This window comes from Carassius carassius, chromosome 25 (genome assembly GCF_963082965.1).
Source record: "Carassius carassius chromosome 25, fCarCar2.1, whole genome shotgun sequence".
Lineage (NCBI taxonomy): Eukaryota > Metazoa > Chordata > Actinopteri > Cypriniformes > Cyprinidae > Carassius > Carassius carassius.
Window position 1 is genome coordinate 21483713 of NC_081779.1, and position 72089 is coordinate 21555801.

Below are 72089 nucleotides of genomic sequence, written 5' to 3' on the forward strand. Positions count from 1 at the left end.
AGACCTGATACAGTGCAGACTGTACAGAGCATCCGGGCCACTGATCGCAGCGACAACAGACACGTTGATCACTTGATAAAAATAATAAAAAATAAAACATTTCAACTCTAGATCGCCTCTTATTAAATTAAACTTATTGTACTAACGTACAATTGATGCTCAGCTAAATAATTGGAGATGTTATATTTATTTGTATTGGTACATTCGTGCCGCAACATGTTTCTATTATGAAGTACCGGTATGTGGGCTATGCCAAAAATAAATTTCAGTGACTGCAGCACTGCGTCGGTTACTACACTAACCATCAAGTAAAAAATCAGCCTAGTATTTGATTTGGTACAATTTATTAATATTGAACATAAAGCAAGCTTACCTGTACGCTTGTGCCAAGGGTCCAGAAATGAGCTGTGTCCGGTGCAGTACGTTGGGTATACTACCCGTTGATCTCCCGGTCAACCAAAAATCGATGGATTTTCAATCATATTTCCCGGTCAACTATATTTCGATGCATTTTCAATCATATTTCCCGGTCAACTATATTTCGATACATTTTCAATCATATTTCCAAGTCAACTATATTTCGATGACTTTTCAACAACCGCGTCGTTTCTCTGTCCACTATAAATCAATGACTTTTCAAAACATTCAGGGATCACCCGGAAACCAAATATCAATGCTTAATCAATCATAAAGATAACTATAGATCAATGTTGTTCCAATATTGTTGCCATCAACATTAATAACATCAGGTTTTCATCAATATTGTAATGGTGATTCAACATTTATTTTGCATTGAAATTTCAATATCAACCATAATGATGATTCAGATGGAAAAACAATGTTTATTCAATGTTGGCTTGCTGTCTGGGAACGACTCTGATTTTCGTGTTTATTTTGTGTAGGTAAGTGTAAACGTTGACATAAACTGTGGATTTGATGGTTTCCGTAGTAATACTCAAGTAAAACTGGTGGCATGTTGTGTAAACGGGGTGTCTTTAAATAGAGCACTTTGGATCAGGCCAACACATGCCTTCAGCCATGCTCGAGCTGGACGAGAAGAAAACACAACTTGTTAGACATGTCGCGAGAATGAATGACTATTTTGATAAAATTTTTGCAAGTATAAGTTGAGGGGAAGTTATGACTAGGTTTATTAAGACTGCTTGCTTGTGTTATTTGTAAGTCGCTCACATATTAGTGTTGGTTAGCCTACACAAAATTGGCCATGTGATTGTGTTATTGTTATATTTTATCGATCTAACTGTGTGTGTGTGTGTGTGTGTGTGTGTCAACATTCCTTTCTTTAAAGTTACAATAAGTGTTTTGAACTCTTAAAGATTGTTTAAGATGATGTAAACAAACATCACTGCAATTATGATGCATTATGATCGCTGTGCATTGTATGTAATATGCACATTCAGTTCATTTATTTAATTACATTTCTTACATACTGTCACAATTTGCACATATGTATTCAAGATCTATAAATATATTATAATATAATGCAAATATATTTCATTCTCACAACAAATGTGGCCAAAAGTCAGAAAGAAATTATTGAAAGAAAAAATTGAAATTGATTTCAGATTTTTTATTTAAATTTATAATAATAAATAATCCCAGAAGGTGCTCTTTGGTTGGGTTCAAAACTTGAATCCAAGGGACCTTTTTCTGATTCCAATATATTGAAGAACCTTCAATAAAATAATAAAACTAAACATTTTCTTACTAATTAATTTGGCCAATTTTTTATGTTCATGTTCCCACAATAAAATAACGCTAAAGTCCAAAAATAACCAGACAGTTTAAAATTGTAAACCTTAAAATCTATTTTTGATTACATGTAATAAAACCTTGGAAACCTTGAAACCTTGGATTTGATGCTGAAAACAAGATTTAAACTTTTTTTCTTAAACATAATAATAATAATAAAAAAAAAGTTTAAAACACAAAATTCCTTTCTTCACATTCACTTTTTCTAGTTAAGTATAGATTTATTCACACAAGCGTTCAATATTTTTTTAATTATTATTATTATTATTATTAGTTAAAATATTTTTTTACAGGAAGGAACCATAAAATTTATCAAATGTGACTAAAGACATTTGTTACAAAAAAAAAATGTTTTGGACTTTCTATTATCAAAGAATGCTGCAAAAAATACATCATGGTTTTCCCGAAAATATTAAGCAGCACTACTGTTTTCGAAGTTGATGATAATAAAAAAATGTCTTCTGAGCAGCAAGTCAGCATATTAGAATGCTCAATCATGCGACACTGATCACACATTATGCTGTAAATTCAGCTTTGACATCACAGGAATAAATTATGACAACACTTTAGTTTAGAGACCAATTCTCACTTTTAAAGGGATAGTTCACCCCAAAATAAAAATTATGTCATTAATAACTCACCCTCATGTCGTTCCAAACCCGTGAGACCTCCGTTTATCTTCGGAACACAGTTTAAGATATTTTAGATTTAGTCCGAGAGCTCTCAGTCCCTCCATTGAAGCTGTGTGTACGGTATACTGTCCATGTTCAGAAAGGTAAGAAAAACATCATCAAAGTAGTCCATGTGACATCAGAGGGTCAGTTAGAATATTTTGAAGCATTGAAAATACATTTTGGTCCAAAAATAGCAAAAACTACGACTTTATTCAGCATTACCTTCTCTTCCGTTTCTGTTGTGAGAGAGCGTTCAAAACAAAGCAGTTTGTGATATCCGGTTCGCGAACAAATCATTCGATGTAACCGGATCTTTTTGAACCAGTTCACCAAATCTAACTGAATCGTTTTAAATGGTTCCAATACTCATTAATCCACAAATGACTTAAGCTGTTAACTTTTTTAACTGGAGAGGAACACCGAACCAGATAACGAACAAAAGATTGACTCGTTCTCGAGTCAAGAACCGTTTCTGTCAGGCGCCGTCCGATTCGAGAACCGAGGAGCTGATGATACTGCGCATGTGTGATTCAGCGTGAAGCAGACTGACACACAGAGCTTTGTTTTGAACTCTCTCTCACAACAGACACGGAAGAGAAGACAATGCTGAATAAAGTCGTAGTTTCTGCTATTTTTTGACCAAAATGTATTTTCGATGCTTCAAAAAATTCTAACTGACCCTCTGATGTCACATGGACTACTTTGATGATGTTTTTCTTACCTTTCTGGACATGGACAGTATGGACAGTGTGTTCCAAAGATAAACTGAGGTCTTAACGGGTTTGGAACAACATGAGGGTAAGTCATTAATGACATAATTTTAATATCTGGCTGAACTAACCCTTTAACTAGCTGCTTATTAGTAACATTGCTAGCATATTGTCTATTTTTTTTTGCATTTACAAAGCACACATTAATGCCTTATTCAGCATGGCCATATTTTAGAACCCTAAATCCTGACCCATACCGAAACTTAACAACTACCTGACTAACTATTTATAACCAGCATATATGAGGCAAAAGACTAAGTTAAAAGGATAGTTCACCAAAAATGTTTAATTCTGTCATTAATTACTCACCCTCACATTGTTCTAAACCCTAAGACCTTCGTTCATCTTCAGAACACAAATTAAGATATTTTTTATGAAATCCAAGAGATTTCTGACCCTGCATAGACAGCAAAGGAACTACCACATTCTTAAGGAAGACATCAATAAAAAAACAGTCAATGTGACATCAGTGGTTCAACCTTAATTTTATGAATCTACAAGAAAATGTTCTGTGCATAAAGAAAACAAAACATCACATTGACTGACACAGAAGAGAATAAATTGTTGAATAAAGTTATTTTTGTTTTCTTTGTGCACAAAATTTTGTATTAAATATTTTGAGACCATTTTAAAGAACTGTATTACACTAAAGTCCTCTTTGCAAGAAGGTTATTCTGAAATAAATGCCTCTTACAGGAATCATCTGAAGCAGTGGCCATCCCAGAGGAGGTGATCAGGATGAGGAAGGAAGTAAAGAGGACAAGGGTGCTGATCATCAGTAAAATGGCTGCTCTGAAGAAGAAGAAAGGTCAGGAATCTGAGGTGAAGGAAAGCCAAGAAAGAGCAATCGAAATCATGAAAGAAATCAAGGCTTTAAGGAGCCTTAAACTAGATCAGGTGATCATGACTGCACTTCAGGAGAATGTTGTTCTTGAGAAGGTTTTGCAGGACCCTCAGGCAAGCCCAGTGGACAGAGCCATTGCACATATCTCCACACATCCCCAGTTCATCACCAAGCTCCAGAAGGTTAAAGAAGCCATCAAAGAAGAAAAGGCAAAGGCTGCTGAAGCTGAGCAGAAAAAGACTGACAGACTGAGTATGGTGCAGTCCAAGAATGAAGACGAGGAACCAGAGGATGACCCCAACAGTGATGACAGTGAGGAGAATGGTGATGTGGCAGAGGAAAAATGTAACAGTCCTACCACTGAGATCCATAAGTCTAGTGTTGCAGAGCTCACAGAAAGTACAGACTCTGATCTTGTAAAGGTGCCACCATCCAAGATCAGCACAACATCTTCAGAAAAATCCAAAACGGTTGAAATTAAATCACAGAAAGCAGAGGCCACGGCTCTAAACCTCCAAAGTTCTTCTCAAAAGTCTTCAACCGTAAGCAAGAAGAATGCTGGTAAAGCAAACAAAGAAACTTAGACCACCTTAAAGCCACAAAAGAAAAAAGACCTACCTGAGACCAAGAGGGCTGAGGAAGAAAAGGTCGATGAAGAGAGTGATTTATCAGATGAGGAGGAAGAGAAGGAATATTTCGACGACAGCACAGAGGAACGTTTCCATAAGCCGTCGTCTCAGTCTGAAGAGAGTGATGACGATTACTTCTTCCTGGGTAAAGTTAGCAAATTCAAGAAACGGAGAAGCAACCAAGGTAAAGTCGAGGAGAAAAAGAGTGAGCTTCAAACAACTGACAAGGAGGCCACCAGCAAACCTCATGAGACAAACCTTGGCAAATTACAGTCTGTGTTTTGCTCAGCATTGTCCAAATCTAGTGTGTCCTCTCAGAAATCTAAGTTTGGCTCCCGCAATGATAGCCTAAGACCTCCTCGATTCCAGAACCAGAGGAAAGGCCCTGAGGGTAGGATGAAAGCAGCTCAGTATAAAAGCCGAGACCTTGGTGCAGACAGGAGGACGGGTCCATTCAGTCCCAACAGACAGACTTTTAAAGTTGCTGGACAAGGGCAGGAGGGACCTTTGGGGGCAAGGAGGGGAAGGCCACAGTTTGAGCAGAACCTGAATCCTCGAGGTCCACCTGGCAGGATGTCAGAACCACCCCAGCAGTCCCTTCATCCCTCATGGGAGGCTAGCAGAAAGAGAAAAGAACAGCAGGCACAAATCACAGTCTTCCAAGGGAAAAAGATTAGATTTGATGAGGAGATTTGACACATATACATATATATACAGTCGTGGCCAAAAGTTTTGAGAATTACATAAATATTGGAAATTGGATGAGTTGCTGCTTAAGTATTTATAATAGCAATTTGCATATACTCCAGAATGTTATGAAGAGTGATCAGATGAATTGCATAGTCCTTCTTTGCCATGAAAATTAACTTAATCCCAAAAAAACCTTTCCACTGCATTTCATTGCTGTCATTAAAGGACCTGCTGAGATCATTTCAGTAATCGTCTTGTTAACTCAGGTGAGAATGTTGACGAGCACAAGGCTGGAGATCATTATGTCAGGCTGATTGGGTTAGAATGGCAGACTTGACATGTTAAAAGGAGGGTGATGCTTGAAATCATTGTTCTTCCATTGTTAACCATGGTGACCTGCAAAGAAACGCGCGCAGCCATCATTGCATTGCATAAAAATGGCTTCCCAGGCAAGGATATTGTGGCTACTAAGATTGCACCTAAATCAACAATTTATAGGATCATCAAGAACTTCAAGGAAAGAGGTTCAATTTTTGTAAAGAAGGCTTCAGGGCGTCCAAGAAAGTCCAGCAAGCGCCAGGATCGTCTCCTAAAGAGGATTCAGCTGCGGGATCGGAGTGCCACCAGTGCAGAGCTTGCTCAGGAATGGCAGCAGGCAGGTGTGAGCGCATCTGCCCGCACAGTGAGGCGAAGACTTTTGGAAGATGGCCTGGTGTCAAGAAGGGCAGCAAAGAAGCCACTTCTCTCCAAAAAAAACATCAGGGACGGATTGATCTTCTGCAGAAAGTAAAGTGAATGGGCTGCTGAGGACTGGGGCAAAGTCATATTCTCCGATGAAGCCCCTTTCCGATTGTTTGGGACATCTGGAAAAAGGATTGTCCGGAGAAGAAAAGGTGAGCGCTACCATCAGTCCTGTGTCATGCCAACAGTAAAGCATCCTGACACCATTCATGTGTGGGGTTGCTTCTCATCCAAGGGAGTGGGCTCACTCACAATTCTGCCCAAAAACGCAGCCATGAATAAAGAATGGTACCAAAACACCCTCCAACAGCAACTTCTTCCAACAATCCAACAACAGTTTGGTGAAGAACAATGCATTTTCCAGCACGATGGAGCACCGTGCCATAAGGAAAAAGTGATAACTAAGTGGCTCCGGGACCAGAATGTTGAAATTTTGGGTCCATGGCCTGGAAACTCCCCAGATCTTAATCCCATTGAGAACTTGTGGTCAATCCTCAAGAGGCGGGTGGACAAACAAAACCCACTAATTCTGACAAACTCCAAGAACTGATTATGAAAGAATGGGTTGCTATCAGTCAGGATTTGGCCCAGAAGTTGATTGAGACCATGCCCAGTCGAATTGCAGAGGTCCTGAAAAAGAAGGGCCAACACTGCAAATACTGACTCTTTGCATAAATGTCATGTAATTGTCGATAAAAGCTTTTGAAACGTTGCTTGTAGTGCTTGTGCTTGTAATTATATTTCAGTACATCACAGAAACAACTGAAACAAAGATCTAAAAGCAGTTTAGCAGCAAACTTTTTGAAAACTAATATTTATGTAATTCTCAAAACTTTTGGCCACGGCTGTACATACATATATATATATATATATATATATATATATATATATATATATATATATATATATATATATATATATATATATATATATATCATAGATAAAACTGTGCAAAAAGTGCTTTTATTTTTATTTTTTCTTCTTTGAAATAAACGACCTCTGTGCTATTTTAGTATTGTTTGTTTTTTATAGTATTTAATAATATTTTGAATTAGTTTCGTATATTTTTACTTTTTAAATGTGTATATATATATATATATATATATATATATATATATATATATATATATATATATATATATATATATATATATATATAAAAAGGTTTATTTGTTCATGTTTATTTTTCTTTTGATTTGTGTAATTTTTGCTGAATGTGTATGTGAAGCGTGCATCTTTCTGTTACAATTAATATTAAAACATCTACTAAATTTCGGCTTGTTTTCCGATTTTAAAATAACCTATCAAGTGCAGCCAGAATGTGTCGGATATCTACAGCGCTCTTGAGGACAAACCGGTTTGTTTAAAAAAAAAATAATAATAATGCGTGCGTTTTTATTGGCTCCACCATACCTACACGTCAGCACGTGAGGGCGGAAAACAGATCGGTGCTGGCGAATGATTTCGCGTATGCAAATCCATTTTAAATATTTCCCGGGAAATCTGAGTTTCGCGGGAGTACCTTTCGCGCGTAAACCTCATCCCCTACTTCATTGTCCGCTTCCTGGAGCCATTTTTCGTTCTAGCGAGAGGGAGGTTGCATCGTATTTTAATCGCTTACATCGGATGTCCTCGGCTTTAGCAATTACACTCATATTACAGCAATGCAGTCTTAACACTGTGTGCTTTCACCATTTATGATTATTTTATATCCTCTCGCTCGGATTTGATCGAAAACGAGCCTCAAAGCACAAGTGGGACAAAGGGACCCTGCGCCTCTGAAGATCATGAGAAAGGGGAGTTCTTTGGTCCCAGGACAAGTAATGTTAACAGGGCTTGTTAGAGGTGATCAGCACGTTGTTTTTAGCGCGGTTTCCGATCGACGGTGTGCATCTTATTCCAATGCAGCCCGTTTACAAATAAACACACCTCCGTCCACTAATAATGTCCGTCTGTCCGAGGCTTCTACTGACAGTTTGTACACCACTCCTCTACAAGGAGCGACACCTGGGACAGGACTGCGACCCACACTAGGACGACCACCGGTAAATGTCTGTTTTAATTCTGTGTTGTCCATTCAATCCGTTAATGTTAACTCGTTAGGCTAAGACAATATAGCCTAACGTTACTTCTGCTGTCATCATGGCTACTGCTGGAGCTGCTTTATGTGCATTCAGTAACGTATCTGGAGTAAGCAGGTTTATTGTGCAAAACTAGTCGGGACGTTTTAGATGCTTCATGAAGATCTTTATTAAATGTCCCCCAAAAGTGCTTAATGACGCATGATGGTTGTTTACCACAGAGACCCATGCACATTTCCGCAGTGTAGTCACTGCTGTTTTTGCGATTTACGTGTATTAGACAATACTAATGTAAGTGTATCAGGCAAGATGCTGTAATGCATTGTTGTTTTAAACCTAAAATAACAATAGTTTAGTGTTTGTAACTCTGGTTTTCCAGTTGCACGCCTTTTAAAGTTTTCTTCGAAAGCTCGAGCGCTGCTGCTGTAAATCGCTTTATATAGGTCTCATAAAGAGAATATGTAATGCGATGTCGACTAGATATAGCCTAATATAAGACTTAAGAGTCTGATTAACTTGTAAAAGCTTGAATTAGTGGAGTCTAGGCCCGGGTTTGTCTCCTCGGGATGGGGGATGGAGTCATTTCTGAGCTCGCGGACTCTGCTTACGTTAAGCTTTGCTAATCATTGTTTTTTATTTATTTATTTAAATCGTTAATTACTGCAAAAACTCCTGACTGGCATCTGTTTGCTAAGGAATTTGATATACGCGAGATCGATGATGCTCATGTTATCCGAAATAAAACGGTTCATCAAGAGATCAAACTTTTGTTTTATATAGGGTTCGGGACAGGAAACAATACAGCAATAACTTCTGACTTTAAGTTTTTCAATTTAAAAACGACTAATGCAAGATTGAAGGCAATTGCAAGTGAAAAAAAAGATGGGGGTAAAGGGAGATTAGGTTGAATGAAGGAACAATAAAACTAATAAAATATAAGATTAACTCAATTATATATTGAATATAAATCAAAATCGTGAAATTGTGGCTAAATAATCAACTAGCAACATTTCTATTGTTAATGTAATGCTGAAATATAAAAAGTTGCTCATTTTGAGACTTTTTTTTTTTTTTGAGGCGTTTTAAAATATTACATTTAGGCTTAGTTTTTATTTGTGGGTGTTATTTTTTTCATGCTAAATGTAAAAGTTTCACGTAATCTATTGTCTCCTTTGTATATAGACAAATCAAGCTATAACTTAACATTTAGTGCCTTAAAGGGTTAGTTCACCCAAATAGCAAAATTATGTCATTAATAACTTACCCTCATTTTGTTCCAAACCCGTAAGACCTCAGTTTATCTTTGGAACACACTGTCCATGTCCAGAAAGGTAAGAAAAACATCACCAAAAGTAGTCCATGTGACAGCAGAGGGTCAGTTAGAATATTTTGAAGCATAGAAAATACATTTTGGTCAAAAAATAGCAAAAACTACGACTTTATTCAGCATTGTCTTCTCTTCCGTGTCTGTTGTGAGAGAGTTCAAAACAAAGTAGTTTGTGATATCCGGTTCGCGAATGAATCATTCGATGTAACCGGATCTTTTTGAACCAGTTCACCAAATCGAACTGAATCGTTTAAACGGTTTCACGTCTCCAATACGCGTTAATCCACAAATTACTTAAGCCGTTAACTTTTTAAATGTGGCTGACACTCCCTCTGAGTTAAAACAAACCAATATCCCGGAGTAATTCATTTACTCAAACAGTACACTGACTGAACTGCTGTGAAGAGAGAACTGAAGATGAACGCCGTAGTTCGTAGTTTCTGCTATTTTTTTTTGACCAAAATGTATTTTCGATGCTTCAAAAAATTCTAACTGACCCTCTGATGTCACATGGACTACTTTGATGATGTTTTTCTTACCTTTCTGGACATGGACAGTATACCGTACACACAGCTTCAATGGAGGGACTGAGAGCTCTCGGACTAAATCTAAAATATCTTAAACTGTGTTCCAAAGATAAACGGAGGTCTTACAGGTTTGAAACAACATGAGGGTAAGTTATTAATGACATCATTTTGCTATTTGGGTGAACTATTCCTTTAACTTAAGCAAATGTGATTGTAAGATTAAACCATTTAAGTTTTTTTTTTTTTTCAACTACAAAATATGCATTTCATCTATACATTTAAACGGTTTGCAATGTGTTTGACTGCAGCACTTTAAAAGCGGCTTATGACATCAAAATGTATTTTCTATTTAACATGTAATGATGACCAGCAGTGTTTTTGCAACATGCAAAAAGCAAAAAATGGATCTCGACTCAATCTATAATTATCTCAGGGTTAGTGGTACTGTAAGTTTCTCAGTGGTCACTGATTTTAAGGCTTTGGTAATGGAAGAGTGCCATTTTGCTTCTCCCTGCTCTTAGTGTGTTGACTTAAAGTGTTGTATTATTAGGCAAAACCTAATTTAAACCTAAAAAGGTTAAACCTAAAAAGGTTTTACTCTTGATAAATTTACTTTTAATGAACAGACAATGTATAGGCAAATTTTGTAATTTATTTCAAAATAATTTGAGACTTAGGTCTCTGCAGAGCAAAATTGGGCATTTATGACTTGGTGGGTGTTTTCAAACTGCTGGGTGTTTCTAAATCGTGCAATCAAAATGATCCCCCTTACCTAACCCCATCCCTAAACCTACCGTCACAAAGACGTCAGTCAATCAGATATCATGGTGTAAAAACACCCTCATCTGGTAACTCCCATTACTTTCCTGCAGAGACCTATACTTGAATAATTTTCCCAGTTGTTCCAAATAACGTAAGTGATGGATTCAGTATTTGCAATGAATAATGCCCACATTCTGTTCTTAAAATGAGGACGTTGACTAAATATTGTGTAAAATGGAATTTTTTGCATTTCTGTGCATTTGAAATGTGTAGTGCAGTTATGTGATCAGATAACCCTGAAAGATCACACACAAACCAGTGTATGACTAAAAGGGTTCATTGGCCACCTTCTATATTTTCTTCACACAGGCTAAAAGGAGGCTGGAGCTGGACATCACAGACCACCAATACAGTGAGCCAGCTAAATCCCTTCGGAGTGGCAGAGGTGCTTTTAAGCTGAAGGTCCCCAAAGGTATTAAGTTCATTCCATCATTTCACGGTTTTGCTGATGTGATAAGTGTGTAGAGCCACTTATATAAAGTTATACCATCTAATTACATCAACCAGCCATCCTTCTTTCTGTTACAGAGATCTAAATGACTAAATTACTTCTTACATTTCAGCTCCCAAAACCCCACCGGAGAAGACCCGATACGACACATCCTTGGGATTCCTGACTAAAAAGTTCTGTCAGCTCCTGGCGGAGTCCACCGATGGAGTGCTGGATCTGAATAAAGCCGCCATTATGCTCAACGTCCAGAAGAGGCGTCTGTATGACATCACCAACGTGCTGGAGGGTGTGTGCCTCATCAAGAAGAAGTCAAAGAACAACATACAATGGCTGTGGGTTTGCATTAAGCATCGCTGATTCTTTTGGACGTTTAGATTTGAGCTCCTACTTTTAAGCATTGACTTTCCATTGTGTTTGCAGGGGCTCCAGTCTGCCGTCAGAGGATGGGCTTCCATCTCCAGCCATGCCGAGTCACAGTCTGGCCAGAGAGATGCTGGCGCTCACTCAGGAGGAGAGACGTCTGGATGAGCTTATTCAGACCTGCACGCGTAACGTCCAGCAGATGACTGAGGAGATTCACAGTCAAAAATATCCTTTACTCTAGAAGTCAGCTGTAGTTTCTCAAGTGTGTAAGCTCTAAAAGGAATGGAAGTAATTCCCTGTTGTGTCCTTAACCTTTCTCACATATGCCTATGTGACCTATCAGGACATCCAAAGAATAAAGAGCCTAAAAGACCAAACTGTCATAGCGGTTAAAGCACCATCTGAAACGAAGTTGGAGGTGCCTGACCCAAAGGAGGTAAATAATTTAAAGTTTGAGTTTATGCATGCAAAGAGCTTTACACACCAAGAACGAAACACCAAGAACGAAGTCGATGACCGTTTGCAGTCTTACCGTGTATATAGTATGTTGTATATATTCAACAGCCACTCAAAAGCCTTGTTGGTAATCCATTTTAAATGCTTGTTTAACAACAGCCATGTAAATGTCCATTTATTGCACTGATATAAATGTCACACACTTAAAGAACACCGTAAACATCCCGGTATTCTTTCATTTACATTTGAGCATTTGGTAGACACTACTTTTTGCATTGCATTCAAGGTACACGTTTGCTTTACCTGGCAACAACAGTGGTCTTGCTCGCACCTGTTCTACTGTTTTAGTTACAATAAAGTAAAAATACTTCAGAGAATAAACAAATGTGGAGTCATTTCAAACAAAACTGGCCAAAACCATGGTGTTTGAGCTTTCTTGTAAGTGCAAACTTTCTGGAAAGCTTTACTCTGCCTGTTAAACACCTTCAAACTGTTATTGGTCCATGATGGGTATGTAATAGTTGGGTGTGCTTGGGGCTTTTGGGGTTCTTCGAATAATTTTTTTTTTTTTTGCTAATAGTCCATTGAGGTACACAACAAAAAATACAGATATGCTGGAGGGATGAAAAGGAATGAGTATTAAGAACCAGAACTAAATTGTTACAGATTCCTGACTGCTTAGTATTGTTATCTGTATTCATTATCTCCTGACAAGGGATGTGCATTTCAAGTAAAAGTATTAATTGATAATCGCTGGGTATTATTCGATTAGTAGTCGATAATCGCCCCCCTCCCGCGCATGCATAAACGCACACCCATAAAAAAAGAGCGGGAGAGTGCATGTATGATGTTGATAAACTGTTTAATTCATTAGAGAAAGGTCTGTCCTAACCCAAGCCAATTGATGGTTGTATGATTGCTGAAACACATTAATATAACATTACCGAATGACGGCACTTATTAACACAACAGTCCGTCGATTATCAACTGCTAAGGCTGTAGGAGCCTTGGACATTTGTATTTTTAAAATGAGCATGAACATAATAGCATTTAAAAAAAAAGTTAACAGATTAATTCAGACATGAATATTAGGCTTAAAACGCATTACGAGTTAAAACAGAATATCATAAAACACTGTACGTGCTAAAACATTGTGAACAGCCTGAATGATGGCACTAATTTGAACATTAATTTTAATGTCTGTATTTATAACTATAACCTATTTCATATTTTTATTACAAAATGAGCATGTCCACCGTTCTAGTTATTGGTAGCACTACCCTCTGGCATTGTCTCCCTTCCCCGCTGGCCTGTGCTCACACTGCACTTCACGCTCCAGACCGGTGTTCTGTCCATCTCTGCTACCCTGTCAGATTTAGCTACCTCCCATGTAAAAAGTAGGTAGTACTTATATGGGCCAGCCAAACCGAGGGGGAGCTTTTAATTGAAGGCAAGGCAAGTTTATTTATATAGCACATTTCGTACACTATGGTAATTCAAAGTGCTTAACATAAAGTAAAATAGTCATGAAGAAAAAGAATTAAAAAAAAAAAAAAAAATTTTTTTAAACTTTGATAATGATTTAAAAATGATTTTAAAATGAATTTAAAACGGTTTAAAAATAAAATACAGTGAATACATAAAATACAGTGCAATCGGTTCGGACATCGCACAGTGCACATTCAATAAATGCACAGCTAAACAGATGGGTTTTGAGTCTAGATTTAAATGTGACTAGTGTTTTAGCACATCTGATCTCTTCTGGAAGCTGATTCCAACTGCGGGCGGCATAGTAACTAAAGGAGGACTCCCCTTGTTTTGTGTGAACCCTTGGTATTTTTAACTGACTCGATCCTAATGATCTGAGTGGTCTGTTAGGCTTATATTCAGTGAACATATCTGCAATATATTTCGGTCCTAGGTCATTTAGTGACTTATAAACGAGTAAAAGTACTTTAAAATCAATCCTAAATGTAACTGGGAGCCAGTGTAAGGACCTGAGGACTGGTGTGATATGCTCAGATTTTCTGGTTCTAGTCAGAATCCTGGCAGCAGTTCTGGATGAGCTGCAGCTGTCTAATGGTCTTTTTGGGAATGCCGGTGAGGAGCCCATTACAATAGTCCACCCTGCTGGTGATAAAGGCATGAACAAGTTCCTCCAAGTCTTGACTGGAAACGAGAGCACTGATAGAATGTAACAGTACGCAAAAATCACGGTTCCGTACGTACGATCGGAATTAAGAGCAAAGGTCTGTTTAAATGCCGACGGGAGCTGCGTTTGAATTACAACCGTTTTTTTCCTAGTTGTAGTGATGTTCACACTCGCGTGATGCCTTTTGAAAACCTTAGGCCGGTGACACTGGCATATTGCACCTGTCAAACATAGTCTATTTTGCCGTCAATACTGTTGACGGTGTCCTTTATCAGTAGGCTTTATATTTATGCTCAACATGAAGTATAGATATTGTTGTCGTGAAGACAAGATCCTGGTCCGTCAATGGCCTCCCTCTATGTCCCCTACAGTAGCAGCAGCGCGCCATCGCCGCGTCAGGCACAATTCTGGTGTGTAAAAGACACAGAATACGAGAAAGCAGCTGACACGCAACAGCAGAAACGCCACGCAGCCAGTGTGTCACCGGCCTTAGAATCAGCTGCAGGGCGGGATTTGCTCTGAACGCGGAGACTTCCGCCACTTAATATGTTCGTTTGGAAACACGAAAATGTACCTATGTTCCGCACACACAATTGCATTCACTCATTCGGTACACACGTGCACCGTACCGAAAGCCCTGTACCGAAAAGGTCCGGTACAAATACACGTATCGTTACACCCCATATATATATATATATATATTTATATATTTATTTATTTTTTTTTTTTTTTTTATTAGAAAGTATAGTTTTTCCATAAACCTAGCACATACCGAACTGTACTGAAAGCATGACTCTTAAAACCATGAAACAAACCGAACCTTGAAAGTTTACCGGGCCACCCCTATATTTTATATATACATTTATTTTATATTTTTTTTTATGGCAAAATACAGTAATGGTCCCTTGTGGCTTGTACAGTAATGCACAAATGTTGCACGTGTCATGTCTCTTCACCAGTATACTAGAGCGTTATTCTGATTTGCTTGTTTCCAGAGGTCCAGTGCTTCCAGAGGTAGTCAAACTTTTGTAATTTGCATGCTCCTGTGGTTATGCCGTCCCATCACGCAAAGTCACTTGTTTTATTTTTTTTTTTGACGCACATGGAGAAAATTGGTAAATGTTTCCATCGAAGACATCTAACTTTTTCACTCTAGTCAAAAACCGCTTCAAACAAGCAAATTTTCCAACTTCAAAATGCACAAAAACAGTGATGAAAACAGTGTTTGGTGGCTATCTGGGAAGAAACAAAAGCTACTGCTCTCTGTATGGTTTCTGTTGGCTTCTTTCACGTTCTTAAATTGCTTAAGCTTATTCCACAATATTGGAACGAAAGATCAGGAAAAACCCCATAAATACATCCACCATTAGACCCTCTCCTCAAAGAAATCAAGAACAAGGATAAGACCGATTAAAACAGCAGGTGTGAACAGTAATGTTTTCCTCGTCTACTTGTGATCTGATTGACCTAACACATCAGTTATTTTGGCTCTAGTAGAGGCAGCTCATTAAAGTGAAAGTGATTTTAGATTTGTTCCTTTTATATTTGTCCTTTATCCATTCAGAGTTTAGAGGTCCACCTGAGTAGCTCCAAGGGTCCCATTGATGTTTTCCTCTGTACGGACGGAGATGACTCCGGCCTTGATGTGAATGGAAATCACCCTGCGTTTCTCAAAGTCTCCCAAGGCAAGAACTTCTACAGCAGAGCTTCTACATCTGTTCCTTCCAAAAAACAAAAAAAAAAGGAAATGACATTTTCCTGTTCTTTTTCTTTTCAGAAGCCGCTACAGATGGAATGGCTGGTGGTGTGAAGACTAACGGCAGTGTCAATGGTTATGGGCCCCTGACTGGAAGTGCCCCCATGTCACCCCTCAGTTCTTCCTTGTCCTCCATTCTCCAACAGCCGGAAGAGTCCATCCCCTTAGTGTCGCTGTCTCCTGCTCTTCTCAGCGATGAATACATGCTGGGCTTGGGTGATGAGCAGGGCATAAGCGATCTGTTTGACTCCTGCGACCTGGACACGCTAGCGCTGGATGACCTGCTCAGGATATGAGCAAACCCAGAGGCCATCTGGACTTGCTTTTAAGTTGCTGAATGAAATCTGGATTGGTGAGGATAACTGAGGATGAACTACAGACTGAATTTCATGAATTCTTGTTGAATTTGACATCGACAGTTTACACATGGATCTTTAGGTTTACTGCCATGGGATCCAAGGTTTCTGTTGTCTGATACTGTACAGATGGGTTTCTGTACCCTAATGTTGTTTTAAAGTTATTTTTAGTGTGGTGAATTGCATGAGCTGTGATTTGTCTATGAACTTTGTCGTACTGGTTTTCCTGATGGTCACCTCTACAAATAACACCCAAAGGTCACAAGTTCTTAAAAATATCAAGAGTATTTCTCAACTCTCAAAGTGAATGTTTTTGTCCTTATGAGATCATCTCTTGCTTGCTTTCATGAGAGAAAAAAAGGAAACATCTCCAGTTTCCACATGATCTAAATATCAAAGAAGATCAGCGAGGAGTTCATTTATTGGATGAACCAAAGTGCATTTGGTGCTCTGTTATTATGCTTCTTGCCAGTGTTCAGTATCTCAGGGCACTGATCAAGGAGCGAGTGTTTTGTGTGGTGATTTTAGTGATCTCTGGGTAAAATCAGATTGGAGCTACAGTGTCTTGTCCCTTTTGTTACCAAATGATTTGTGCAAAGAAATTAGGAAAAGACTTGTTCATCCAATTTGATGTGATTCAAATAACAATGTAATGATGGGAGTTCTCCTGTACTACAGGTTTGGCTTTTGTTTTTTTTTTTTTGTTTTTTTTTGTTTTTTTAACAACAGGTTGGAAACTGAAGTGTGTCTGACCCTCATCTACTCTTCTTTAATGTTGAATGTATTTCAGTATCTGAATTGCACTGAAGATCGAAGCCATCACGGACATATGACATGAAACATTGTGTCCCACAGAATTTTTCTTTCTTTTCTGGATCAGCCTCATTACATGCTTTTAAACGGGCCACTGTTCTAATATATATTTGTCTATTCCTTAAATCCTGCAAATTAATCTAAGCCGATCTGTTACTTTAGTTGTATTTTCTGTAACCTTTTTAGGAAAGTTAAATTGTTTAATGCTTCAGATGTGAAATAACTTAATGCAGTTTTTGCTGTGGTTAAAGTAAATTATGGTCCATCATTCTGAATTGGTGCTAATGCTCACTAGTTCTCTTGATTCTGCATTGGAATGAAGGTGTTGGTCATGTATTGCATAGATAAATGTTATGACTGATCACCAGTATGTGTTCTATTCTACGGTTTGGGTTGATTTTACTCCAAAAAGTAGAATTTGATCTTCATTTTTTGTGTGTGTGTGTGTGTGGAAATGTGAAGTTTTATATGTGGATTATAAACTGCACAACTGTTTGCAAATAGATTTTAATAAAATTAGGAATTTCTGCATATTCTACCCTGTCAATCTTGTTTATTTGGTTTGTTGGAGATGATGAAAAATGCGTTTAAGCAATGATTTCAGTTTATATAACCAGTTTTGTTGTCATGTCCTTAATCCGTGCTAGACATTGGTTATTGAGGAGATCCCATCATACCTGGTTTTGTAGGAAATATGAAGAAAATCGAGTGTTGCCTGTAAGCTTGACAAGTTTTGCCAGTAGGGTAAGCTGGGCCACTTGCATTTTTATAAGAAATTGGACTTCTAACTCCTTACAAATGAAATGTCAGGTCAGGAATGTCTGGTATTAATTGAAATGGACAAAAAATAAATAAAAAATGTCTGTCATATAAGGCCATGAGGGGAAAAAGTCTAGTGACCCATATTAGGAGTAAGCTGAACCACTGGGGAATTTGTAAAGCATGTTCTAATTAAAATATTAAATATAATAAATATTGGATGGGTTGTTGAATGAACTTTTTTTTTCAGCTCACTGTTGAATTAAAACGCTAATTGTGTAATGTTCCTCTAATGTGCTGTAAAAAAGTATTTTATTGTTTTCTCTGTCTTGAATATATTGACTAATTTAAATGATTTCTGCATTGAGGTACAATGTGATGCCTGTCTTCCCCTCCCTTGCCGTAAGATGGCATGTTCTTCATTTGAAAGAGAAATGTCTCTCAACCACAATCTTGGCATCATTCCACTCATAATCAATGCAGGGACATTAAATGAAGATCCTACACTGCTGCTTTTTTTCCTTCACACGAAGGCTTGCTTGTTTACTTTATATGGCTTCCTTTAGTGCATGCTGAATTAATAGTATGCTCATTTCAAATCCTTTTGAAGACATTATTTCAGCTCCGCAGTGCAGGTGATTAAATATTTAATTTCATATTACTTTTTGTGAGTCCCATCAGCACTGCCTTCAGAATAAACAGACTCGTTCCTCTACAGATGTCCTTTATCTTGCCACGTTTAGATTAGTAATGTGCCTCGGCTCTTTGTCTGCAAGAAGCAGCAGTGAATGGGCAGGCAATCTATGATGTAATTTGTTTTTAGGTGCGCCCTCGTTTGCCTGTAGGGGGCACTGTTGAGACACCAAAGAGGGGCCAGACACACTTAACCTAATTCCCCAGTTTTGCTTGCCAGACACTAGGTTCATGAAAAGTCGCAGATTTTTATCAGTTATTCAAATTCTAGCATCCATCCAGCAGTTAAAACAAATGACTGCAGCTGTTCTCATTGGTCATGTGAAAACTGATATTTGTGTGCCCTCGATTAATGCTTCATTCAGCTGCTGCTGCTGTCCACACAGGCTACGGAGGGAAATGTCAAGCCAGACAGTTGCAAAGCACCCTTTATTTTAGCCCATGTGCTCAAACAGCCACAACACCCTGTTGATCTGCCACACAGTGATCTGATTTTTCAAAACTATTGTTTTGTAAGTTATAATAGTGTTCTGGGGTGTCCAATGTGCTCCCCTAAAGTGCTACAGTAAAGCTGAAACGTACACACAGTGGACACGTGTGCACATGCACGGCATATGCTGCTCCTCATTCATAAAGGCACACGCCGTGTTTTGATGGATACTGATTGGATGAGGACTACGCTACGCTGCAATTCGCCGCATCCTATGTGGCCAATCAGAAGCAGGCTGCTCTTCATTCCCTCTGCTCTCTGTTTCAGAGTTTCAGTAGTGAGTCTGACTGTTCTACTGGATCCTTCTTCTGCCACACTGTTTGCAGCATTGGCCAGAGGTCACTATAAACAAGGATAACGTAATGCTGTGAAGCATCATAGAACACCATGTACATGTTTTGAAACCCATCTGCATAGGTGATCTTATCCAGAATGATTTGTAGTCATATTCCTAGTTATTATGTTCAGGGAGAGATGTTTGCACACCATGAAAAGCAATCATGGGGTCTGTTTGGGCGAATTGTAGTAGCGGATACCAAGGCAACTGTATGACTGTTATGACAGAATGCTAATGAATCTAACTACTACTGATATGCTGTGCTATTTTTGATTCTTACTTCTTGTTTGCGAGTTTGATTGACATTCTAATTTATATCACATCAGAATAATGTTTTTCAGCATTAGCTGACTGACTGTTATGACAGGACTGTAGTGAAACTAACAACTATTGATATATCGTGCTATTTTTTGATTCTTGTTTGCAAGTTTAACTGAAATTATAATTTAGATCACGTCAGAATCATGTTTTTTTTCTTTTAGCATTTGCCTCCTAGGAAAATTATAATGGTTACCCTGCTGGAAATGTGTCTTTTTCTCTGGCTTCATTTACAGATGTTTGAGATTTAAACCCATGATGCATCGTTTGTGGATTGAATTAGTAGCTGGACAGCTGCTTCTTCAGACTTCTGACTGAATGACCACACAAAATATTACCCCATACCCCACGTGTTTAGCATTGTTTACAATAAATGGCATGCCTGGGTTTTGTTTTATTTTTTACTAAATAGTTGTCTGTGTTTTTTTTTTTTTTGCATAGACATACATGGGCTTCATGTTATATGCACATTCAGTAGAAATTTATAATGCTTTTTGGTTGATGTCTTTCACAAAGATTGCTTCCGTTTGCCTATTGAACTTACGTAAGATTGTTATATATGCGTTTGATCTGAATGCAAGAATCATACAGTCACAAAAAAAGCAAGCAGTGATGGATAATTAATCAGACAGAATTGTGTTGTCAGTAAGAATAATAGAATGAACTCTCATAACAAGTGTATGTATTGTTTTTGTAGTAGATAGCAGACATTTGATGGCTAAATATTCTCTATAGTATATATCATAATACATACTCAGGGTAGCACAGTAGTGCACAGTATTAAACATATTTGCATAACTTAAAGTTGCAATGTAACAGAAGCAGTGACATCACTTTTTCTGAATTGTGACGTAGATCCAAGCAATGAACAGCTATTGTCTGGTACACTATACATTTGGCAAAACAAGTCCATAGACTTACATGAAGGAAGGACACAAGTCATATTTAAAACATATTGGTGTAATATCTTTCACTTGGATGTTGTAAGTTGCACTGAGTAAATACAGCTGGATAAAACAAAGGCTGCAGAGCAACAAATTGTGTGATTATTTTAAAGGGTTCTTATTCTTCTCCATACCCACTGTATATGAATGATTTTCTTCTGTAGGACACAAAAGATATTTTGAAGAATGTTGAGGTTCAAACATAATTGCATCCCAATGATTTTCATTGTATGGACACAAAATACAGGGACACTTTTCAAAATATCTTCCTTGTTGTTGTACAAAAGAAAAGAAGTCATACAGGTTTAGAATGGCACGACGGTGAGTAAATGATGACAGAATTTCATTTTGGGGTGAACTGAACATCAAAATATTTCATATTAAATAAAAAGTACAATCAACACATAAAAAGATTAATGCTTCATTAATCATAGTACTTTCATTAATCATAGTCTTACAAACACATAGCTTTTAAATTTACAAGATGATTGATGGACTGGAGTGGTGTGTTTTACTTGTGGAATATTGTGATGTTTTTATCAGCTGTTTGAACTTTCATTCTGACGGCACCCATTCACTGGAGAGGATCCATTGCTGAGCAAGAGATGTTAAATGTTACATTTCTCCAGATCTGTTCTGAAGAAGAAACAAACTCATCTACATCTTGAATTGACTGACGGTGAGTTAATTATCAGGAAATGTTCCTTTTTGGGTGAACTATATCTCTGTGACATATTCTGAAATAGAATCATAATTTTGTACTGAATGCTTTTACTGGCACAAACGTTTCACAAGATAAATGATATTACGTCTGATTCTGAAGAATGACTGTCGATAGCTCTTAATGGCATGACTTACTGAGTCTGTATACGTTTATTTGATTATGATTCCTACTGTAATTAATTATAAGCAAACTGATGGTGAGACATGAAAACAGTTATTCACATATACATACACTAACATCCTAACAGCATTAATATTATAGGCTCAATACATTTTTTAAAGGAGAAACCCTGACGTTTGGCACATTGGCTTGTCTCTTTCATGCACTAACCCCAGCTGTCGGGATGAGGTAATGTGTGCCCCCTGCATGAGTAGCAGCCAGTGACCGCCACTTTAAATTAACTTGCTTCAGATATGCAGCACTGCCCTGGTGAGCGGCCAGTTTGTAATGCTGGAACAGCACATAGCTGCTACCCACTAGTGACAAACTCAGTCCATTTCACATTGAGTTAATGAGAAATTAATGTAACATTTGTTGAACGTGGCACCTTCTTGTAAGAAGTGACAGAGCAGCTGTTGTCTGCGTAATGCTCCAGTTGCTCCTACACAGACAGAAGCACATAAACTTCCTCCCAAACCCACCTGCGAACAGCAGATACTGTGTTAGGTTCCGGAAGTGGTCTCTGGCCTGGTCATTTGCATACCATTTGCATATAGTTGCCCCCCCATAGTCTGCTAGTAATGTCAAGAGGCTAAATTAACTAGTTTTCCGTTTGCATCTCATTTGCATGGAAGCTGCTTAACCGAGGTTGCTCTTGGTGACCTTAATTGGCTTCGTCCTTGTGCGGGGAGAAAGCAGTCTCTGATTACAATTAATTTCATTAAGGAAAGCATCATTATGACCAAGAGAATACATTTGCATGCTGTCAGGTTAGGATGTGCAAGCTGTTCCCAATCAAGTTGCGTTTTGCATGTAGATGTTCTGTCATACTTTTTGTAATGATGAAAAATTAGGCCAGGCTATGATGAGTGTTGCCTTCATCAGCGCGATCAATCTCACTCAGAAAAGAAGCAGATGCATTCATTACATTAGCAGGGGAGGTTCATAGTTTTGCCACATTAAACGGTCTGCTTTTGCCATGGGTTAATGTGAAGGTCTAGTGTCTTCATTGTCTGCAGAAGCAGCACAGGGCTGGGTGAAAGGGAATGGACGTTTAAAATGTTTAGCAAAGACAAGAGTTTGGATGATTTGAAGCTTTGTATATATAATGGGATCTAAAAGTGTAAACCTAACTAATTTAAACCTAATTCTAATCTGTTTTAAAGGCAGATAGTAAAGTGTTTTTTTTTTTTCTTTTTAAGAAAAGAGGCTGTTATTTGTACAAATACTATGGTTTTTACCATTTTAACCCCTCCCCAACTAACCCAGAAGAAGGACATTTCTATAATGATGAATATAATATATATTTTGTTTTAAAAAACATATACATATGTGTGTGTGTGTGTGTGTGTGTATGTACATATACATACAAATATATATATATATATATATATATATATATATATATATATACTTTTTTTTTTTTTTTAGAAAAATAAATAATATAAACATTTTCCTTGAGGTAAATTCATTAATGAATTGTATAACTTTTACATTTTATAACTTTTCACTCATATTTTTGTTATTATTATATAACACATTTAGTCATTTCACTCTCTCTCTCTCTCTCTCTCTCTCTCTCTATATATATATATATATATATATTCAGAATTCATATACATTTTCACTGTCAATGTATTATATATATATATATATATATATATATATATATATATATATATATATATATATATATAGTGTTTAATATCTTTTAGTGTAATTCCTATACTGATAATATTCCGCATATTATGATAATGCATAATGTTCTTTAAACAATAAATGCCAGTTCCATTCAATTCTGTTTTTTTTTTAATTTTTTTTTTAATAATATTTCTTCTTGATTGTTTTGTTTTTCAATGTGCTTTATAAATAAACTTAATCTTGAATATATATATATGATGATGATTATATGGACAAATGTATTTACTTATTAAGTGTTTTTTTTATTATTATTTAGAAAATTTCTACATTATCACTAGTAGTCTCAGATTTTTCGACCACACCACATAAACACTTCCCCCTTTTTCTTTGCAGAGGATTTCTTCAAATACCACAAACACACGCGACCAAGTTGAAAAAGCACGAGACTCTGGGTGTGTGTGTTTGAGGGCGACAGAGTATATTTTCCTTAACTCCTCAGGGTAGATTTGTAATTAAGCTTTTGGGTTGAGGCTTTTCTGCTCGGCTGGAGCTCCAAAAGCATTGGAGAGTGAAAGAAACAGAGAAGGAGAGAGCGCGAGCGAGGAGAATCATAATGACACTGCTCCTAGCGGAGTGTGAAATTCACCTCCGTATCCATATGCCAATAGCATCTCTCACCACGTCCCGGCGTCCACAACAGGGGCCTCCCGAGTCCCGAGCCTTTTAACTCCAACCTCTGGAAATCAGTTATTCTTTCGTTTGTCACAATCGCAGGTCCTCTGATTGCTCTGACACATCTTATAAATGCTCAGATTGGCTTTTGAGTGCCGTGGTCTGGAATGAGAATCTCTTTGCGTCGTTCCACAGAGAAGATTCCTTTCCTTCCGGGTGGAAGCTTGTGGAAGCGGAACGTGTCAAATCCACCAGGGGGATCTGGGATGAAGGAGATGTGCGGGTCATACCTGAGGGGCTTCTGTTGATGAGAAGTGGCGCCTCAGTAACACCGTTTGGAACACCACCTTTGAGAGCATCGTAACTCCAGTGTGACAGCGGCCAAGTGCAAGCTTCACAGCGTCTGTTCTTTCTTGTCTTTATCCGACTGTTTTTTTTGCCTTACACGTTGAGATTGCTGCCTCTTTTTCGATAACTGAACTGAAGTGGAGAAATGTGGAGATTTGTGCAACCAAAAATCTATATCCATCCTTAACTCACAATACACCAAACCGCCAATCGTTTGATATCATGCAATACTCAGAAGCTTCCATTGCTAGTTATTATGATTAGCAATTGCTAAAGCAAACATCACAGTTGTGAAGACTCATATTTAGGGTTTGAGAACAAACCAATAATATTAAAATGAATGGTTGTTTAGTACATATGTTTAGCATCACCAGGATTTTGGACAGAAATAATAATTTCATGGAGCTGTTCACACTGGAAACAAACATTCAGCTGAAGTTTTTTCGTTATCACTCAAGCCAGTATGATATGAGCTTCGAGTCACGTGTAGATGTGCACCTATGTGAAACAGAAGGAAACTTTAAAATAGTATACTTCTTAGCATACATTTTTTTTAAGATTGCTTGTTACGGCAATAATAGAGTTTAAGAATACTTGTTAAAATTATAATCAAGTACTGCACTTGTGCTTTAGCATGTAAAAAAAAAATCTAAAATTAAGCAGGACAAAATAAAATTAAAACATGATTTAAAATGTACTTTAAATAAGGCCTAAAACTAAAAATTTGCAGTGATATTTTAGCTTTTTTCCCTTTTAATTCTGCCAAACTAAACCCCGGAGACGACTGTCAAGTAATAAATAAGTAAACAAGAAACATATCACTGAGCAGCACATGAATCATTGGCAGGTAAAAATAATCCGCGTCCTCCCAGTTCAAACCGAGGAGAGGAAGTAGGAGTCAGACTTCATGAGGAGCATCGTTCACGGATAATACACAAAGTTTCAACGGATATTCAGCCGAGGCTTTGGCAGCGTGCCAGTCAGCCAATGTTCAGTAGCCTGCAGGTTCAAGGAGTGCAGAACCAAGAAAGTGTTGAAGGTGTGCAGTCGGTATCGATCCCTGAATGCATATTTAGCCCTATAGGGCTCTGATACAGTTGCCGTAATGCAGCGTTAGTCTTTGATCTGTATGCTGTGCTGGCGAATAATCTCAGTGGGGCATATCCACTGCCTGAGAGCTTTATACATTAGCTTCCATGTAATGATGCTTTTTGTATGTACACTCCAGGCTATGATAGTGCATGTCTATATGTCTACATAGGGCAACAAGCTTCCGGCTGTGGAAGTCAGAATGCATACTGATATCTTGAGCACTCGTTGAACTCTGAAACCCTCGGGGAGGATTGTGTGTTAACTCTCTTTTACCAGTACTGTGCATTGTCAACTCATGCATGCAGACAGCTTGCTCAAACAGATGATTTTAGATGTGGCAGCTGACCTATACATGTATTTCTTGCTGACTCTTTTACTGTTTACCTCCATTTTTCTCAAATGTTAAGTAAGTGTCTACATTTGGCACAGTGTCTTATATAAGTTTGTACTGAGGCCAGCATATTTGTTGTGAAACATGATGGTGGTCCCTTGCAGAGTGTGGCTTGTGTTCAGCCGAGCTTGAATGTCAGGATTGTGGTGGGTGGTGTTACACAACTTTTTTTTTTTTTTTATTCTCCAAAGCATATCTTTCAGCATTAACACAGGGCAGTTAGTTGTTTGATCAATGGTATGTATTATTTATATACTATTATAGTATTAACTGATGTTTATATATTATTGTATATATTGTATTTAATATATATATATATATATATATATATATATATATATATATATATATAGATTAGAAATACCACTTCAAATTAAGCTTGTTTTATTTCAGTTAGTTGCAAGGCAACCATGGAAATAATTTATTTAAATCAATATTCTTTTGCACTCAAATGTTAAGCTGATAATATAATTTCATATAAATATACACACAAAAAATAATATATATATTTTTTTATAAATGTATATATATTTTTGAGAAGTATGTTCACTTAAATAAATGTATTAATTAATACATTTTTCAATTCAACCCTCGTAGTTAAGGTATTATTATAAAATATGATTACAATGAATATATACTTTGTATTTATTTTTCAGATCTCATATTTGTTTTCATCATAAATAAATGTAAGTAAATATTTCTATTTAACTCAAATTTTTAGCCATTTGAGTTCAGCTTTATGACTTTTAATATTTTTTACATCAACCCTGGTTATAGACCCAATGAAATGAAAATAGCAGTTATGTGGTTTGTATGCTAGTGTGCTGCTAAATGTTACAAAATAAATAAGTAAGCAAATAAATAAATAAATAAATAATATCTTTTAGCCCATATTCCTTCTTAAAATTCACAGCATGTCTCAGCTGGGAAAGTGGAACAAGAATATCCTGCACTACACAGATTTTTTGTCTAATCCCATCCTTTCAAGAATGAGAACCTGATGACATAGAAACTAAATGTTATATAAATAAAAAAAATCTTCTTTAATTCATGGAAATGAATGCCCAAGCAAATTTTTCAGGTGCACACAAAGGCCGCATAGAGCTACTGATAAACACTGATAAATACTCCTTTATATTTTTTATATGTCCCACCCAAACAACACAACATATACAACTGCACTCATTGAGGGATTTAATTGGTCTTTAAGGCCCTACCATTTTTTAATTCCCTCATGCTTGGAAAACTTGTCTATAATTTTCCAACATCTGTTTAGTTCGGCTCAGCTGGTGTGGTTTGAGTTTGTGTTCAGCTGTGACTAATAGCGTGACCCTAATAACACGCCTGATACAGTGGCTTTTTTGAAGAGCTGTATTCATTGTACGCCTTCCTGAGTCACAGCAGGATAATCAACCAAAGGTCCACAAGGTTAACACTCTTGTGTTTGTGTTTGTGTGCACGTGGGTGTGTGTTTGCGGGTGAAAACCGAGAGATATATGGAAAAAAGATCCTCCCCAAATTCCCCTGCAAAGACATCAGAAAGCTTTCAGTTAATGTGCAAGATGGAGGTTATCGGGTTTAGGCAGTTAGTGTTTTAACAGCAGCCCTGGTTTCCTCCCCTGTGGTTGCAATGAGTTCAGTGAGTTGGTATTGGGGCTGGCATGAAGGGTTTTTCCACATGGTTTCAGTGTGCCAGTCCATGTGCCCTTCGGTCATTGTGGTATTTTGGTTGTTTGTTTTACTAGAATACACTAATTTTCATTCCTTGCAGCCTGACCACTTTATGTTTGTCAGGCATGTACATACACGTGCGCCAACTTGGCTTGGCTATTCGCCCAATGCGGTGTCATACAAATGAGTTGTGAGTGATTGTCTTGCATTATCTGAATGGTATGGCTGGGAAATGATTCCAAAAATTATAAATTCCTTGATTCTTAGGCATTGGGAACAATGGGGCACTGCAGATAAATTTGGACGTCAGTTCACCTTTCAACATGTCAATTCACCTTTTGTTCTGTACATACAGAGTTCAGTCATTTATAGGAGTGACAACCACATTCTATGACTCAACTGACAACCATGAACTGAACAATCTAATGATAATGACATATTTAAAAAGTGAACAAGCTGTGTCTTTTCCGTATGTGTGATGCAAGAACTCACAGGGCACATTTTGACTTGTTATTAGAGCTGGGCAAAAATTTCTCGATTCTCAATTTTATTCAACTCTATCGATTCATAAATCCCAAGAATCGATTAGTCTTATATTAGGTTAATAAGGTTTGTTGTCACTATTTCGTTCTGACAAATAACATACGACATGACAAATAATATCTTGTCCGAGTTTCCTACAATTGTTTTTCACCTAAAACATACAATGTAGACACTGATGCACAAGTGCGGATTCGTTCTGGGTGTCTAAACTATAAAAAAGAATAAACTAGCCTCATAAACTGCATTTAGCTTAAAGAGGAAAACTGGCTCGTTCTGTTGTCCACAATGGAAGGTCATGAGCCCCAATCCTACATGAAGAGATAACAGATGCTGATAACAAACAATGAATACTAAGGAAGTTTAAAAGGAGGTCATGTAGTCACAAAGAGATTAGGAGAACACATTCTTCCAATCTATAAAGAAAGAATCTAAAAAAACGATGATCAAAAACAACAAGGAATCAATTCCGGAACCAGGAATCGGAATCGATTCTAAAAAGTTCTGAATCAAACAGCCCTGTGCGAGTGCTGTTTGTGCCACTCAAAATACAGTAATGTGAGCCATATGTCTGACCTCTTTGGCAAAGGAACATAAACCTGCTGCCATCTGAACAGCACCAGGCTGCTGACTACTTCTAATGCACCAATGAGAAAAAGCTAACAGGAAAGAACCAATATATCAAAGAAACTACCAGCGTAATAATGTGTAACATCTCGGCTTCTCTCCAGCAAACAGGTGCAGGAGTTCTTGGAATCGTGCTGGCAACGACGTGTAATGTATCGACTGTAAACAGTCAGCAGCAGTTCATAGAAACCCTTTGTAGCAAACAACGCTAGCAGGAAAATGTGGCAACTGACACTGTAGCAGAATACTTTTTTGCTCATGCACACACTTTGAAGTGACCTTTATATGCTGTGTCACACCAGCAAGGAATAACGAAAAGCAGTCTGAGAACTGAACGCTTCAGCTCTTCCCACCGCTGCAGTACTGGCACCCGCACCGTGACCCCGCAGCGGGCCGAGGAGGACTGGAAAATAACCGTGAGCGTGCTGAGGAGCGGGAACACTGTGGCTGACAAATGGGTCATTTTCTCGAAGACATTTGCATCTTGACTGGCTAATTGTCTGGGAAGTGTCCTCACATTTGAGTCAGCACGCTGTGGGAAATGAGGGACATTTCTTTGTTTCTTATTCTTAAAGGGACTGGAGTATGAAATAAAGCTTTGCTAATGTAGAGATGGAGTCAAGGAAATCTAATTAGGATCATTTAATTAAATTAGTTCTCTTTCCAATAATGTGACTCAAGGGAGTGCTGTAGTGTCTCCGAATCACACAGTGGGAACTTTATTCCCACCTCTTTGCATTTCTTGACATATTTTCACTTCATCTAGGAATGGCTTATTGCATGTTTTCAACAATGCATCTACTTTGGCCAACAAAACTGCACATTCTTTGTTGCTCATCTTCTTTTTTACCATTAAACCATGTCCTAATCAGGAGCGACAGTTTGATTCTATATTGTGTTGTAAATTTTTTAAAGTCTTTGTGAATGTCAACCGTGTAAAGCATTAATGCAAGGTGAAAGGAAATCATAAGGTGATTAAAAATGTTAAACATATTATTTTGAAAATTAAAAACAATGTCATATAAACGTACTTTCAATGTACAAGAGTTAGTAGAGGCTGTTCAAATGTATAGCGTTTCCAATCATTTAAAAAAAAGTTCTTCATTTGCATTTATTTATTTCTTTTTTATAGTGTTTACAATTTGTGATACATTTTCATAAAAAAAAGTTTATATTTATATTTATTGATTATGCTCACATAAGAGGTATTTTAAGATGATATTGACGCCATCTTAAAAATACTTTTATTATTATTATTATATTATTGTTCTGAGTTACAACCCTTTCTTAATTTGTTGAATAAATAATTAAATAAAAAGCCCTTAAATAAGTCAAGCTGTCCTTTAGTAATAAAGGAAACAAATAACTAAATTATAACTTCAACATTTTGTAAGTCAAAAAATAAAAATAAAAAATACATGATCTGAGCCTATAGGAGAGACTGATAGAACATATGATAAAAGATATGCTGTATGAAAAAGCATCACACAAATCTTGACAATATATCTTTTAGTTCTATGCTCTATTTATGCAGTGTTTCAGGAGATAATAAGCGTGCAAACAGAGAAATCATCTTCACTGATCTGACTGGCTGTGATTGTGTTGTTATGCAATATTTTCGCTGTCATTCTGAAAAAAATAATAATAATGTTGCTGCAATCTTGTCGTGTTAGCATTTTATCACTAGCTTTCAGCAATAAGCTAACTTCGCAACATAAATAATGGCTTGATAATAACAGAAGAAGGCCTGTGTTGGTTTGGTTCCCAGCTGAGTATATTGCTCTGCTCTCACAGTGACCTCTTACAATTGCTTTTTGCTGCTGGAGAACACACAAATTAGGCTTGGCTCCTTCCAGCAAACCCAGGGTCGAGGCAACAAGATGAGAGAAAGGGCAAAGAGGGAGGCGACGTGAGAGGATGACGGACATAGAGAAAATTAAAGAAGAAGTGCTCCTAATTTCATGTCATGTGAGGACAGCTCTCTTACCACAAAACCACTGAATTTGCAGGGATTTGTAGGAAAGTGTCACATTTCTCAAGTATACTACTCAATTTCTTCTCTTTGATCCATTGTCAGGCCCAGCTAATGTGAACTGAGCAAAATGAACCGTGCTGTGGTGTTTTACAGGCTTCTGTATCTTTCTCGTGCCCTCTACGAGCTTTTCCTCTGGAAATTTCCATTCTGCGGCTTATGGATAGAAATTGTTCTGTGACTGGCACATTGAATAAGTTCCAAGTTCTCAATCCAAGAAATGCCTTAATGTGCCTGCACTGGGATAGAGCAGAATTAAGATAGTTGCCCTCTAAATGATTTTCCACCGATTTGCAGATGTTAACCTTCTTTACACAAGGATTCAGAAAACGAACGTGGTACACATGACCGTGTCTGCATCCCCACCAACTGCTCGCTGAGTTTACCATCCTGCCAACTCTCTGTGGCCTCTGGGAACATCCAATAGCCTGGAATCTCTCTGTATTTTTTATTTATTTTTTGGCAGTGAAATAAATAGGTTTCAGGTGTAAGTGCAAAATAAAAGTTATGATAATATATATATATATATATATATTTAAAGGTGCAAACCAAAAGGAAACCTCCCACAAACACTGCAGATTCATCTCATTTGGTTTGATTAAATTGTTATATTAATATTTTAGGCTACTTAAAGAAAACATGTAATCAGGTAAGGGCATTTTCTTTACCCAATTAAAATGATATAATGAATGATATAAATTTGATAATTCAAATATCAAAATCAAATATAACAACAAAGAAATATATTACCATTACAATTGTATTGTACCATTAAATATAGGTCCTAACAAAGTTATTAATTAATAATGCTGTGTTGTCAGAAGCTATGGTATCCATGCTTAAAATATGAACACTGAAATTAAAAAAAAAATAATAATAATTCTTCACATTTTTCATACTTCAGGTTGAACAATCAATATAAAATTGCAAATATACAGAAATCCATAAGTACGGAAAAATCACATCCAAGAGAACAATTATATATTCGTAAAAATATTTTCTTTTCTTTTATTCTTTTCTTTTAGGTGTGATGAAAACGTCTTGGTTATGTATGTAACCCTCGTTCCCTGAAGGAGGGAACGGAGACGTTACGAATGGGATCTCGCCCGAGAGCCCAGTCACCTTCAAGTGGTACAAAACGAGCCAATGGTACACAAAGTACCTTGGTCTGCGGGATTTGCATCGCCAGCTCCGCCCCGCAGAGCAGGTATATAAGGAGCAACGCGAGCAACTCGCATTCAAGTCTTCGCTGAGGAGCCGAGCCCGTGACCCGGCCGTTCAGCGGAACAGCGGTGTGGCAAGGGGATGTAACGTCTCCGTTCCCTCCTTCAGGGAACGAGGGTTACATACGTAACCAAGACGTTCCCTTTCAGTCGGTCACGTTCGACGTTACGAATGGGGTCCCTTACAAAACGCTACATGGCTGTCTTCCAGCGACACGTGTGAGTGATAGCACCCTGTCGTGAGGCCAGCATGAGTGAGGGCCTAAGCTCACACAGAATACACTGGGTAGCATATTCCAGCTGCACGTATGCTAGTTGGCTGCCTGCCCATGGGAGGACTTACAGAAGGCAGGTATCTACCAAGGTGGTGATACATAAGAACTCTGAGGTACCCAACCTGCAGGGTGGAAGTTTCAACGACAGAGCTGACAAGGGGCTTGCCAAGGGAGAGACACATGCTGCGGAGAGACTTACTGTGGACATACACACGTGGGATTGCCCAGAAAGGGGAATCACAACACATGGAGGCACCTAGTCTCACACAGGGCTGACCAAGGGGCATGTACACAAGTGTTGGACATTAACAGTGCTGGAGGGGAATAGCGCACGCATCCAGTCCGCGGAGTGGAATGGCGCAGCAAGCGGATTGACACCGAGCAGGTCCTTACTGGCCCGAAGAGGCGAGTACCCGGGAGGACACAGGCTCTACACAGAGATTATAAAGTCTCGCGAATGTGTTAGGTGTCTGTTACGTACGCTGCGCTTCGTAATTTTTGTGCGTATGTTGCTGCATACGCTTGTCGTGTATGTCTGTGTACTTTATTTGTTTCAGGTGTGAAGCTCGTTCGGAGAGTCCGCCTGTCAATCAGCTGACGTAGGATGCTGACGTCTGGATCGCGCCACCAATCGCCTGTCGCCTGGTAGTTTATGAATGGCTCTAACTTCAATGGCGAAAACAGACTCTGGGTTGGGAAAAGAGTTTACACACTCTGTGAAGACGGTTCTCTTGTTCGAGAGACCAGTCTGAGCAACTGATCATTGTTTGGGGCTCGCTGCTTTTGTGATCTTGCAGTTAGATCAGTTCTCTTTGTTTGTGCTTGAATGTGTGTTGTGTTGCCCTTGGTGCGTGCTAACTGTTTGTTGCTGTCATGAAATCTTCATCTCAATTCCTCGTTCAACATTGTGCAGACTGACGGGAGAGGTTGTGAGTCAGGTAAGCAGGTCGCGACTTACATTTGTGCACGTAGTTTACTGAGATGTATTAGATGCACTAGTGTTAGGAGTGGTGCTAATTATGTATGTTTTGGTTTTAGTTAGTATAGTTTAGTCATAGCGTCTTGTATGCTGAAGATGTTTCTTTCTACCTTTTTTGTTGATAGTGAGTTTAGTTCTTTAACTTTAGTTAAAGGGTTTTTTGTTATATTCAGTTTTTTGATTTAAGCACCACTCTCTTGCTCCTTCCTCTTCCCCAGATTGTCTGTTGATCTGTTTACTCTTGTTACGTTGTACTAGTTGTAAATATTCATTACCTTATTATTCTCCATTATTATTATTTTTTTTTCTTTGTTACTACTTCACTTTATTGCAGTTGAAGAATTTAAATCTTTCAACTTAGTTATGGATGGTTGTCTGTTCCTTTCCAATAGCAAATTCTCGTTACCATATTGACACACACATGCAAAACTCTTGTTACGTCTAATAATCTTCCTAGACAAATAACATCTAAATAATGAGAGACGTAACAGTGTCGCCCAGCCCGCAGCTCTACAGATGTCTGCTAGCGAGGCGCCATGCGCCAGCGCCCAGGAGGAAGCTACACTCCTAGTTGAGTGAGCTCTCACCCCTAGGGGGCATGGCAGGTCTTGAGCCTGATAAGCCAGGACAATAGCATCCACTATCCAGTGGGATAACCTCTGCTTGGAGACAGCCTTTCCCTTCTGCTGGCCTCCGTAACAGACAAAGAGCTGGTCTGAGGTCCTAAGGCACCGAGTTCTGTCCACGTAGGTGCGGAGTGCACGTACTGGACAGAGCAGCGCCAGGGCTGGGTCTGCCTCCTCCAGGGGCAGCACTTGCAAGTTCACCACCTGATCCCTAAAAGGAGTGGTGGGAACTTTGGGCACGTACCCAGGCCGGGGTCTCAAGATAACGTGAGAGTTAGCCGGCCCGAATTCCAGGCACGCTTCGTCAACTGAAAATGCCTGCAGGTCCCCGACCCTCTTCACCTAAGCCAAAGCCGTCAGGAGCGCAGTTTTCAAAGATAAAAAATTTAGCTCTACTGAGAGCAAGGGTTCAAAGGGAGCTCTCTGCAGTGCTGATCGAACCACTGCGAGGTCCCAAGAGGGGACTTGTTGAGGGCGAGGCGGATTGAGCCTCCTTGCTCCTCTCAGGAACCTGATGATCAGATCGTGCCTCCCCAGAGACTTACCTTCAACAGGGTCATGGTGAGCCGAAATGGCGGCCACATAGACCTTGAGGGTGGAAGGAGACAGCCTTCGTTCCCACTTTTCCTGAAGAAAGGAAAGCACTGACCCATTCGGACATTTCCAGGGGTCCTCACGCCGTGAGGAACACCAAGTGATGAAGAGGTTCCACTTCAAAGCATAGGCATGCCTGGTGGACATGGCTCTAGCTGAAGTGATGGTAGCTACCACCTGTGGTGGCAAGGTACCTAAACCTTCCATGACCCATCCAGAACCCACATATGTAGGTTCCACAGATCGGGACGTGGGTGCCAGAGGGTGCCCTGTCTCTGAGAAAGGAGGTCCTTCCTCAGAGGAATTCGCCAGGGAGGGGCTGTCGCGAGGAGTACCAGTTCGGGGAACCACGTCCGGCCGGGCCAAAAAGGCGCAACCATCACACAACGTCTGTGTGACATGCGGCGGGAGCGTAGACCACCCTGACGGTTGATGTACGCTATGGTCGCAGTGTTGTCCGTGCGGACCAGAACGTGCTTGTCCTCCAGCAGGGCCCTGAAGCGGTGCAGAGCAAGACGTACTGCTAGCAACTCAAGGCAATTGACATGCCACTGAAGTCGGGGTCCTGTCCAGGAACCCGACGCAGCATGCTCGTTGCACATGGCACCACAGCCCGTGGCAGAGGCATCTGTTGACACAACAACATGTCTGGACACCGGTTCTAGGGGCACGCCGGCCCGTAGAAATGAGGGGTCCAACCACAGGGTGAAGTTTCGGCGGCAGGCCGGAGTGATGGTCACTCGGAGCATGCCCTGTTGCCATGCCCATCTCGGGACTCGGTCGTGAAGCCAGTGGTGAAGCGGTATCATATGGAGTAACACGAGCGGTATGACCACCGCTGCGGACGCCATATGCCCCAGGAGCCTCTGAAACAATTTCAGTGGAACCACTCTCTTGCCCTCGAATTGTCTCAGAAAATTCAGCAGTGACTGCGCGCGCTCGTTCGTAAGCCGCGCGAACATGGCGACCGAGTCTATTTCCATACCGAGAAAAGAGATCCTCTGCACAGGGGAGAGCTTGCTCTTTTCCCAGTTGACCTGAAGACCCAATCGGGCGAGGTGTCTGAGCACCAGATCCCTGTGCTCGCACAACCGCTCTCGAGAGTGAGCTAGGATCAGCCAGTCGTCGAGTTAGTTGAGGATTTGGACACCTTGTTCCCTGAGAGGAGCCAGGGCTCCCTCCGCGACCTTCGAAAAGACGCGGGGAGACAGGGCCAACCCGAATGGGAGAACCTTGTACTGATATGCCTGCCCCTCGAAAGCAAACCGAAGAAACGGTCTGTGTCGAGGAAGAATGGAGACATGAAAGTACGCGTCCTTCAGGTCGATCGCTGCAAACCAATCCATCAGACGAATGCATTCGAAAATGCGCTTGGGCGTTAGCATCTTGAACGGGAGTCTGTGCAGAGCTCGGTTCAAGGCACGCAAGTCCAGGATTGGCCGTAACCCACCTGTCTTCTTGGGTACTATGAAGTAAGCGCTGTAAAAGCCGGACTTCATGTCGGCTGGAGGGACCGGTTCTATCGCGCCCTTTGCCAGCAGGGTCGCGATCTCCGCGCGCATGACAGGGGCATCTTTGCCCACCATCGTTGCGTGGACACTCCGAAACCTGGGGGGACGCCGGGCGAACTGAATCACGTAGCCGAGCCTGAGCGTCCGGATGAGCCAGCGGGAAGGCCTGGGGAGCTCTAGCCAGGCTCCCAGGAACCGAACCAGCGGGGTCAAGGGGACTACAGGCGTACCCACAGTGCGGCAGCGTGGTGAAGTAGACAGCCCCGGCATGGGAGGCATAGCCTCCCCTTAGCGGGGGCGGAGTGCGGGCACTCATCTGACTCCAAGTAGCAAAGAGGGCATGAGAAGGCAGAGCGTTCTCGGGCCGGCTTTGCCTGGAAACTGGCAAGGGGAGAGGGGAACGAGAGGGGCGAGGAAGCACATCGCCAACTGTCGTTCGTGGCCTCTTGGGACCCGGAGGTAGAGGAAACAGCTCTTTTAGTGAAGGTTTGGGTACCAACGGGCGCAGGGCCAGTGGCGGATTCTCCTCCGGCCCTCCTCCGGGGGAAGGAGTGGTCCTGCTACCATCTCCTGACGAGCTGACGTCTCCAACTCCGGGTCGCCCGTCCCAGGAACGCCGCTTGGCCTGGCATTTGGCAGGCTTAGGGGCAGAGACGGGTTGCGCCGCCCTTCTGCGGCCATCTCCTCGCTGCGGCCGGGGTGAAGGCTGCTGCTGTGGCCGAACAGGAGAGCTTGGTTCAAGGCACGCAAGTCCAGGATTGGCCGTAACCCACCTGTCTTCTTGGGTACTATGAAGTAAGCGCTGTAAATGCCGGACTTCATGTCGGCTGGAGGGACCGGTTCTATTGCGCCCTTTGCCAGCAGGGTCGCGATCTCCGCGCGCATGACAGGGGCATCTTTGCCCACCATCGTTGCGTGGACACTCCGAAACCTGGGGGGACGCCGGGCGAACTGAATCACGTAGCCGAGCCTGAGCGTCCGGATGAGCCAGCGGGAAGGCCTGGGGAGCTCTAGCCAGGCTCCCAGGAACCGAACCAGCGGGGTCAAGGGGACTACAGGCGTACCCACAGTGGGGCAGCGTGGTGAAGTAGACAGCCCCGGCATGGGAGGCATAGCGTCCCTTAGCGGGGGCGGAGTGCGGGCACTCATCTGACTCCAAGTAGCAAAGAGGGCATGAGAAGGCAGAGCGTTCTCGGGCCGGCTTTGCCTGGAAACTGGCAAGGGGAGAGGGGAACGAGAGGGGCGAGGAAGCACATCGCCAACTGTCGTTCGTGGCCTCTTGGGACCCGGAGGTAGAGGAAACAGCTCTTTTAGTGAAGGTTTGGGTACCAACGGGCGCAGGGCCAGTGGCGGATTCTCCTCCGGCCCTCCTCCGGGGGAAGGAGTGGTCCTGCTACCATCTCCTGACGAGCTGACGTCTCCAACTCCGGGTCGCCCGTCCCAGGAACGCCGCTTGGCCTGGCGTTTGGCAGGTTTAGGGGCAGAGACGGGTTGCGCCGCCCTTCTGCGGCCATCTCCTCGCTGCAGCCGGGGTGAAGGCTGCTGCTGTGGACGAACAGGAGTGGAGGAGGCCGCAGGGGGGTGCCCTCGGCGACGAGCAGGCTGAGGCAGCTGCGCCGGCGGCAGGGTGGAGGCAGCAGAGGGCCGCCGGGGCAGGATGTGCTTGATGGCCTCGGACTGCTTCTGGGCAGCAGAAAAAGGGCAAAGCTCTCTACCGCGTCGCCGAAGAGGCCATCCTGGGAGACCGGGGAGTTGAGGAGCTGAGCCCGGTCAGGCTCCCTCATGTCTGCCAGGTTCAGCCATAGGTGGCGCTCCTGGACAACCAAAGTGGACATCACCTGACCCAAGGAACGCGCAGTGACCTTCGTCGCCCGTAAAGCGAGGTCAGTAGCAGTGCGGGCCTCCTGCAAAACCCCTGGGTCAGCACTACCCTGAGATGTCCAGTGGGATGTCAGGAGCCTGAGAGGGTCCAGCAAACTCTTCCGGAAACTCGACCGGCTGCAGCGTATGTGAGGGGGGTGTGGCCCGAGGAGGTTCGCTCGTCGGGGAAGCCCACACAGTAACCCTCAGATCACCCTGGCCACCAGCCGAAGTAGCCCTCTTACGAGAAGAAGAGCTAGAACGGGGTGTGGCAGAGGGGGCTCTATACCTTTTAAGGTAATCGAGTCTCGATCTCAACGCCGAGATGGTCATGTCCTCGCAATGAGAACATGAGCCATCCACGAACGCAGTCTCAGCGTGCTGGAAGCCCAGACACGTGACACAGCGATCGTGACCATCACGAGGAGCGATATATCGACCTGAAATACAGCTGTTGCCTATAGGATATAGGTCTTCAACACTGAACTGTAGCTAATGGAGCTCATTTGTAAAACAAGGTGTAGGTAATTCTAACCTAAATTAGTGTGATTTTTCACATCAGATGATTCATGTTGCATGACTGGGATCCCTTGCCATTTCAAACCAACAAATGTCATGACTCTCTGGCACAACTTTGATCTCTGGGTTCCAGGAGGCCGTCTAGAGCTTTCACTAGGAGACTATGGCTCAGGTCAAGTGCTCTTGAAGCAGAGACTCACTATTTCATGTTTCCCACTGGACAGGCAACACGTTTCACCCCTGACCATAGAGAGCATGAATGTAGAAAACAACAGTCTCTGGCACGCCACCTTAACAGCAAGGCAATGCAGTATTCATGACTGTAATACCCAGAACATCACTGTCTGTTGTGAGATCTGGGTTCACCTAATGCACATATGCTGTTTGCATTTTGCCCTCTCAGGATGGTTCTTTTGCTTCTTTCAATCGTCTCCTCACTGCTCCCTGTCCGTTCTTCCCTAGAGGTTCTTGTCAGAAGCTGTAAAGCTAACATCTGAAGCATGAACAAAAGAAGACAACAATTAAAGGGCTAAAGATCGGCTAAGCCACAACTACCTCTCAGGAACACTACAGCCTGTTCAGTCATAGCGGCTCTTACCTCGTCACAAGACTCAATGCTATTATTTTATGCATTAATAATGGCTGCTCAATTTCTTATTGTGGAGATAGTGTGGTTCAAATATTTTACTTACAACACATATTAGCCTATGCTGCTTTGCTGCTATATCTGGTCTCCAGTGTCCATAACCCTTTTAAAACCAAACAAATTTCAGTGAATCAAAACATGCTTTGTGAGAAGTGTAGTTTCCCAATTTCCAAACGAATGACTTGGCCCTTTTCAGCAAAACAATCAGATAACCTTTATAACTTACTTCATCATATGATCCATGCCAATTTGCCCAGGTTTAACAGTTAATTCTGACTATTCATAAACTGACATTTCACACTGTACATTTTTAAACTCTGGGTTAATGTTCTAATTTGCATATTTGCAGTGTCAGTGTCATTGATTGGACATGCAACTTGTTTATATAATAGCTCTAGCATTGTGTATCATTATATATTGCCAACAGATATAAATTTAAATTGAATGGACTTTTTAGACTATAAAGATGAAAATTAAATGAACTCTTTATCACTCCAATTTTCCGTCATCATTTGACATTGCTCCCTCAAATGCTGATACGACTGTATATACAGCACAACAAATGGTATTTCTGTGAATATGAGGCACACAATGGGTGTATGTTGCTAAGCATTTAGACTTAACATTGTAAAAATGCCATCGTGTCACACTTTAAAAGCTTGCCACTTTAAAACAAGTTTGTCACACTTTAAAAGCAGTTCTAAGGTTCTACTTCTAAATTGCATGTGTGAAATGTTCCTGGTTAAAAAGTGGAGTTTAGAATGACGATAAAAGCACAGTGAGAAAAGCCCTAATGTGTAGTTAAAAACGCATTCAGTCTTTTTTTTTCTTTGTTTCTTTGTTTTTTTTTGTCTACTTTATGAAAATAAAAGAATGAATAAAATGTTACCACATTTTCTTTTTTACTGGGTAGGATACAGGCAGCTTTCCAAGTGGCAGAGTTCACTCGAGGCAGCTTGAGACTGGGCGGCATTGTCATGGTGACACTTAATTTAAATGGCACACTTTCACAAAACCTGAGAAATCGCACGAAGCCCTTCAAAAAAAAATTACACAGCGACCTTTCTCGCAGCATCACACATACACAGAACAACTAGTGTTGTTGGTGTTACATCAGCTTCCTCTTAACTTTTTTTAAAGAGCTCTTGATTTTTTCTATTAAATGCTACACAGAGCGGCCATCACCTCATCACATACCTGTCCTGCTGTGTTCAATACCTCACTTAAACTCTTGTAAAGGCATCAAAGTGTTTCTCACTGGCGTGTATGCATTCAGCTCGACTGATTGATTGCTTCGTACATCAAGGCTCACACACAAAAAGCCACGGGGGTCTTTGTGCATCTGGTGCGGTGCATGGGCGACACTGAAAATTTTAATTTCCTACTGAAAAGGCACGCAAACTCCCTCAAATCACAGAAAGTGGCCAGGCTTTCAAACAGCAACCATGTTTGCTTAATTTTGAATAGAACTCATTACAAAGATCCAGGCTTGATTTTGAATGAAAACACATTTCCTGTGCGAGAGTCTTGCACTGGTGATGATGTCAAATCTCTCTCTCCCTCCATTTGTTAATTTTGACTGTTTCCTCGTTGTATTTTGCCCCTCTAGAGTGCTGAAAAAAAATTAAAGAAAAAAGAACTAGAGACAGCATTGAATTTTAACTCATTCTAATGAATATGCAAATTGCCTTGAATCCTCTGGATAATGTGGTCTTTTCAGTTTTATATGATTCAATATTTAGAAAGGGTGCGAGTGTTGAAAGCATCTGTGTGCAGGAAAAACATATCTTTCCCTGCAAACATAATCAGCACATTATCCATCTGCAAGGCCAGAGACAAAAAACTAAGCATTTCCTATTTCTTTATTTAACATGCGATTGTGTGAATAGATACTCTGTGGAATAAAGGGAGGTTAATTCTTTGCATCATTTCATTTCTTTAAAGGAATAGTTCACCGGAAAAAAAAGAAAAGAAAAGAAGCCTGAAGATGTAAATGAGTTTGTTTCTTCATCAGAATCAGCAGCGAATGGGTGCCGTCAGAATGAGAGGCTAAAACAGCTGATAAAAACATCACAATTATCCACAGGTAATTCACAAGTAATTCATTCTTGTGAAGTAAAAAGTTGCATGTTTGTGAGAAACAGATCCATCATTAATATGGACTTTTTCACTGAAGGAAGCGTTATTATGAACTTTGAACAGGAATTTTGTCCAGACGAAATGGATTAAAGTAAAAACTTCACAAGATGGTAATTGATGGACAGGAGTTGTGTGGATTATCGTGATGTTTTGATCAGCTGTTTAGTCTCTCATTCTGACGGCACCCATTCACTGCAGAAGATCCACTGGTGAGTGAGTGATGTAACGGTGAATTTCCTCAATACTTGTTCCGATGAAGAAACAAAATAATCTTGTGATGAACTGAGGGTGAGTAAATAAAATTTTTGGGTGAGCTATAACTTTAAATAAAAGAGGCTTGTGTATAAGATCTGCACAGACACGATTGATTGTTCTCTGTGTAATACCTCTTTTTGATTATGCACTGAAGATATCAGGTAAAAGGGGTTCGCAGTGTGCATGAGATTTTACACTTATTTAATTTATGTCTGCTTTTCACTTTCTCGCACAGGAAGCTTGAGGGACTGGAATGTTTATTACTTGTGGAGATAAGGGATCCTCTGAGGCCCCAGTGGTGCTTTCTGCTGCAGCAGAGGGGTGTGGGTTAATTTTTCTTCAATAAAGGGGGTAATTATTTTAGCCCGAATGGGGACATTTGCTCAAATTTCACTAGACAGGTTAAGAATTAACAAGCAGCTTTTGGGTTTGATTCGGGAGGAATGCATGACGAACTACGATGGTGTCTGTGCAAAGATTAAGAGGCCTGTGATCAAAGGCCAAGTATTCTTATATGTCAAGTATCGACATGTTAAATTTCCCTCTGTGGCATGACTCGGATAGAGAAAATGTTCTCTTGTGCACCCGTACCCCTGCAGGAAACAGGATATTTAGTCTCAGGCTGAAGGAAATGCTGGGCAGCGTGTATGTGTTAGCATGACTCAGTGGTGGTGTCTGGCGGTCCAGATTTGCCCTTGTTCTGCAGCAAGCGAGCAGTTGGTAGCCTGAGGAGGCAGAGTTTTCACAAGTAAGGTGTGAACAAACTGCAGTGATGTGGAATTGTGTGTGTGTGTGTATGTGTTGCCACTGTCGCCGGAGGTTATGTTAGAACTTTTTTCTTTTTACTTCACTCAGTTTGAAAGTGAAAATTGAACACGCACAGAAAATGCAGATTTAAGATATTAAAGCATTATTTTCTGTTTATGACAGTATGTGATGCACTTGATCAATTTCAATTTCAACACAATGTTGTTGTTTTTTCCACTATTGTGCAGGCTTTCTCTTTACTACTAGTGCCAAAAATCATGAAAGAACATATAGGAGTGGTTATTGTATGAATGACTAAAATGCAAAATGGTGTTATATTTACATTGCATTAAAAGCTACAGTTATGGCATTAAAAACAGCAATAAAACAGAACAAATAAAACATAAATAAATAAAATACATTCTTAAAAACAGTTGGAGTAGAAACAGTTGGAACAGAAATCGGAGACTTTTCCTTTTCGTTTCCCTCGCATAAAACTAAAACAAAAATTAGTTTGTGAGAAATATTTACTTAAATTACAGATCAGATCACAGATGATTAGTGACTGCAGAATGATGTGACTGACCAATCAGGATCAAGTATTCTGGAATGTCGCAATATTAACTCTACCCAGGGGCATCGGAAAGGGGGAATAGTGGAACAGATGGCACTTTTCCACTGCACGCACTGTTGGTGCCCCAGGCAAGATTTTAGATTCCCATCGACAAATTTTTTTTACTATACTATAACATTACATAAATACTGATAAGTATTAACATAAATAAGTAGTAAATAAATTGCGATAATTATTAAATGGAGATGTTGAAGCACCTTGTTGGTATTTTATGAGTGAATTTGTTAAAATAGCCTATTGAAGAGTCCAGACATGAGCTACTCCCACAACTATGCCTAAAGTAACAAGTATTTATTACAACAAAAGGAAATATGAGCAATATGAAATGCCTAAAATAGTCAAACAGAAAACAAAGGCAGCAAAAGGCTACATTTTGTAATTTATTTGTACATATTAGCCAGCTAGCTAGCTAGTTAGTCTAATTAGCATACCCATACCTTTAATTTAAATTTTGTGCATACGTACAGTGGAAAATTACATACTTAAACTTAATTATTTCATTTTATGAAGCCTAAATTGTAGTCCTAGTCATGGTCTTTTTTCAAAAGACATTTAGACACTTTTTGGTGAATTAAAAGCGAGCAGTAGGCTATGTAACTGATATTAAAACAACATTACAGAAGCTTACATTTATTTTAAAGAAAATAAAGTAAAATTAAAGGAAAACGCCGTTGATACGTATCGCTCACGTATCGGTGCGTGCACTCAATCACTGTAGTGCACGGCGCAACTATTCTAGTATTTAGCTTAGCACCATTCATTTCTTAGGATCCAAACAGGAATGAATTTAGAGGCCACCAAAAACTTCCATGTTGTCGCTATTTAAAGATGGTTACATGAGTAGTTACACGAGTAAGTATGGTGACACATGTCAAATCTTATGATTTTTTGTTGATGTCAATTGTATTTTATTCTTACATTATTTTAATTAGTTTGATGATCGATCAGTACTAAAATTATGTAAACTGTCAGAAATTATTTTACGGAATATATGGGAGTAGGAGCGCACGATGGTCACAAGAGGGCGGACTTCCTGCGGTGCACCTGACGCCTATGCTAAAGACCAGCCCCGACTGCATGGCTAGGTACAGCTCAGATCTGCTCAGTTTGCAAAATATATAGTTTACAAAATATCATCGAGGAGCAATCGGTTCCCCATGTAGCCTAAGTTCTCATCACACCACAGGTTTCCTCCAGTGAAAATGAAGCATGTATGAACGCATATACTTTATAAAACGATGTTGCCATTTTCATTTTAATATATATCACGAATGTGATTTGGAGATGGCGATCATACTAAATATGTTGTTTTCGATCGTCAAACCCCATACAGAATGTGATTTTGAGGGACCCCCATAGCAAATTCAGTGCACAAGGCCCAGAATTCTTAGCGAAGGCACACTTTTTAAACACAGGCGCATAAATCACTCAATGCCAACTTTTACTTTCACAAACACACCAGTGTCTCGGGAGAGTAGATATTTATATAACCGTTAATCACACACAGGGAGTTAGTCTCCCACTGCAAATACCCACTGCTCTGACGGCGTCCAGATCATCTCGTCTTTAATTAATGAATGCTGCTAACTGATTCAGAACCAATCAACAAATCATTTGCATAACAGTGAGAACAACATGATTGATTACTCATTGAAGGTCCTGTGTGTTATCCTGATGTCCCATTGGAGCTTTCCTTCTTCACAAAGAGTTCAACCAGGCATGCTAGCCAAGTGGCAATTACCAGCCAGGCTTTATGAGGATATGAAAATAAAAGAGGTGACGATAAGAAAATATGGTTAACCAGAAACAGAGGGCGAGTTATGCAGCTCTGAAAATGAGCAATCATGCTTGATTTTGTGTGAGTCAATAGATCACCTAATCCTCAACCTAACCCTAAATTCAACTATTATTTTATTTTGTAAGCACGCACATAGTTACACAACTACACAGGCTCTATCAGTTCAGCACGTATTTAACACTAATGCGCTTTGTGTGGGATGAGGTGATGTGATGGGATGGTTTTGATCCTATCTCATACATCAGATCCTTTCCTGTGCCGAATTCTCATCTTCTCAGTCATTTCTCTCCTTATCTGTGGTGCTGGACAGCATTAGAGTGATTAAAGATGAGATGTCCCCATCATGGGCCAGATATAAAGCATTAGCGGTTTGTGAACATCATCTCTCTGCCCTTATCCACAAAAGCCTGACTTCTCATTGAAATCGGTGTATCCTCTGGGGGAGCTGATAAGAGAGGCATCATATTCTTCACAATTCATTGATTTCCTTTAGGATTTATTAACCAGCCACCTCCTTTTTAAGTGTTCGGGTCTCAGACGAGTGTGTCAGGGGTGCAGAGATTACAGTTTCCCTCAATACCCAGGTGATTATATGCTTTCAATGGTGGGTCCTCTGAGATTTGACCACTGACTATCGCTTATATTAGCATGACAGGTTTTGATTGGGGATTGAAAGAAGGGGAACAGACAGGAGGGTAACCAGTATTTGGATTAGAGGATTTATGTGTGGTATAGCGATAGGGCATGTTTATGGTACTCTGATGGTGTACTGTTTTGGTAAACCATTGATTTTTCTTGCTTTGAATTTCAGTGGAAAGCTGGTTGATGATAAAATACTTTTTAACGAACTGAGGGGATTAACTGGTTATCAGTGCAGGAGTTGGATTTCCTTTGGCTCCAGGAAAGATGGAGCCAGAAGCTCTGAGACCCTCGCTGGGGATTTGGAGTCGTGAGGTCTCCTGTTTACTTAACATACAGGATTGGTCATGGTGCTAAACTCACACCAATGGGATCACAGAACCATTTTTCTCACTGACCTTGTCACAAGATTTCACCTTTTTCAATCATATTGCGGTCTTTCATTGAAAAGAGTCATTGTTTGGGTATGTGTTTAGTTAGGCCTTAATAAATATACTCAAAAAAGATGATTATTTAAAGGTTCTCATGCTTAAAATTCTATTTAGACCCAAATTGTCCTGAAGAACCATTGGTTAAAATTATTATTTTTGTAAGAGTTTAGGGTTCTTTTCCCCCGCTTTTGGTTACAGTATTTCAATGCCACCTCATTATTGACTTTCCAGAGCTCAAGTCCTAACTACGTTAAATACTTACAACAAGTACTTGATATCTATTTTGAAATTTCTATAAATTCACTTTCAAATTTTAACTGGTCTACCACCAATCTATAGGTAGTGTTTATTTACTAGGTGATAATGCCAGTTATGGCCAGGCATAGATTTAATCGTTTTCTCGGATCTGTTTGAACAGGAATCATTTAGCCATTGTTGTCTTCTGTATGAAGAACTTTTCAAAAACACAAAGGAAAAACTGACATTTTTAGTACATTGTTGTGTAAATCTACTCTAAATGTATTATCTATATTATTGGAGTTGTCATTTATCACATGGTCTATGCATAAACATGGCCAGTCACAAAAACGTTAAAGTTATATCATGACTTTTTATCGTTTTTTTCCCTTTAACCTTGCTACTTTTAACTAAACTTGCTTTTACTTAAACAAGGGATGGGTTTAGAATACTGTTCTATCGTTAATGAATAACTATATAGGAATAAATGACTAATGCAGTAACTACTATTAAATAACAAGAAACTCAGTATGAAAAGATGGATCTCAAAACCAAATGGAAAACCAAAGAATCTGTGGGACTTGGAGAATTTATCTAAAGAACGGCAAGCAGTTTAACTGCTCAGGACAAACAAAAACAAACAAACAAACAAAAAATCCAAATAACAATCAAGCTGCAACCTCGCACTCTCTGGTGTTGCCAACAAGGAAGTGACTTAAATGCAATTCATCGATTGGCACCAAAAGGGAGTCAATCCCATAGACTCCCAATGTTAAAATGTATGACGCCATTTCAGTGCCACGTTGAAAAAAAAATTATAAAAATGAAAATTGCAAGATTAAAATCATAATATTTTGAGAATAAAGTTGAAACTACGAGAATAAAGTAAAAATATTATGAGAATAAAGTCAAAATTTTTCGAAAAATAAAGTCATACTAGGCCTACTACGAGAATAAAGTCAAAATATTACGAGAATAATGTCAAGATGTTTCGAGAATAAAGTCGAAATATTACAAGAATAAAGTTGAAATGTTTCGAGAATAAAGTCAAAATATTACACGAATAAAGTAGAAATATTACGAGAATAAATTTTCACATATTTGGAATTTTCACAAAGAAAACACTTTAATTTAATGAATTGTTTCACATAAATACAGAGATCTGATTATTAAAAATCTTGAAAAATACACTAATGTAAGACATATAATTTGTGTTTCGCTTTAAAGCTGCAGTCCGTAACTTTTGACGCTCTAGTGGTTAATAAACAGAACTGCTTGCGTCTTGCGGAAGAACATTGTAGCCAGAGCTACTTCTCTCTGTTTAGGTCTATGAAGAATCATGAAAGGTACCGGGTTACTCCGCCTTTTATAGCACCAAAAATACTTTCGCTAATGCAACAAACCAAAGTACCCTAATCAAGCACATTTTAAAAATAAGGGTTTTTATTGCCATTGACGATTCTGTGAAGGTCGTTAACATCCATGGAAACTTTTCATTAGACAAAAGGTTCTTCATATATGGAAAAAGTATCTTTAGATTATTTTAGTGTCCTTATACAGTAATACTTAGTAATACTAAAAATGATGTTTTCCTCAGTTTAATTTCAAACAGTCACATTGTTTATTACAGTTTTTCTCTATTGGTTTGGCTCATTTCTTGAAACCGAGATGACATTCTCAAAATAACATGGACAAATCTCCAAACCACCTTGCAATTGTTCACAACAGAATGTCATTTTTCATTGGTTTTATCAAATTGCAAATGCTTTAGTACATGTCTCAAGTGACTCTGTGCTTTTTTTCAAATGATTATGTACAAGTAGCTACAGTTAGCACAATGAGCCCACATTTAGCACATTTTCCAAATAAATAGATCTTGCTGATCTAAACTGATTAGTTGATTTTTCAGTGAAATGGTTACTCTCTCCAAAACATATCAGCATGGTTTCATTGTGTCATCATATGCACAATTGTCTGTTCAACTGTCAAAATTAGTCAAAGATATAATACCATGAAAGAATTTCTTGGAACATTTGATAAATTTATGACAGTACTTGACAATCAATCAGGTGAAATTAGAACTAACGAAGGAGCAGTTTCCCACATCTCAGATGACCAATCAAACAGTTTGTTTAGTTACCTGACAGGTGTTGTCTATGATTATGACTGCTGCCAAAAGTATATAGACAGAGCTTGGCCCGGGGCCAGTTTCATTTGCAGTGTGAACATGGAAGCACCTCGCCAAGTACAACAGCAACTTCCTGCTCGAGGAAGAAGAGGAAGAGGAGGACTGAGAATGCGTGGAGGAATAGGGGGAAGAGGCCGAGGAGCATGGAGGCACCATGATGTCCCAGATGAAATCCGGGCCACCCTTATTGACCACGTTATAAACCATCGCCTCACAATGGCAGAGGCAGGTCGCCGAGTGCAGCCTAATGTGCCTCGGTCTACAGTCTCCTCCATCATCCAAACCTTTCGCAGGGAAAACAGGTACAGAACTATTCTATTGAACTATTCAGTGTTGGTGTGTGTGTAGGCCTAGAGTACTGTAATATCTTCATGTGATGTTTTATGATACTATAAAAATGACAAAGAAAAACAAATGGAGAAAATACTGTGAATAGTATTCCAGTCACTGTGCAGTGCATCACACTTTTAGTACCATAAAACAGCAGTACAATTACATTGGTAACTCATTTTGTAACAAATTTACAGTGTTGACCTTTGACTTGTATGTCTAGGATTGGACGACAGCCTCAAGTGGGTGGCAGAAGAAAACTTCTAAATGAACAACAAGAACGAGAAATATGCAACATGGTCATTGCAAATAATGCCATCACACTGAGACAGATTCGTAATGCAATCCTTCTAGACAATGTAATGTTCCAAAATATAAACTCTATCAGCATCTCCACAATAGACCGGGTATTGAAGAAACATCAGATGACCATGAAACAGATTTACAGGGTACCATTTGAGAGAAACTCTGACAGAGTGAAAGAGCTGCGGTACCAGTATGTGCATGTAAGTCAACTACTGGTTGTCTATCATTGTAACACTATTACAGTAAGACATGGTTACCACTTTTTTTTTTTTTTGCTTTATCCTTTTTACCTTCAGAATCCAGCTTTGTGTGACTAGAGCATTTTGCCTAGAAATTATACTGATCTGATCCCGGAAAATGAGAGAGGTGAAGAAGGACCTCAGCTACCACATTATGTCATTGTGTGGGATAATGTGAACTTCCACCGTGGCCCACGCATCAGAACCTGGTTCATCACCCATCCCCGGATGCTAATGGAGTTTCTTCCACCTTACTCTCCTTTCCTAAATCCAATTGAGGAGTTTTTTTCAGCTTGGAGGTGGAGGGTGTATGAGCATCAGGCTCAAGACCAGAGGGCCCTGCTGCATGCAATGGATGCTGCATGTGAGGACATCACAGGGGATCAATGTAGGGGATGGTTGAGACATTCACGCCGTTTCTTCCCTTGCTGCATCGCAAGAGAAAATATCCGTTGCGATGTGGATGAGAATTTATGGCCTAACAGAGAGCAGCGCGTCGATGGCCAGGAGGATGAGGATGGTGGCCAGGAAAGAGAGGGTGACAATGGCGACCACTGAAAATATTACTGTACTATAGTTCTGAAACTTTATTTACAGTATGGTAGGCTAGAGTTTTTTTTGTTTTTTGTTTGTGTTTATAACTGTTCACATTTACAGAATCCTGTATATGTTTTCTTTTCACAGTATGTTCTCTAATGTTAACATTTCTTTGTATGAATAAAAATGTTTACAGTTTCCTTGAGTATGAGTGGTTTATTGGAGGCTGTTTTTTCTGTAAAATCTTATATTTTTATTCATAGTGGTATTCTGTTGCTAGACCTGTGCCTCAGTGACAAAACGTCTAAGCATTTTGACTTGCAGTGCTTAAACAATGCCAAAGGTATAATGCATTTTGGGAGCATTGACTATTTATATGAGAAGGATATTTAGTTTTGACACATGGATAAACTGTTTTGGGAGAGATATGAGCTTTTGCAGGGGATCCATGGTGTTGTGCTAAACCATCCAGGTTATTTTGACAAAAGCACTAAATGAATGCACATGTGCCAAGGCAATTGAGAAGGATCTGTGCTATTTTGACTGTACTGACCTTTTATATGGGAAAGGAATCTGCTTTTGAAGCATGGAAGAAGAGTTTGGGGAAAGATATTTGATTTTGCTAGTGAGCTATGTTGAGCAGAACTGTAAGACTGTTTGGCCAAATGACCTTATGGTTTTGAGAATGTCATCTCAGTTTCAAGAAATGAGCCAAACCAATCGAGAAAAACTGTAAAATAAAGTGTGCTTTCCAGAGGACACAAAGCTCCTATAATTGTGTTTGATGCTTAGGTCGTCAGTTGCAGTGACCAGAAAAGCAGTGTTGAGAAAAGCACTCCTGAATGCTTCACTTCATAGAGGACATTTCCTATGTAGCAAGGATTGGGAAAAAAGCTTCTATTTCCTTTTGTTACTCCAGTAGTGTTATCATTTTCATGGAAATTTGTCACTCTGCCCTAAATAAAACAGTATTTGTAATGGCATAATAGGAAACAGGTAGCTACAACACATTAGCTGAGATGTTATTGATATCTCATGCTGTTGTCAGTTCTTGCTTGCATTCTCACATACATATTTTATATTCACAACACATAAACAGCACCGACTGGAATGGAAATGCATTTCACGTCAAATGTGTCATTTACAACCAATGCAACACAGATTGTAAATTACAGTGGGTATATTTTATTTTTCAAAAAAATGAAAAAAAAAAAAAAAAATCGGATGATTTTCATTTTGCATTTGTTGATGTATAGCATTCAGTTAGTTTTAGAACAGTTAGTTTTAGAACTTTTTATGCATTCATATTTGGCTTTTTGACATTTTATCAGTTCATGCTTTCCCTCAAATTGAACCCATGTCCTTGGAGTTGCTAGCGTCATGCTCTACACTTTGAGCTACAGTAAGGCAAAATATGCCAACGTTTGTACAATTTGTGTGACCTAAACGTGCTTTATTTACTTTATAATGTTAGAAATTGTTATTCCAGTTTTGCAGTTTTCTTCTTGTATACCCAATTTATTCAGAAACAATTTAGTAAGAAAATGTCTTCTGTAATTTAATTTAAGAGTACATTTCATTCACGTAAAAGACAAAGTGCAGCTATTGCATGCCTAAAAACTAACTTTCTGTCGACCATCAGTCAACACTTATTCAATTAAAAAAGACAGTAATCAAGTATAATTAGCGGCTTTAAAAAAAGAGATCTAATTAGTGAGTCCAGTCCAAATCTATTTAACTATGTACTATAAGTAGCCTCAGGCACAATTAGCTTGATTTTCAAAACATGTAGAGTAAACAAATCCATGAAGTATGCAAAAGTAATGAAAAGGAAAATGTTTTATTTATTTATTTTCATCCGTTTGAAACATGCAAGAGCTCAAAAGCATGGATGTAATGGATATCATAGTGCTGCGTTGATGGACATTTCCCATAAATTAACTGGTACTTTGGCATCGGTTGTAGTGTGTAACATGAAACTAGCCACTAAGTATTTGGATGGCTAATTTGATAAAATGAGCAATTCAATTTCAGCTATCAATTCTATTTTCATTACAGTAAATCGTCAAATTATAGAAGCACAATAGTGAGCTTTTCCAAACCAGACTGTTGGCAAAGTGAGTGCCTTTGTCTGTATTATACAACGATAGAGCGACAGATGATAGATAGATAGATAGATAGATAGATAGATAGATAGATAGATAGATAGATAGATAGATAGATAGATAGATAGATAGATAGATAGATAGATTGATTGATTCTCTTTTATTAAATCATCAAAATGTGGAAGCATGATTGAAACTTTTGAGCTTTTTCTAAACTAAATTGTCAGCAGGATGAGTAGCCTTTATTGAGATGGATAGATATATAAACAGAAAGTACAAGACATTGCAGGTTGAATTCTAATATTGTATAATATGGTATATCTCTTGACTTTCTAACCTGGTCTCTAGGTTATGGAATTTTCTTTTTTTCAAATATGTGTACATAGAAATACACTTTCAGCCTGCAGGTTGTTTAGGAGCAAATGTCAGCACACAAGGGCCGTGTGTGTGTGTGTGTGTGTGTGTGTGTGTGTGCTGAATGTGTGTGCATTCATGCATTTCACACTCATCTCTAGCAGCTTTTTTGGAAATCAGCACTGTTCCACTAAATCTCATTTATCGTTTTTCCTTAGCTGCTATTAACCACAATATTAGGTCATATTGTTTCCTCAGAAGTTCACTCCGAAATCTGTCAGAAGAATATTAATATGTTTCATCAAATACATATTAGCCAGACGTGTCCTGTGCTCCCAGTGCCAGCACCATTGAGGCTTTCATGGGTGAATGAAAACAATCCATTTAAGACTTTCCTACATTTCAGAAACACACTAGTGCTTTTCTTTTTCAGTCGCATATTTCACCAGCTGTTTTTCTTCAGGTCTTGCCAGAATATTCGACTGTGCTAAAGAGGTCTAATCATGCCTGCGCTTGTTCAAGTCTGTCACAGAAGCAGATTATTGTTAAGATAACCTTCCTCTGACTATACTCACAGTTAAACTCGGTGCAAACATTGAAAAGCTAACGTTCTTTTCAGTGTGTTGCCAGCTCTAACAAATTGAAGAAAGATACTTGCTATCATACAAGGACACTTTTCTCCACCGTGTTTAATTATGTTTTAGAAGGCATAGTTTAATCGCCATTAACTGAATCGTCAACAATTATTTTATTATACTTATTATTATTTTTGATTGGGCAGACGTGTAAGGACGTGAACCTAGAGACCTGAACATAGAGACCTGAATCGTGGTCAGATGGTAGTAATACTATTCGCTATACTCAGATCCAAACACTCGCCCCAGCTGGCCTATAGGGGGCACTACAGGGTGATCAATGTCACGAAATTGCTCATAATTTCTAAACCGTTTGTCATAAACTCAAGTGTCTTACAACCATGGCTCAAGACAAACAAAACGGGAAATCTCCAATTTCATTTCTGTCATGAAAATTTTTCCCGCCATTTTAACTTTCATGAACTAGTTATTGTCATTAGAATTATTATTTCTTCTTGAAAATGTTAAGGCATTTGGTCCCAACAAAGATGGTAAAAGCTCTTTTTTCTCTATCTCACAAACTTTCAGTATATTGTATTTGTTCCATCTCACCTTATCTTGGATATCTCCATCAAAAGCTGTGTGACATTTAACTTTGGCAGTGACAGGCCTGACTTTCATAGTAATTATTTGTTTGGCCATTCTAACCAGAGCTTTTATCTGCCCATTTAAATGTGGACCTTCTTTTGCTCTTTAGGTTATATCTGAAAAGAATCACTTCCAGAGTCTTTTGTATAAAAGACCATTTCTCATCAGTCTGTTACCTAAGAGCAGTGTTGGGAAGGTTACTTTGGAAATGTAATAGGTTACAGATTACAAGTTACCTTGTTTTAAATGTAATAGTAGTGTAACTTTTTCAATTACTTTATTAAAGTAATGTAACTAATTACTTTTGAGTACTTTTTGATTACCTTTATAAATTTGTGAAAATTAAAGAATAATAAATAAAAGCATATACATCAACTTAAATACAGTTATCTAATAAGCATGTGACGTATTCTGTGTAATAACCTCCTGAAATATTGGTGTTTTTTTTAAACTGCTGTCTCTTTGTATATGATGATAGTTTTCTCAAAATAAGTAAAATGCACATGAAGTGACACAGAGCAGTTTTAGGAATTATGAGGAATATTGAGGCGGCAGAGGTTGAAAACACTGCAAGCTTCAGTAGGCATGTGTAGTAAATGAAACCATGTCTTTGCAGGAGGGGCGGACTGGGAAAAAAATTCAGACTGGAAAATTCAAACTCAGACAAACCAGTTCATGGACAAAACTATTTTTTGTTTGGACCTGACATAAAAAAAGGTTTAAATCTTTAGTTTGGGGACATGCAAAATAATTAAAAGTTCTCTCCTGAACTGCGACTTCACTTCCATTTTTCTCTTCAGTCTCTTTATTTTGCCCTGTTATCCATCTCTCTCATGACTTTAATACTCAAGATTGAACAAAACTATACTTTACAATACAATACTCTACAATACTACAATATCTTTATAGAAAAATCCTAATACTGTACACGAGTCATGTTTTTCCATTACAAAAGTTAAACATGCTTTTATTAGCCTATATAAAAGTAAAATAACCTTGTTTTTTTTTTGCAAATGGATTTGTATTTATTTTTAAATAAATACATTTGTAAAATAATTTTACATTTTTGGTTACCACAGTTAAACAATAGTAACCATTTTCTCTGGATTTATAGTTAAATATTAAAATGTTAATTTTCGTAAGGGTTGTGTTGTTGTCTGTCGTAGCTCCCCCTAAACCTATAAAAAAAAATCGGATTTTTTTTTCAGCTAAATTACTACTGTAACATTACAACAGATAATAATGATGTCCTTTATATAGTATTTTGAGTGATGACTGATGAGCAACGTGCTGCTGCTTGATTAAAAGAACAAAGACAAAAAAGCATCTTTACAGATGAAACTGACCTGAAACCCTGAACAGTAGTTCTGCTTCTCTGCTCCAGCAGTCCACTGCTCCAGTCTCTCTCTCTCTCTCTCTCTCTCTCTCTCTTTCTCTCTCTCTCTCTCTCTCTCTCTCTCTCTCTCTCTCTCTCTCTCTCTCTCTCTCTCTCTCTCACATTGATTACTCTGAGTCTGATCCAAACCGTTTGGCGGAGGCGCGGAGAGCGCGCGCGTCATGACTAACACTTCATGACTTATTAGAGATTTAATTATCAAATGGCGGATTCACAAATGATCGCTTTAGTACATTCGGCAGGCAATTATACAATAATGATATTAAATAGCGGGCCAAATCGGCTGCCAGGCCACCGGGAATTGTCCCGGTTCTCCCGGTGTCCAGTCCGTGCCTGATTTCCACAGACACGCAGAATGTGCAAGTCATATATTGCATTTGTGGGGCTTAATATTCACAGACACTAGTCCATGTCATGTTTTGATTCAAGTGTACTGACCTACTTTTGATTTAGTCATCCAAAATGTGGCATATTCCGTCCGCGTTAGGCATTCCGTTTTTATGACTGGATTCTACGAACCAGACTGTATTTCCGCATCCCGGAAATTATTAGGGCGGTATGTCTCAGAATAGTCAGTGCAATTTGGGAAAGAAATCAGTTAAATCTGTATGTGGATGTGTGTAAATATTCAAATGTAATCCCCTTTGTAATCGTTAAAAATTTCATAAGTAACTGTAATTTAATTACTCATTTTTTCTTAGTAACGGTAACTAATTACAGTTACAATAATTTTGTAATTAAATTACGCAACGCCGTTACATGTAACTAGTTACTCCCCAACACTGCCTAAGAGACATAAAGATAACATATTTGTCCTTTTTTGAACCGTTTAGAAAGTGGTATGCCATTTGTGCTGTCACTACAAAACACTTATGTTAGTCAGTGTTCGGTTAGCAGTTTTCCCAGCAAGTTTTCCCAGCATATTTGACAAAAATTACACCCACCCCAGCCTTGCTCTTTGTCTTGTTTGTGAGATTGTGTTGGTCTTATGGATAAACCCACATGTTCTTGTCAGTGTTTGTTTGACATGTGTGCAGTGATTAGGATTCTGTGCATGCATCGGGTTGCTCTTGATTGCATATGTCTTCATGGTTGTTGTTATTGTTTTATTGGCATGTTCTGAGCAGGCGTACATTAAACACATTAGACAGACTTGAGACCACCTACTCATATGCACTCTTTGCCCACCAGAGAGCCATGTAGCGAAATGATGGAACAGATATATGCTTCTCTCTTGTTCTCATTTTCACTTTCTTATGCCAAACCAACTCAACAGTGTTACATGTATTTCTAAATTATTAATACTTTTCCCCCGTAAGTCCATTTTAATGTTAGCCAAGGTTGCAGTGGCTGCAGCTTATGAACCCTTACATAGTGCTTAATTTAACTCATAAATATAGTTAGAAAAGCTTGACTTCATTGAAATTTGAGCAGTAATTTATCAGCATAATTATTATTATTATTTTTTTTTTAATGAAATACATGAAACTGTCAGAGTATTGAAACACAAAGTGAAAGCCACAAAATATATTGGAGGTTTACTATAATACCTTTATGAAACATCTAACATCATGTCATGTGAATTTTGAAATCCACTGTCATATTTTAAGCACCTACATTCTAAAGAATAATTTGAAGATTAATTATAGATTAATGGTATGGTTCCATTAAGAACCTTTAGAAACCGTGGATCCATTTCATCCCACAAAAGGTTCTTTATAGTGGAAAAAGTGTTCTTAATACTTAGAAAAAAAAATGAAAGGTTGTTTAGGAACCAAAATGGTTCTTCATTGTTTCTTGTCTTTGCTCAAGAGCAGCTTCTGGACATGCAGATTAATGGAAAAAGCATCACATGAGTGTCTCATGTTTATACATAGGTATTAATTCATAATATTTATATTTGTGTGCATTTGTATTAGCCAAAAACGTAAAATATTGACATGTCTTTTGTATCATTAAGATATTCCAGCCTGGTCTCATGTTTTTACATAGTCACGTTGGTTTTGGCGATCAATGTTCATCAGACGGGAATAATAATGGAAATAGACATGAATAGACATGAGAATCCATCAATGTTTCTCTAAATATGTACACTTGAGGACTAAATGGTTCCAGTGGACATTGTTTGACATGGAAATTTTACCAGAGCTCACACGATGGTTTGGTATGTGCTGCTGCTGTATTACGCTCTTAAACTGCTAAGTCACATTTTGGTTTGTGTGTTTATTTTTTACATGTTTTAATTTATACCCCTGATGCCAATTATTATTATTTATTTTTTCACTGTTGCTAGAACATTTCTTAAATAGTGATAAACATTATAATATTGAAGCTGAAGTGTTATACTTTTAGAATGATGCATAAAATATGCAGTTAAATGTAAAATAAATTAATAAATAAATGTAACCAAACAAGCCTTGGGAGCGGGGTGGTGATGATGTGCACATCATACTTTATGCAAATAACATTTTTGGGTGTAATACTAGAAATTTACACTTTGCTGTTGGGCTCAAATGCTTTTCCCCATGATATACAATACAAGCAGTTTTAGATCAATAAGTTTTGTACATTTTTTTTCTCTAAGGCCATATACATTATACATATTTTCTTATTTAGTTGGCAGGAGCATATTGATGTTTTTTAAGTGTAATTTGATTTGTCTCTGCTTAATGTGCAGGTTTTTTATCAAACAAGCTTTGATCACAGGTTATTGTCTGTGTTTTTTAAATTTCTAATAAAGGAAAAAGCAAATGATTATGATACTGAAGGTGGGGGAGCACTAGTTCTCATTAGCAAGAATAACGCGTGATTTACACACTTCTAGAAATAACGGCAGTAATTAAGAGCACCTTACACATACACGGCTTTGTGCCTGCTCGCGAGATAACTCCTGAGCTGCTTTTTACCTTCCCTCAGTAATGGTCTCTGGGCGATAGTATCGTCAGGATTGTTGACTGAAATGAGAGCGTATTGTCCAGCAGGGGAGTGATCTGATGTGCGCTGATGGTAGGATCTGAATAATTTAACACATATGGGAACCGTAGAATGAACAGCCACTCATATCGTTGAGTAATGCTGTGCTCTCGCCTGTACACACACACACACACACACACACACACACACACACACACACACACACACACACACACACACACACACACACACACACACACACACTCACAAAAATACAGTGTGACCCCTGCAGTTTCAGTGCAGCATGTTTAATGGCATTAGTCCTGTCTCTGTAAGCTAGGCTTTATGCTTTGGCTGCCAATCAATTAAAACTGTCAATCAAATTACATGAAACCAAATTAATTGCAATTAATCATACTAATATGCATTAAATCAACAGAACTACACTTTTCATGCATTTACTGTACACTAATAAAATGTCAATTATTAATTTAAAGAGCTATTTTTACCTGATTTAGCCCATAAAAAGTTAGCTTTGTTGGTATATTCATTTAGGTTGATCCAGCCATATTAAATAATATTTTGAGTTGATTAATAGCATTTTTCAGTGTCTCAATTCTCTGCTTTGTCCCGTCTGCTTCCCTCTAGTCATATTTTCAAGGTGAGCCGGTTAGGTGCTTCTGATTAACTTGGTTTTGCATCATGGCACGATTCCTTTTACACCTGGGAGTGAGCATGTCCTGTCCCTAGGAACTTGGTCAAACTGTCAGACCATGAAGGAGAGGTGGAAACAGAAGGAGAGAGACCTGAGAAAATGGGAAAAGGGAGTGATGAAAGGCACCACTTTTCTCCCTCCATGTGTTCTGTCCTAAAGCTGCTCTGTACAAACCACACCACAGGATCATATAAGAACAGTTTATGTTTTGAATAGCATAGTACAATTACACCATAATACATATACATGCTGTGCACATTATGCAGATTTTCTTTATGCACGGAATACCCGCTGTGCTCTATGTCATAATGCAGTCTGCTCAGCTTGACCTTTTATCTCCAGAATGATGAATGATCTAGAAATCCAAATTTGTGTTATTATATATATATAAAAAATGAAAATAAAACATTTAAAATTAATAATTTATCTATTTTATAATGAAGATTCCTATGAGCTGTTTAAAGGGTTAACAGTATGATGCATTATTTTTTTTTTTTTATCAGCCAAACCACTTTGACTTAAACAATTACTTGATGTATACACTGAGATTTTAAGATAATATAAAAAGTAACAAAATATTCACATGCTATTTGATGTTATTAATGGTCACATAAACTGTTAAATACGCTATGATGGATATTTGGATGTAAATCTTCTTGAATATACGGTACAGTTCTCATAAATAAAAACTTTACACTTTCTTCGGCGTGCATTCATCCATTTTTTTTCTTGGACAAATCCCACTCTTTCTCCCTCATCATGTCATCCATGTTTAAGAGCAGGGTTGAATAATGCAGGTGAGGTCCACAGGCCACAGAGGAACGCCTATAATTGGTCTGGATGAAGATAATTGAATCCTCTCTCGGTAGGAACAGAGTAGAGTCACAAATGCTGCTTTCACCTGACCTCCCTGACACTTCAAAGTGTCATTACCCCTCTCTCCCATAGCCCCACTTCTCTCACACTACTCTACATTAAAAAAAGACAGTGTGATGAGATACTTTTAACGGGTCGCCGTGTCACCAGGTCTTTTGTATGTGAGCGCATGTGTGAGTCCTTGTGGAATGTGATGCGGTGGCATTACTGCACGGGCTTCTGGGTAATGGAGGGTAATGATTCTGAATGGTTTGGAGCATTGTTGAATGGGTGATTGAGATGAAGGGTCAAGTCACTCCTGCAGAGGCTCTGGCAGCAGAAGGATCTTTTTGAGACAATTACCTGCTGGAGGAGTCCTCGCTGTTCAGTTTGAAGCCCATGAGTCTGTCTACAGTAATGTAGCACAATGGGTCCGAAACCACTCTGATAGATGTGATCAGCTAATCAGATGATTATTTTGAAGTCTAGAGAGGAAATGATGAAGTTTTGGGAAATCGTCCTGGCAGGATTCCTCTTACACATGGAGGTGAGCACATCCTGTCCCTAGGAACTTAGTCAAACTGTCAGACCATGACACTTTTTTTTGACTGGGATTTGCTGTTCTGTTGAAAGCAAATCTAAAGTTCTGTGTTTGTAGCAGTCAAGCGACTCCTGTAGTGTTGGGGAGTAGCTAATTACAAGTTACACTACACAAGTAACAGTACTAATAAAGCACATTTTCAATGGTGTGACATCAACTAGCATTGCTTTATGTATGCGTTTTTGTTTTTGTTTTATTTAAAATATTTATTACATCCCTGAAAATAATGTTATATTTTTAGTGAAGTGAGTCAGATGTAGATTAAGTAACAGATTCACTGAGCTAATTAGGTGAAGTATTCATCAGGCAGATTCAAACTAGGAGCTAATGATTCTTTTTGAATTATTCTTTATATGAACCAGCTTTTATGAGTCATTTCAACTATTCTAGTGGTGCTTGTGATTCTTTTAAAATAACTGACTCGGTTCTGTTCTGTTCGGTGTATATTTTTGATTGACTAAAATGAACCAACTCTAAAGAGTAAATTGTATGTAAAATTACCTAAATTAATTTTGCTATATGTTTTCGATTTACTAAATAAATAAATAAATAACCAGCCTATAAGAGTCAATTGTACAGTATGTGAACAGGTCTAAACTATTTGTGTTGTTTTGATTCATTAAAAATTGTAAAAATGGATGGTAAAGAGAGAGTGTTTTGTGTAGTGACAAAGAGACAAAACTGCTGATCTCAAAACATTATGGTCAAGAAGCAAGTGTAGGCTGTTTAGTAATAATTTGAAAAACAAAAATAAATGAGGACACCTCTCCCAATGATGGTTTAGGATCAATTTGTTCATAAGAGTCACTTGCATAAGGTCTAAACTGGTTGTTCATTGTGTCTAGTTAGTCAAAAACATACAGAGTAACCAGTTTTGACCATGAACAAAAATGACTCTTATGAGCTGGTTCTTTTTTATTTTATTTTATTTATTATCTTTAGTCATTCAAAAACATATGGCACAGTTTAGACCAATTCATTGAATGAACTCACTGAATCTGTCAGAGACATTGATGACAGACTCATAACGGTCAGTTGTTTGTGCACTGGATTAATTTGATTGCATGGTGTTGAATTGAATGGAGTTGATTAAAGTACTGGCTTGTAAGTATCAGTTAAATCTGACTACACAGGTTGCTCTGTCTGCCTTTGATTCAGTAAAAATCCACTGTTTATAAGACCCAGTGGTGGTTATGCTATTGTTTGTGATTCACTATAATGAAATTGCTCATAGTAGTCATTTGTAAATCAGAATAAACTGTATTAAACTGTAATAAATTGTATTGGTTTATTCATTAATAATGCTTTTAGTAATAATAATAATAATAATAATACAAATTGTACATATTATTGTTAATTACAATCCTCCATAAAGCGTTGACGCCAACACCCCATGTGAATGCACGGCAATTTATATTTATTAAGGTGTTTATTAATTTTATTATTATTATTATTATTACTTGCAAACATTTTGGTTTCTATTTTTTTTATCAGCCTTCCGTAAAGACCTGTCCAAACTATACCCACATAAATGAATAATTATGAACCTGAAGAACCTGAAGAAAGGAGAGCTCTGTTGTTAAGCCAAGTGCATTAGTTGTAAAAATATTTATAAAACAATTAACTTTTCTCAAACAAATTTCAGTGTAACTTAATTAACTATGGATAAACAACTATATAGATAATAATTCTGTCATCTTTATTCACATATTGTTTCAAACCTGTATTACTTTCCATGGAAAACAAAAGGTGAACTTTGGCTGAATGCTCCGATTGGTTCTTTCCATGTAACGACATTCAATAAAGCCCATCATTTTCAAGCTTTAAAAGGAATGACAAATCATCATGAAATTAGTCCATATTACTTATGCGCTGTATTCTAGCATTCTGAAAAAAAACAAAAAAAAAACAAACGGAATAGCTATTAAAATTATATAATTATATAAAATTATATTATAAATGATTTATTAAAAGAATACAAAATATAACTATTTGAAAAAAAATACTTTGGAGTTATTATGAGCTCTTGTATTAGTTCATATACTGTAGATTTAAAGTACATATGAAGGTTAATTGGGGTCTCTTTCTTTGTGTTGCGGTTATAAATAGATTATATTTAGGAGACACCTTGAGACATGCTAATGAATGATTTGTTTTCCTTGTTTTAATTAACATAGTGATTACTTCAGGGGGCCTTACAATGCCTGGAACCCAACTTCCTTCTCTACAGAGAAATGTCATTCATGATTAGACCTCAGCACAACAACAGATCTTAGATAAAGCAAACCCCAAAGATGGCTATTAGAGTCTGTGATTTTGTGATATTGTTGCCTGAATGGATTGGTGTATTAAAATTAAATAAATTACATTCTTTAATATGCAGAGAGTAGTAGGTAACAGCCATCCTGCCAGTCAAAGTGTTTCCATGTAAACGCAAGTAAAACACTCTGATACGGTTTTCATTCTAGTCATTAGCTCTTTCACAGAAGATCGACTGTGTGTGAACACAGAGAGTTAAGATACACACACACACACACACACACACACACACACACACACACACACACACACACACACACACACACATATATATATATATATATACACACACATATATTCCCATACATACCTGACAGCTGTCAGCGATTATGCTATTGGGACAATGGGACCTTAAGTGTCCCAAGAAACCATTGCCTACTGCCGCCGTCTGCCTGTGTCCACTCAGCAGTGCATCTACGTGCCATAGCCTCTGTTGGTTATTGGCGTATCTGTGCTCGGCCATTGACATGCACCAGGAATCTTGATTCGTCAGACCATGCCACTTTCTTTCAATCACCCACCTTCCTATCTAGATGGTCTTGGGCCCATTTCATGCTTTGTTGGTGATGCTGTGCAGTTAGCATGGGGACCCAGCTGGGTCATCGACTATGCAGGCCCATATGCAGAAGGCTGTGATGACCTGTATGCTGTGACTCATTGCTCTGGTCACAACTATTGTACTGCTGCATTTTTGTCTGATGTGTGACTAACATATTTTTATTTTATTTTAATTAGATAATCACGTGTTCTAAAATAGAAGTAAATCAAGAGTCGGAGTATACATTCAAAATTCTTATGTATGTAATTTAAATGCCATGGCCTTTGTGTAGATATTAAATGATGGCCATCTTTAAGCTTGCCTGTTGAAATGAAATAGTAACATTTTACAATAAGACTCCATTTGTAACATTAACTAAGGTTGATAAACCCGTAGACGTATTGTTCTAACAGAAAGACTCAGGAGGCAAGAGAACGTTTAAATAAGATTTATTTAACAGTAAGTATGCAAATTAGTTGCAAATACTGTATATGAAATTATAATATAATATAGTTCTTTATTGTAGGCCCCTGTCCATTGTTCAGATACTTGCTTTCCTGCTTGAAGATGAAGGCAGGGCGAAGCCTACCCCCTGATGTATGAACAGAGACCAACCTGGTGGTGGCAGGGAGGAAGTGGGTGAACGCCAGCGTTAGTAGCGTTCAGTATCTATAAAAAAAAATTAAAAAAAGGTTGATTAGTATGTATCAGCCAGTGTGGTCCTAGCTATCGTTGTCGGTAAAAATCCATTATCGGTTGACTTCAATTATTGTCATAGAATAAACATCATAGAATTATTGAATTTATAACATACACGTTTTATACACAATTCAACAACTATTCTTGCACAGTCAGCACCACTAAACAGCACACCGTCAACTGCTTTCAAAGTAGTTTCAAAAGGCCCTACTGCTCGAGCTGGCATTAATTTACAAAGGAAGACTTTTTGTTTGTGTTTGCATATCCTCCACAAACACTTCATCTGTCTTTGGGCTTCAGAGTTCCCCGTGGAGAGCAATGGCAGCACGGTGCAGTTCAAAAGAACTGTATAGAAGAGAGGGCAGAGGGCTGGCTGACAGGCGAACAATTACACACGCTCAGTCAAACCCTGGGAACAACACAAATAAATGCAAAAACACTAAAATATCCACATGCACCTACAGCATGTTAAATACTTAAAGCAACTATGAAAGACATACACAAATTTAAAGGCTTCACTCACTAAACAGCTAAATGTGACAGTCCACATTTCAAAATTAAATGTAGTCAGCATGCAATCACAAATACCTATATCCTGTTGTAGGATAATGCATAAAAATGTCCAATCTTCCACACCACATTTTTTTCCCTCTATCATGTGAAAGTAGGATTATAGACAGTGCTAATCTGATTCGGACCACCCTTTCACAGTAATGAACTATGCTTTTCCAGGATTACAATGATGTCAAACACCTGATGTCTCATAATGTAAACCACCTAATACCATGATTTAGCCTACAGTCTGTTTACATCTGTTAAGCACAGGGACATTTGCCTCTTGACCAGGCCGTACATAAACAACAGTAATGAAGTTTGTCAGTACGTGACCAGATGGAAATAGGTGAGCCAGGAGCAGCTGTCGTGGCCTGTGGTTCTTGGCAGCGAGTAAGTGCGAATTATAATCATTCTGGATCCAAACAGTTTTTTACATTTTGAACGAGTGAAGACACTTTGGAAAAAAATTCCACGTCATATAGCAAGCCTCGGTGTACACAGACAAGTCTTTCTTTCACTGGCAGAAATCCCCATCTCTAACCTCACACGCCTTCCACCTCCCTACACCCACACGCTCCGCAGCAAGAGAGAAAGTAGCCAAAAACTTGTAAATGAAATCTAAAAGAGAGATCATCCCCCGGACTAACGTCAGTGCTGACATTCTGTGCAGCTTTTCCAACATGAGAGGAATGGGCCATGTAGATACTCTGATCCCGTTGCGGCTCTCTTGGTCGCCACATTCCAACCCTGCCACCCGGCCAGCACAGTTCACGTCAAAAGCCTGCATCTGCCATCACACTCATATGCATACACACACGATGAGGAAATAGTGAAACAAAGCTCCCCCCCCAAAAAAAACAAAAAACAAATGCTAAGGATGTGTGTGAGAGAGAGAGAGAGTGAGACAGAAACTGATCATCATTTTAAACTATTTATGTAACACCTTTTAACACAACCTTAACAAAGTGCTTATTGGAACCAGTATGTACATAAACCTTCAAATACAAATATATACAAGAGATTTCAAGAAAATAAGCTAGAAATGAAATAAAATGTCTTGCAATTTATATCTCACAGTTGTGACTTTCTCAATATATATACATATATATATATATATATATATATATATATATATATATATATATATATATATATATATATATATATATATACATATACATATACATATATATATATATATATACATATACATATATATATATATATATATATACATATACATATATATATATATACATATATATATATTCATAATTGTAGCTTTATTTCTTGTAGCTTACTATTTCTCATAATTGCAGCTTTGATATTCACAATTGCGCCATCTTGTAATTGTGATTTAACACTCCTCATAATTGTGCCATTTATCTCACAATTATGAGATACTATTTGTCGTGTTGTGATTATTACTTATAATTGTGACTTTGTGTCTAACAATCGTGTTTCCCCTTCTAGGAAACTCACGCTGCGTCCTCTAGCGGACGCTATGAGTGCTGCTGCCAGAAGGACCGCTGTCTGAAGCATGTGTGAAATAACTCCAATCCCATTGACCCACATAGCCCAAGTAACAGGCGGGTGCCCGGAAGTATAATTACACTAACTACAGTTGTAATTGCAACTTTCACGATTTATATTTTCTCACAGTTGCAACTTGTTTCCTCATAACTGTGCCATTTTAGCTCACTTTCTTTCTTCTGATTGTTACTATTTCTTCTAATTGTGACTTTATCTCACAGTTTTGACTTAATTAAGACTTCTCTTTCATATACCATTTTTAACTCTGATGGAAACAGGCTTCCATACCTATGCCATCTGAACATATAGAGGCATCTGTAGAGTAAATAATTCTCAGGTTGATTTCCTTGAAGTGTAAACACTTTGACACTATTAAAAGGCTGCTCTGAGCATCTCATCCAATCCAACACAGCGACATTTGCTCAACTCTCCTCTATTGGCTGACCAATGAAAAACGATTTTTGCAAGTGGCACAGAAATGAAACATTTCAGCAAGATTTGACCATGAAAGATAAACTCATACACCAACACACTTGTGACTTACTTTGACAAACAAACTACAATCCCGTCACAAGCCACCAGAGACAACAACAATTGGCACTGTGGTTATAACCAGTCCAACATCATAGAAGAGGCAATAATAGGGGTCAGAAAAAAGCTCCCATAAGCCCCAGAGAAATATTCAGTTGGACAAACAGTGATAAATAGGTAAATATGTGATCATAGTTTAAGCTAAAGGCCTGCAGCAATAACTAAACAAGATAAGGGAAATCCAAAGAGATGGAATGAGCAAGCAAGGGGGAAAGCAGGATTTACAGGATTTCTGTTTCTCTCTGTCTCCAACTGACACACTGGAGATACAGCATTAATGCTCACAGCACCATCTGGCCCCTGTGAAAAGAACGCCACGTTTCTCCAGGGATTTCAAACTTATCTGCTCTGGGATTATAGGGTGCCATCTTTGATTCATATTCAGAGTTGCTTTCTAAAAATGACTGTGCCTGTTGTGTTATGTGTGACTGCGTGGGAGGAGAGGTAGAAGGACAGTGAGAGATCAGCAGAAGAAGGGAGTGTTTCATGGTCTGTGGTAAAAGAAGAGAGCTAGTGGGTTAATCAGTCTAGAACAGAACAAAGACTATTCATATGCTCTACAAATCACAGTGTTAAATAAATCCAGAAGAGTAAGCATGGAACAACCATTCAAACATTTGGTCTTGTACAAACAAACTGCATGAACACACAAACACACACACACACACACGCACACACACACACCCAAAGCAATGAGCATCCATTTTCACTGTGAAGCCCAGGGAGCACCTCTTTACATTTGTAGAGGTGTCCATTATGCAAATAAAGAAATAAAACCATAGAACAAAGTGATTTATTGGTAACAGGAAAAATATGTGTTATATAGACCTAGTTCTAACAGAAATGTTGAATTTTATTTCACCCATTTTATTTGAGCCTTGCATCAGGGCTTAAATTGACAGCAGCATGTAAATACCTGCCATTGTCTGTGTCATTAATTTTAATCAAACAACAAAACACAGTTTTAACAAATATTAAACTGTATTTAATTTTATATGGTGACTACTATAGTGTTATTTTACATCAGTACATGAATACTGATGTTAGACTACAACAGTTACTTTATTTGTAACTTTGTTAAATTGTACATATCTTTGATTGTAATTTGTGTATTTCTTCCAAATGTTTTTTTTTTTTTTGTTTTTTTTTTTTTGTTTTACTTTTCACTATTCAGGTGTCTTTACTACTGTTTGAACTTTATGAGTTAGGATTGTTAATAAATGGAGTTCCCTGTCAAGGGAACTTCGAACTGCGTCCTCTGAGGGGACACTATGGGGAACACCTCGTCGTGACCCGTGTCTGAAGCATACTTTGAAAAACGCCAACTTGTTGGCCGGCGACAACCTCTGATGTCACTACCAGCGTGACTATAAATACGCTCCTGTAGGACCCGTCACTTTATCTTCTTCGTCTTCATTGACTGTTTTGTTTGAAGCGTGCATCTGAGAAATTACCAAAACGGTAAGAGCGATCTATTATTGTTATCATCATGGCTAAAAAGTCCACTAGCAAGGCGTTTAGACATTGTGTGCATCCGTGTCAGCGTTATCTGACACCCGATGACACACACTCTTCGCGTCTCTTGTTTGGGGCGAAGAGCACGCGCGCGATGTCCTTGATGTTTCAGCATACGAGCTATGCTAATATCGAGGGCATGCACGAAAACGGCTATGAGAGGATGCCCCCTGTAGAAGAGACGCTGGCTAGCTATCTCTCTGTGGGGGAAACGTCCTCTTTTAAATCTCCCTCTTTGCCATCTAAGCCCCTCCAGGATACATCCCGCTTAAATGGCAGGTCATAAGCGGCAGCAGGTCAGGCTGTGGCTTCGTTGCACACGATGGCGGTGCTCCAGGCCTACCAGGCTGACCTACTGAAAGACCTGGATACAGGCGAGGGCCTTTCACCTGACCAGGTAGCCGAGCTGCGCTGCACCACAGACCTCTCTCTCCGGGCTACCAAGCAGGCCGCCTTCGCCATGGGCAGGTCTATGGTGGCCATGGTGGTAACGGAGAGACATCTGTGGGTGAACCTGGCAGACATCGGGAGGGAAGAAAGGGGGTTTCTTCTCGATGCTCCGGTCTCGCTTTCTGAGCTTTTCGGTACCTCCGTCGAGATAGTGGTCAAAAAGTTCAGGGAGGCAAGGGCGCGCTCAGCTGCTTTTAAATCCTTCATTCCACGAAGGTCCAGGTCCGAGCCCGAACAACAAAGGGGTCCTGGCCCATCTCGATCTGAGGATCGTAGACGGGCGCAGAAGGCTAGTGTCGCGGCTCGCTCTCCTCCCCCGCCTAAGAGCAGGGGCAAGAGGAACCGCGGGTCACGGAGAGGTAAGCAGGGTCTGAGGGACGTGATTCAGACAAGGCAGCGTCCTCGCCCGGATCAGAGCAATAGAAAGACCTAGTAGCTCCGGATGTTTTTAACCTCTGTTTTAACTTCTGTTTTTATCCTCCCCTGCCTAATTCCCCTGTAGCCACCAGCTCTCCACCTGATCGAGGTTAGGTGGACAGTCTCTCACATAACAGTCTCCTTCCTGGACCTATGATGTTTTGGTTGGTTCGATATTCATAGTAACCGCCTTACTGACGGTCCGGACCAGAAGGGGGCGCCCCGCAAGCGGGACTCCAGTACAGGAGGGTGGGTGAGTACATAACCCTTGCTTTACCTGTTTATGGATGTTATGTTGCTGGTGGTTATATGTCTACTAACAAACTCTGTGAGTTTCCTTTACAGTGCTCTGGAAATAGCTAGGTGGCCAAGATCACAGGCTTTCAGTAGGTGGCCGCACAGCGTGGGTTCCGCCCCCCCGGGAGGGGGTGAGGGATGGACAACCGCAGAGCGCTTGCCTCCCTCCGTGGTTGTCCATCCCACACCCCCTCCCGAGGAGCCTGGCTGATCATCAGAATTGGCACAGCACTGCAGGGAATTCCATAGATGTCCGGCCAGGTCACCCTGAGGGGCCGCCTGGCGCATCCGGGGAGGTGGTGGTTACGAAGTCCTCTGTATGTACTGCCTCAGGTGATGCTCCCCTCGCTTGAGGGTTGGAGCTCACCTCTACCGTGCGATCCAGCGCCTCTGCGATGCTTGGGAACCTTTTTGTACACACGCTAAGCCTGTGTACTTTCTCAAAACCACATGGTGGTCAGTGTGCATGTGAACACTTTGCACACTGTCTGAAATCCACGTAAGTGGTAAGTGTGCACACAAGACTTTGCGCACTTTCTAAAATCCTGTACGGTAGGGGTTACGCGCTCCGCTTCGTTCCCTTTCTTAAGATGATTAGCCCTGGGGTCCATGGGCTTCATTAAACCGGTGTGTATTTGTTATACACCTCAAGCATCGCTTCCCTCAACATGAGGGGCTGGGTGGACTCCCACATATTGTGGTTATCAGGTAGTAGGCTTCACATACTGCATTTCCACTAAAAAGCGAGCTCCCACGGTTTGTGGTTGTCAGGTAGTAGGCCTCACCAGGCCTCCCTGGAGTCGAGTTCCATATTACTTTCAGTTTCCACTTGAGGTGGTTATCGGGTAACAGGTAGTATTCCTCTCTAGGTCTCTCTGTAGGTGAACTCCCACATATTGTGGTTATCATGTAGCAGGCTTCACAGGTCTCTCTGAATGTGAGCTCCCACATACTGTGGTTGTCAGGTAACCTTTCAGTACACACGCTAAGCCTGTGTACTTTCTCAAAACCACATGGTGGTCAGTGTGCACGTTAACGCTTTGCGCACTGTCTGAAATCCACGTAAAGTGGTAAGTGTGCACGCAAGACTCTGCGCACTTTCTGAAATCCACGTAAAGTGGTAAGTGTGCACGCAAGATTCTGCGCACTTTCTAAAATCCTGTACGGTAAGGGTTACGCGCTTCGCTTCGTTCCCTTTCTTGAGATGATTAGCCCCGGTGTTCCTTGGGCTTCATCCAACCTGTGTGTACTTATTGTACACCTCAAGCCCCCTCAACATGGGGGGCTGTGTGGGCAATTCTCACGGTAGTTTAGCAGCGCTCCCCTTTTCTGAAAGGGTCATCTATGAGCATGCTGCTCGGAGCTCGGAGTCCTCCTCTCTTGGGAGGCTGATTCTCGGTTCTGTCAGAGCCCTCCAGTACTACATACTGTTTTGAGACGCACTGTGAGAGCAGACATCCTGCTGAGGCAGGGGCTGAGGCTCGGGGAATGGCGCCTTCGCACCAAGGTGTTGAAGCAGAGTTGGAGAGGTTGGCCAGACTTGGGTGGATCGGTTTTTGCGGCTCGAGAGAGCATCGCACTATCCCCTCTGGCTTCCTCTGAGCTCCAATGGGGGCTGGACACCATGGTACAGGCGCGGCCGAGGCTTCATCTGTATGTTCCGTCCTCCAATTGCTCTGCTCCCGGGCCATTCCATCTACGAGCTGCTCTATCAGAGTTCCACGAGAGCCCCTCCTTAGAACAGTATTTGTAAATCCATGTTATGGTAAGTGTGCACGTGAAAGTCTTTGCACACTTTCTGAAATCCACACTGTGGTAAGTTCGCACGCTAGTACTCTGCGTTCTTTCTAAAATCCTATATGGTAAGGGCTTCGCGCGGCTGCTTCGTGCCCTTTCTTGAGTCGGTTAAAGCCCCGTTCATCTTGGGCACCACTCCACGTAGGTATCCTCTGATACCGATCTAGAACAGGGCGCCGCTAGTAGAGTGCTGTTGGGACAGCTCTTTCGGCAAGTTTTGCAAAAGCTAGCAGTAGCCCCTGTGTGACAGGCAAAGGTTTGGTAGAGGAAAGTGCCAGGCTCTTAGCCGTATCCCTTTAAAGGAATCTTTTGTGATTCCAAGCCTTCAGCTCAACCCTGGGCCAGGGCCCTACAGGTAAGTTGGGTATGTAGCTTAGGCCTTTGGCCGTAAGGGATAATGTCATAGACAGCCGTCAAACCGTCCCAGGGGTGACTCCCGGTGAAGCGGTAGAGTTGGTACTTAGTGTTTGCCATGATTCTGGTCTGCACTCCCCTCAGCATGGTGGCGTGGGTATACTGTTCCCCATAGTGTCCCCTCAGAGGACGCAGTTCGAAGTTCCCTTGACAGGGAACGTCTCAGGTTACAAATGTAACCATGGTTCCCTGAGAGGGAACGAGACACTGCGTCCTCTAGGTCCCTGCCATGCTTCGGACGCAAGCTTCCCGAAGAAGATAAAGAGACGGGTCCTACAGGAGCGTATTTATAGTCGCGCTGGTAGTGACGTCAGAGGCTGTCGCCGGCCAACACGTTGGCGTTTTTCAAAGTATGCTTCAGACACGGGTCAGGACGAGGTGTTCCCCATAGTGTCCCCTCAGAGGACGCAGTGTCTCGTTCCCTCTCAGGGAACCATGGTTACATTAGTAACCTGAGACGTTTTTGGTGATATTTGGATGAAATAATTTTGGGTGAAATACACGAGATACATAGTGTCACTATCCACAACAAATGTTGTTTTGTGATCTTTTGTGTCATGATATGTTGTTTAAAATTTGAATTATATTTATGATTTCAAATTTTAAATGTACAATTTTACCTTTATTGTTTCAAATGTATTTATAAATGTATTTGTAAAGAAAAAACACATTAAATGTAAAATAAATGTAATAGTTTATAATCAAATGTCAATTTTCAACTATATAAAAAAGTTTGTCAAGATAAACTTTAAGCTGGCTTGAGAAAGCCTGACCAGAAAGTTTGAAAATGTGAAACGTTTAAAAAGTTTAAAGTTTAAAAAGATTTAAAAGTTTGAAAAGTTTAAGTTTAAAAAAGAAAGTGATTAACATATTGCTAGCATTACAAGCAAGTGACTACCATGTCATTAGCATTGTTACGGTCCCTACAAAGGTCTAGGAGTTTAAAGGGACGCATAACATAATAGATGGACACGGCTGGAGTATCCCAAAATAATCCTTTATTTTAACACAAAATACTCACAAAAGTAACCAAAATTATGAGATAGGGAGCCCAGCAACATAATAAAGAAATAACTAAACTAAAAGAAACAGACTGGGGCTCCCTACTCCAAAATAACAACAAGATAGGAGCAGGAGACGATGTGGTAATGGAGAAGTCTGTGGCTGGCAGAGAGAGAGTGAAAGGGTCCGCCTCCTTCCATTATATACGTGAGACGCGCGTAACAAGCATGAATAGCAAAGTTATTAGCAGGTTGCTAGCATGATTAGCAAGTGACTAGCATGTAGTTAGCATGATTAGCAAGGTATCTAGCATGTCACTAGCATGATTAGCAAGTGACTAGAATGTCGCCAGCATGATTAGAAAGTTACTAGCATGTTTCTAGCATTATTAGCATGCAACTAGCATGTTGCTAGCATGTTTCTA

The 72089-nt window shown here is 39.4% G+C and overlaps 2 protein-coding genes across 2 annotated transcripts; both read left to right on the forward strand.

Annotated features, from left to right (window-relative positions):
- Positions 1 to 1026: 1026 nt before the first annotated feature.
- LOC132104886 (serum response factor-binding protein 1-like) lies at positions 1027 to 5386 on the forward strand. Its single transcript, XM_059510403.1, is given in 2 exon segments — positions 1027 to 1071; positions 3914 to 5386. Coding segments are annotated over 2 exon segments (1518 nt in total).
- A 2249-nt stretch (positions 5387 to 7635) lies between these two features.
- On the forward strand, positions 7636 to 16382 carry LOC132104408 (transcription factor E2F3-like). Its single transcript, XM_059509866.1, has 7 exons — positions 7636 to 8166; positions 11188 to 11290; positions 11442 to 11661; positions 11750 to 11917; positions 12014 to 12128; positions 15865 to 15985; positions 16078 to 16382. The coding sequence occupies exons 1-7, from the start codon at positions 7909 to 7911 to the stop codon at positions 16350 to 16352; spliced, it is 1260 nt and encodes a 419-aa protein (XP_059365849.1). The 5' UTR covers positions 7636 to 7908; the 3' UTR covers positions 16353 to 16382.
- Positions 16383 to 72089: the final 55707 nt, after the last annotated feature.

Excerpts from the sequence above, each read along its gene's own strand:
- LOC132104408 (XM_059509866.1), top strand. The coding sequence starts at position 7,909 with ATGAGAAAGGGGAGTTCTTTGGTCCCAGGACAAGTAATGTTAACAGGG. Across the intron at positions 8,167-11,187 it reads CCACACTAGGACGACCACCG|GCTAAAAGGAGGCTGGAGCT; the intron begins GTAAATGTCTGT and ends TTCTTCACACAG. Across the intron at positions 11,662-11,749 it reads AAGAACAACATACAATGGCT|GGGCTCCAGTCTGCCGTCAG; the intron begins GTGGGTTTGCAT and ends TTGTGTTTGCAG.